Here is a 72,089-nt window from a genome sequence, read left to right as displayed (position 1 = left end):
CTGAGCTTCATTAGCTTGCTGGTAAACAAACGAGCCTTGCCTACAACCATATTATTATCTTTGCTTTACAGATTGGGACACTGGGGTACGGAGAAATGAAGGGACTTGCTCCACGGCATCCAGCTCATGGGTGGCCGAGCTGGAACCAGCTCCCAGTCGTCCTCAGTGCCATGACGCCATTGCTGTTTGCTCCTGACTCCGAGAGAGCGGCTAAATGCTGAACATCCTCGTGAGTGAGGGTTCGAGGAAACCTGGGGGGTTGCCAGGCCTCCAGGGTTTGGAGGTTTGATTGTGAGAGCCTTAACAGAGGCAGCTGACAACACTGTTCATCTATGATTGTTAAAAGAAACAACTTTTGTGGTTATGATGAAGTTGTAAACTTTAGTGTCTACAGCAGAAGTCAGGAACGTGGTCAGAACAGTGTTGTGTTGGCCAAAAAGTGCATTAGGCTTTTTTCGTACAATGGCTCTAATCATGCTTAGTTGTCTTTAACTTCATTCAAAATAATTGTGTTAGATATATTGTTACAGCTGTCATATCAGCATGCTTTTAAAAAAACTTATCAAAATTTGTGAATTTTTGTGCAGCCATTTTAACATTGAAAATGGAAGAAGATAAGCGACATTTCTGGCATATTATGCTTTCTTATTTCAAGAAAGGCAAAAACGCAACTGAAATGTGAAAAAAGATTTGTACAGTGTACGGAGAAGGTGCTGTGACTGATCAAACATGTCAAAAGTGGTTTGCGAAGTTTCTTGTACTATTGACATTTTGGCCAAATAACTCTTTGCTGAGGAAGATGCCTTGGAAGATGTTTAGCAGCTCCCCCAGCCTCTATATAGTAGAAGCCAATAGCGGGAGACAGCCAACATACTCAAAATATCCAAATCAATAAAGTTATTGGTGAAAATAAAAAAATGTCTGTTATGGAAAAAACATAATGGACATTTTGGCCAACCCAATAATCTGAGGATGTTAACGGTTTCAGGGACCCAGTCCAGCACCATCTTTCTCCAACTAAAGAAGCCCAGAGAGGGTAAATCACTTACTGAAGGTCGCACAGCTTCCACTGGCATCTTTGGAACTATATCTGCTCCTGGAGTTCCAATGCTTCATTACCTACATCATCACAAAGCATTCTTTATTTACTTCCTAAATAAGGATGGGAATGCTTTCAAAAGCTGAACACTTAACCGTGCATTTTTAAAAAAATATTTTATTTATTTATTTTTAGAGAGAGGAGAAGGGAGAGAGACAGAGAGGGAGAGAAATATTGATGGGTTGCCTCTTGCATACCCCCAGCCGGGGACCTGGCCTGCAACCCAGGCATGTGCCCTGATCAGGAATTGAACCAGTGATCTCTTGGTTCATAGGCCAGTGCTCAATCCACGGAGCCACATCAGCCAGGGCTGCATTTTGATTTTTATTGTACCTAATTCTAATGATAAACAAAACAGGCTCCATGTGGTGTTTTGTTTTGTTTTGTTTTGTTTTCCATCTGAAAGGATGCTTGGAAAATCTTCAATTGCGACCTTTGCCAAAAGGAAGAATCTTGCCTAACTTTTTCCATTTTGCTATTTATTTGTGGGTGCCTTCTGTAGTTGACCAAAGAGTTAGCCCAGATGGGAGTAGTGGTGAAAAGAAAGTTACCATGACCTTTCTCTTTGGCGTCAGTGAAGGACATATTTTTATGTCCTTTTTAATGAATTCCTTCATTAATTTTTAAAAGATCATTGCCTATGACAATCCTTAAGATGTTCCATCTCCAGTAAGCTGGCCACATCATTTCCACAATTCCACACCAATAGATAAAATTTACTGCTGATGACAGTGATTATCCTTTTCATTTCCTGCTCTCCTCCTCTGTTTTCCACCCTGGCTACCTCCCAGGCTACTGAGGAAAGGCTCAAGATGATCCTCTAAAGCTGTGCCGTCCAACAGAACATTTTGCTTTGATGGAAATGTTGTAGGCAGGCACTGTCCAATATGGTAGCCACATGCGGCCACTGCGCACTTGAAATGTGGTTATTGGGACTTGAGAACCGAAATTTAAATTTTATTTTATTTAATTAAATTGAATTTTGTTTCATAATCACCTGTGGCTAGGGGCTATCCTATTGGACAGCATAGAAGTAGAGACTGTCTATCAGGGAATATTTTATGATCCAACCTATGTCATAAAGGATTTACTCCCACACAAGAGCCTTGAGACCCTGCCCTCTGTCTGGCCCAGAGACAGGTTTCATCTTTTGGGTCAAGCTGAAAGACAGGCCTCCAGGAGGGCTTGGTGAGGGATTCCTGGGGTGTTGGATGAAAGGAGTTGGGGCAGGGTGGAATTGTCTCATTCATCCCCATACAATAAAACCCAAGAATACATAACAGAGAAGAGACATTGGAGACCCCTAGTCCCTGTCCCTCTTTACAGATGAGAAAACTGAGGAGCAGTAAATTAATGACTTGGCAGAAGTTAACACAACCAGTGAGTAACTGAATCAGTCTCCTAATTCCCAAGCCAGTCCTCTTCCCTGGAAAGGTGCAGACCGGTCATTTCACCCTTCAGCATATCCAGCCGTGTGTTTCCTCTGTGCCAGGATTCTGTGTGCAGGATGCACAGGGTGGGAGATGTGAGTTGGTGCTTCTTGGTGGTGGAGGAGGAGGGGGTATCCATCACCTCATCTCAAAGGGTTTTGCAGAGGCCTGAAGAGGGCGACCTAGCGTCCCATCTGGCCAAGGACTGACCCAGTGTTAGTACGGAACATTCCATATCCCAAGAAGCACCTCAGTCTGGGGCAAGTCAGGATAGTAGTTCACCCTAAGACCAATAACAACATCACTGATCTTTCAGAATCCAGAGGAGGTAGAGAACCAAGGCAAACACTGCACTTGTGTGAGTGGCTTAGGCCTTTGCTTTATACATTTGGAGAGTTTCCTGGGTAATATCCTGGTATTTTTCCCTTCATCTGCATTCAATTTTTCTCCACCAGCAACCCACAGGCAGCCCTGCTTTTAAATGGACCATGCCTCCTTGCGGAACAGTACATCTTAAAACATACTTTTAAAAGACCGTAACACGATTTTAAAACAGAGATATGGAGTGATTAATCCACAATGTAGAACTCTGTTCTGGAGGCTGAGACCGGCTGTTACAAGGTGAAAGCATTTATACAGTCGACAGTCATCTGCAGCAAACCCTGCTTTAGTGGAGGTCTGGGGATTTCTAATGGCCTCTTTAAGAATGTCCTGTTTCCACCTGAGTCAGGCTTCCACAGAAACATTATTCAGCTGCCTGCGGAACACCTAACTGTAGCATCAACTGTCCAAACAACTGATGAGCGAAAAACAGCAGAGCCTATCAAGAAGAGTCCAAGGTTAAGAGGCAAGAATCTAGGTTCTAGTTTTAATTTTGGTATTCACTGGGCTGTGTGACCTTAAGAAAGTCACTCAAAGTCTCTGAGCCTAGTTTTCCTCATCTGCAAAAGAGAGGTTCCAATGCCTGTGGCAACTGCTCTCCCAGGAAGGTGGCAATGAATGTGAAAGGGCTTGGAAAAGTACAAAACATCACACAACGACAGATAAATACGCGTAGCGCAGGGCCTCTGATAGGTGAAGCCAACCTTTGAAAACTGGAACTATAAGTGGAGATCAAGTGCAACTGCTGGGCTTGGAGATGAACCTTCACTTAAATCACCTGCCTCCCTGAAGGATGAGAAGGGAGAGACATGAAGGCAGGAAAGTAACAGCACCAATGAGCACTGATCCAGGGAGAGAGGACTGTATACCAAAGGTCTAGGGAAGTCAAAAAAGCCACATTGTCTCATCCTGTCATGCTCTTCTGTGACAAAGACATAACCTCACAGTGGGTCATTGAAAACAAAACACCAGAACAACGGCAAGATCCCAGGAAGACAGAAATACGCATAAGACCCATGTTCTATGAAGGCGTATTGATGTATGGAGTCTCTGGCCTTGGAAAGATACTTCTTTCCTGTTGTTTTTGCTTGCACACAGGATTTCACAGCAATTCGACTGTCTTCATCTGAAGCCCAAATCAAGTTGCTTTTTCTAGTCCCATATTATTTCTGTTACAATAATATTGCATAGCAAACCACCACCAAAGCTCGGTGCCACAGGCCAGTGAATATTTATTTTTGCTCATGGGTCTAGGGGCCGTTAATTCTGCCAATCTGGGTGAGTTACACCTGTGGTCAGCCACGGGGTGAGCAGACAGATCTGTGACCTTGGCTGGGCTCTCGTGCCTGTTTAGGGGTTGGCTGACTGATACAAATTAGAATCATCTGGGATCGCCTCCGCAGAGTTGACAGATGAAATACAGGACACCTAGTTCAATGAGAATTTCAGATAATTTAAAAAATATTTTGATGTATCGAAATATATATAATATATAAAATATTTAATTTATATATTAATGTTATGAGTAATTTTAAAAATATACATACCATATAAAATACATAATAATTTTTATCATTAATCCCAAGTGTGCTAAATCTGGCAACCCAAGCTGTGCGTGTCTCCCATCCCTCTAGCGGGTGAGGCCTGGCACGTTCCCATGGTGGCAAACCAGAGAGACAGTAACAGAAGCATGGTCAGCTCCTTGGGGTCTGGGCTCAGAACTGGCATGTCATTGCATGCTATTGGCCAAAGCAAGGCAGAGGGACTGTCAAATCACATTGAGAAAAACATGGGTACAGGGAAAGCGGGAAATTAGGGCCATTTTGACAATCTACCACAATCCCCAATAGCAAAACCACCACCAAAAGATGTCAGCATAAGGCCAGACAAGACAATGTGCTCTCACTTGCCCGTTCAACTCAAATACAGAGGAGGAGTGGCTTGCTGAGGGGTTGAGGGCGTGCAAGTACAGGGGAGAGGGCTGGGGTTCTAGTCTGGCCCTTGTTTTCGTGGGCCGACCACTTCTTCCCTGGGGCTCAGTTTCTTCATCTACAAAATGGTAGATTTGCACTCTCGGCGTCTTGCAGCTCTAAGATTTGATATTCTTGAATATTTTAACTCAGGCAACTTGCCTTTTTCCATCATTTCCCTACAGCGAACTCCTCCGGCCTAATCGACTTTATGACTGTATTAGCAATGCTCAGACTTAAAACTGCCCATTATGGCCCTCATTGACTGCTCTGGTATTCAAAGTAAATTCAATCACCAATGCATATCCGATAAGAAAAATGGAAATCTCCAGGCCAAGGGGACATCAGCTTCTGGCAAGGAACAAGCCTCTTGAATAAATAAATCTGCTTTGCTCAATATTTCCCCCTCTTGATTTGAAGAGAGACAGTAACCCTTTCTCTGTCGTTGAATTAATTTGCTAGAAGTGGCTGTAATTTCTATATAAATCCTGAGATTGTTTCTAATTTACATGTTATATATGAATGTTTATGCATGTGGTACTGGCCTAATGTTCTCCAGGGATGCTCTTGGAAACTGTATGAATCATGTAAACAAAATTAGACTGAAATAAAAAGAATGTATGATATTTTCTTCACTAGTACTAATTTTTTTCTAAGTTTGGTTTTCCCCATAATGGTCTTCCTGCTGACTTTAATTATATTTATGGCACAATTATCTTGTGCTGGGCACAGCCTCCTGTACCCACTGCTCATTTGGCGTCTGTCTGGTTGGGGGGGGGTTGCCCTGCAGACAGAGAGGTGGCATGGCTCACTTGCTGTTTGTCCTCTTTGCGGCTGGTGAGGAAGGAAGGGACGTAGAAGGTAATACAGTGGCATCTATGTGGCTTTTTCTCCCTGCACTGTCCCACCTCCCTTCTTTTTTATGAGGATGAATTCAAATCATGGATGAAACTGAAACTGGATTTGGGAACCTCCTCTTTCTGTGGCATCCCCGGAGTGCTGTTTGAAGACCATTACTGCTGTTAATTAATGATTTGCCAGCTGTCTGCACTGATTTTACAGTGTTTATGTATGCACAAGCATTGTACTTGAGTCTGTTTTCACAGACTAAACCAAACACAACAAATGGGAAATAAGCATGGAAGTCTCTGGTCTCTGCTTTGGGCAAGGGGCCTGCTTAAGTTGCGAAGATTCTAATGTGCAGAATCACAGAGGGGCTGTGCCCACCTCACTGGTTGGCCTTCTGAACCTCTGATTTCCTGGGAGGTCACCCCAGGACCAGTGTCACAAAGGCAGCAGACAGCTGCTCCTATTCCAGGTCACTATCAACTCACTAGTTTGGACGGAAATGTCACAGCTCTTTTCAGAAAATCAAACTGTTCCAGGTTTCTCCCATGTTGGTCAGAATTGAGTTTCAACATCTCCCTGGGACCCCTTTTCTGTCCTGATCTCATTTCTCTAAATAGTAAATACTGTATTTGCGATTGTTTGAGTCTAATTACTGGGGCTGATCCTCGAGACTGTAGTACTCAGGAATATGAGACATTTGCACTGGGTCCTCTGCAAAGTCCCTTGAACCCTGGGACTGAGCAACGTGGAGTGCTTTGTCATGAGTAGCTTGCTCTTCCTATCCCTTTATCTCTTTCTAGCTTAACCTACTTCACGCCATTCCCTTCCCAGAAAAGGAAAATTATAACCTGCCTGTGATAAAGTAGGACACAGTATAGTGGCTTGGTTTTTGCTTACCAGTTCAACATCAACAACACGCAAAAACCCTTTGTTTTACACGCTGCGGGGTAGAAGAGAGAGCAGAAATGTGACATGGTCCTCAGGAGGCAGAGAGGGGCTGCGGACTCAGAGCCTGGCCTCGTTTCCTCTCCCCGCTTCTGCGCATAGTATCGTTTTGCAGGTGATGACTCTAGGCTCAAAGGAATTGGCTTATCTCTAGGGGGGAAGAAACACAATTGAAGAGAACTTGTCGTTGTGAAGTGCCCCGCCAGGCTGCCCATGCCGGAATTGCAGCAGAGGCTGGGAAGAGAGACCGGGAGTAAAACCTGGCAGAGGTAGTTGGGTGGGGGCGGGGGTGGGGGGAGCATATGAGAATGGAGAGAACATGTTCTCCAGGCCAGTGAGGGCGCTGGCCTGCTGGAAGGCCCAGGTTGGGGTGAGAGTCCACACTCCAGACTGGGTTAAAACTGGAAGTTGGCCCAATCGGAGCACATGTCTGAGCTGCTCAAAGGGTCAGAGAAGGAAGCACCGTGACCCACAGGGGCCTGCACTCACACAGGTCCTGCTACCTCTTGGGCGGGGGCCCTTCGTCTAATCAGAGTCCCTTCTAGACACATTGGGGCAATTAAATTCAGCACACAAGTGTGTATATGAACATCACTACTCCCCATAACAATTAGTAAAGCGAGTGCCCACAGCATGAATGTAAAGCTGCACACCTCAGCATTCTGGATGCATGAGAGGAAGCATATTAAAGATGGTATGGAACATTATCTAACCCCACAGCATTGCTTTTGGAAGTTTTTTCCTTCTTTCTAGGTTTCTTTAGCACATTGCAATTAACTCTGAAATGTTTATGTTCTGTTCCGATACCCTGCACATACTATTCTATTTCTTCATCTATCTTTCTGACCAGGAAGATTTTGGTAAAGGTGGGAAAGGAGCAAAGTAATTTTGGGGAGATTATAAGGCAGAAATGCCTTTTTTAAAGTTTGCCTTTTCAATATTGAATCAATTCAAGAAGAATTCAATTTACAAGGTCAAAAGTAGGTCACATATCCTGACTTCCTTACACCCACGGCTTAATAATCTAAAAATAAAAATCAATTCTTGTCTGAGAGTTGTGAAGAGCTCATAATTGCTTCAGAGCGAAGCTCAGAATGACTGCGCCTTCCCCGCCTTCCATTTCTAGGAGATGAGAATATCATTTTTCAAGTCCAAGGCACTGTCAGTATTAGATTGCATGGTAACCAAGTTGAAAAACCTCTGTTTAAGATTAAATAATTCTCATCATTATACTCTTTAGGCAGAAATGAGGTCCCTTCTTTAATGTCGCTTATAAAAAAAGTCAGACAAGTAATACGAACCAATTGTGGGTTAGAAATGTTTTCCCTTAAAAACAAATTGGTTTATAGTCGTTTTTCTTTCTGCTGTCACAGTAGTATTTTGAATCAAGAACTTGCTTTGATTTTTATAGAAAGCTGGTTGCCCCCTTTCCAGCTACTGAAATTTTCTTTCTCTTTAATCTCAAGATCAGATGGGTTTGGAGCTTCATTACAGCACACACTTTAGCTGTGAGTCTGGCTGGGTTGCATTTCTGATTTGTTTGCTTTATTAGATTTTGGGCTGTTAAATAAAACCTTGGGCTTCTAGAATGTTAATGTATTTTCCTCATAGCCACACACCCATGTGCCTAGGTGGGTATTTGTAATAGGGACAGCGCTCCATTTTTATTAGCACCTTCTCATAGAAGTATTTAGCCATCCAACCAGTTTTTAAAAACCAATTCCCAGCGTTTTCATGAAATTTTAAAGTACCTATCAAGAGTCTCTTAACTGTAAAGATCAGCCTTAAGATGGAAATGGAAGAGTCCATTAAAATCTCATTATAGGAAGAGAAATTCTCTGCCACTTTTTCTTAATTCTACCCCACAGGAATGTGACTGCCCCCCCTCAATAACTACATGGCACCCTATTAACTCGCCGGGCTGGTGCGGGAGGTGTCAGCAGAGACCTGGGCACGCTGGCGCTTCCTCAGACTTGGTCACGGGTACGGACGTGCTGTGGTCTGCTGCTCCCCATCCTTGCCCCGCACCCCAATCCTGCTTCACCCATTCCCCATCCACCCCCATTCTAACAAAAAGGCTCCACAACCTTGGAGAAACAGAACATTCACCCCAAGTCTCCCAAACCCCTATTTTTAATCAAAATTTAGACATGTTCACAACCTGATTTCTTTTAGACCAAGCCAACTTTCTTTTAAGCCCCAGTCTGTTCTGTGAGGCCAGCTAATTAGCCCGCCTGTACCAGAAGTGCTCACTTTTTATTACCTATAGAAAACAAAGCCAGGTTTGAGGAAGTGTTGGATGTAAGCTGTCTCCAAAACCTCAGGAAGGGAACCCCCACCTTCCAAACGCCCTCCTCCTCCCCAGTAAGATTTGTGGTCTGGTTAGAAGGACCATTTAGATGATGAAAGGAACCAGTGGACAGCCCCTGATTTATAACCAGTGTGATTTTTTTTAATATCCACCAAATTAATATTTTTATGTCTGTTCCCCCATCAAGTTGCTTCGGTTTGAATTTCAACGAGGGGAGCCTGCCAAGATCATGTAGTAAAATACAAACTGGATCGTAAATCCCAGCAGGGGTGGGAGAACGTAAGACAGATTGCTAACACCTTAAAAAAAAAAAAAAAATTGAAACAAAAAAGGCAGGAATTTGCTTTAAAGTACAGAGGGCCCAGGAGGGACTGGGAGAGACACAAGCACTCTGCAAGTGGGAAGCTGGTTGCCTTCCCCGTATCCCTCCTCCCAGGAAAGCCTTGCTCGCAGGTACATCAGCAAATTGGGCTTTTCATCCAAAGCCAGTGATGTCCCTCTGGGACGGACGTGTGTTAGAGATAAGGCAGAGATGTTCTCCAATGAGCACCTTCCAAAAAGCTGAGCCTTTCTTCGTCCCTCCCTGTCCCTCCCTGCCCAGTGGCCACTTACACAGCTCATCAAATTCTCCTTTCATTAGGTGCCAGGCCTAGGGAAATGGAAACAGCTGGCAAGACGGAGGTTGAAGCTATAAGAAGAAAGCCATGTGTTTCCTTCCTAAGACTAAAATCATTTCCCTACGAGGAATAAAGAGCTTTTACAAACTTTCAGGATGGATATGTCTTGCAGGGAAATAAGTTGATTACTCTCCCTCCTCCCCTCCCACCATCACCCCCTCTCCCCTCAACTGGGTACCAGCGGGAGAAACAGAAGCCCTTATTCGCTTGGTTTTATAACAGGTTTACTATATGTGAGCATATATAGAAAAGTAAACACCCTTATGACCTAGCTTATTAATACACCGATTTGGATAAACCACCGGTCAAATCACGTCGCCGGAAACAGAGCCGCAGCCACAGAGGAGGCCTGATAGGATTGCCCATAAAACAGACGCTAGTCCTGTCTGTCAGCACCGGCTTTACGGGGCGTTCCGCTAACCCTCCTCGCTGGACAGCGCTAACTCCCGCAGCGACCGTTGCTTTTCCGGCTGTCCCCTGTCTGTCTCTGGGTCTTAGGACACACACCTTGATCACGCGAGCCAGGTGACCTCTCTCAGCAGCTCTAAGGAGGGGCATCTCCAGCGTCACAACTTCATCAGAAACTTCCACAGAAACCCATTTACAGACCCAGCTGCCCTTTCTCATAACACTTTCCCCCCAAAACCCTTTGGACCTTGGTTTTACCCACTCTGCGTTCATAGCCAAAGCCGTTGCTGAGACTTTCGGAAACCTCTGAGCAGGTAAAGGGCGCTCCTGAGGGAGCCAACTGGATATGGAAAGAGACTTAAAGCTGAATGTAGACGCAGGCGGAACCCAGAGTCTGGTTCTTTTATTTTTTTTTCTTTCTTCATGGATATAAAGATTTTCAATTTGTCAGCTATGGAATTTAAATACAACCATAGAAAAAGATTTTATATATATATATATCATATATTATATATATATGATATACATATATACACATATATATTATATATGATATACATATATACACATATATATTATATATGATATACATATATACACATATATATTATATATACACACATATATGTAACATATATATGGTTTTTATTTAGTTTTTGAGCTTAAGCCTAACACGTTAGCAAACTCACACAAGACCCCACAAGGGACACACACATTACACACAAACCCAAAGTAGGTAAAAGAATTTTTTTTTCTTAAAAAGTAAATTGTAAGAACAATTTCTGGCATCTCGGTAAGATTTATAAAGTTGGATAATAGTACTGCAGCAATGTTGAGTTCTGTACATTTTGTCCCCATGAGTTATTTATTTTTTAACTGGAAGTTTGTACCTTTGAGTTCTTCATCTATTTCATACACACACACACACACACACACACACACACATCCAGCCCCCAGCCAGCCCCCACTGTCTCTTATTTAAAATAAACAACCTATGCCCTGACTGGTGTGGCTCAGTGGGTTGAGCGTTGGCCTGAGAACCAAAAGGTCACAGGTTGGATTCCTGGTCAGGGCACATGCCTGGGTTGCGGGCCAGGTCCCCAGCTGGGGGTGTGTGAAAGGTGTTTCTCTCACACATCAACGTTTCTCTCCCTTTCTTTCTCCCTCCCTTCCCCTCTCTCTAAAAAAACAAATAAATAATTTTAAAATAAAATAAAAACCTAACAGAGTTTATTTAAGTTTTTTATTTGCTCCCCCACATTAACTTTAAGAAGGATTTGATGTAGGTTCTTCCTATTTTGGATATCATTTAGAACCCTTAATCTTTTTTAATTTTATTTTTCAATTACAGTTTACTTTCTGTATTATTCTGTATTAGTTTCAAATGTACAGCATAGTGGTTCGACAACCATATACTTTACAAAGTGTCCCCACTTCCACATTTCCAGTACCCACCTAGCGCCATACATAGTTATTACAATATTATTGACTATATTTCCGGTGTTGTACTTTACATCCCTGGGACTATTTTGTAACGGCTGATGTGAACTTGTTAATCCCTTCACCTTTCAGAGCCTTTAATCTTGAAGAAAAACAGAGGCTAGGGGAGCCAGAGACAAGACTAGCAAGATACATGTTGCTACCAGCTAGGCAAATGTCCAAGAGAAGTGTTCTGGAAGCAGAAGACCTGAATTCCCTCGGAGCACAGAGTTCCAAACGATGGAACAGTTACCTCTGTGGCCCTCGGTTTCCTCATCTTTCAAATGGGGATAAAGGCAGGGCGGTGGTGAGGGTCAGTGGAGGATGTTTTGTCTTGTGGTGTCTAGTCCCAGCTCTACCAACCCTCCCAACCTGGAGTCTCCTTGTCTGGAGCAATGGGATGGCATCCATGCCATGTGGTGGGGGTCGCAGTTGACCCCACGTTTTCCGAGTGTCAGTGAAAGCCCACTGGGAAAGGCAGCGATCACCGAGGCTCTCCTTAGGCGCCTGGGGAACTTTCCTCATTCCCCCCTAAAACAAGTCTTTCCCTGTATTTCTTTCTTTGGTAATGGAAACATCCCGAACACACTGCTTCCTGTTCTAATCAAATCCCATTTGGGCTGAAGGCCTGCTGACATTTATCAGCCCAAACCTGCTTTTCAGAGATTTCCACTCACTTTGAGCTGAACATGTGGGGCCCAGCCCTGGACTGAAATGAAGACTGTGCTTTCTTCTTTCTCTTTTTGACCAGAAACACCATTTTGCTGCCACTGGAAATTGATGCATCTGAGTCCAAAGTGTCTGTTCCCTACACCCTTTAACGTGGTCCAGGCTCAACACAGCACACATGCACGCACATGCACATGCACACACGTGTGTATTCTCAACCATAAAAGTCAACTACACCACTAAATGTCGAAAACCCACCGCTCAGCAAACACTGTCTCCTTTCTGGAATTTCTGGGATGTAGACAACATCCTGTCGTAGGGCATGCGCGCAGCTTGAACCGGAGATAAATTGAGGTGTTAATCCTGATGCACAACAGCATCTACAGTCACGGGGAAGAGCGTCTCGGCAGACGATGCACATATAAATCACATTTATTTTCATAGCACATTTAAATAACGTTTTGACCCTGGGGATTTTTCCCCAAGTAATGAAGCATCACCCAATGAGAGTCTGCGACATTGCTCGGATCTGTAATGCCCCTCACGGCAGAGGAATAAACCTGTGATTTATATGAATGTCATCGGGGTGGTGTAGGGGGCTTCCTTTCCTTTGCACAAGACACTGCTTTGCATTGGATTAGAGATGAGATTTATCTGCAAAATAAACAAAGAACCGGCCCCCTGTTTCCTCCCCTAATCACACCAGATGAGCTACCAAACACACATGCACTCACTCAACAGCGCACACTCGCTGCTACCCATACACGGCACGGCACAGCACAGCACAGACAGGTTTATTGTGAGAGAGGAGAGAGAACAATCTTGATAAAAGATGATAATTTGTCCGTTGGTGAATATTTGTGTTATCAACATTTCCTGGCAGGAGGCGTCTGGTGTGTGGGCTTCAGCTGTCCCTCCGCAGTGATGCCCTGCCCATGTTGGTGTGGGTGCCTGAGCCCCAACGCACACGGAGAGAAAACAAATCTCCTCCAAGCACTGCAGGGTGGGAGTCCAATTGCAATTTACCTGCCACTTTCTAGATTCTTGTTTTGAGGGAAAACATGGCCTCACTCCAACAAGATTTTCCTTGGCATGATCATCTGGGTGGTTGCCCCTGCTCCATTAGGATGAATTGCAAATTGTTCTGCTGAAACCATCATGAGTTCTTACTTTGTCTTTCCTTTCCTTCCTCCCTCCTCTTTCCCTTCCTTCCTCTTCTTTTTCTTCCATTTTCTTCCTTTCCTTCCTTTCTTCCCTTAGCGACCATTTATAAGACTCCATCTACATCTTAACTTGAAGCTGCTACCAGCCTTGCTAAGTGTAAGTTGCTTCGGGCAGTCAGAGAGATAATGTAAACTGCATTTCAGTGGAGCATAACCACGTGTAAAAACACGACTTACCATACGCAAATGTGGATACACTGCAGTTCATTCTACAACTGCCAAAATATTTCAACTCCATCCAGAAAACAACCGAATTACAAATAACTCATGTTGTTACGGTGCTTTACAGTTATCAAAACATGCCCATATATCACGTATATTATCAGCTGGTCTTCATACAAACTTGTGTGACCAGTAGGGCAGTAGGCAGGGCATGGTCTTAGCTACATTCTTGTGCTTGGAGAAATCACTGCTGCTTCAAGGCCCCAAAGGTACTTTCCTTTTTCCCTCAGGTTCATTTGTTTCAGGATCACTAGAGAAACCAAAAGCAGAAAGTCTCCTATTTTAATACAGAAAACAATTCCTTGACTAGCCAAGAGTGGATAACGGATGGCGAGCGGCATCCATGAAGGCAGGGACACTAAAAAGCCAGTTTCATTTGAATCAACCTGGAGTCAAGGTCAGGATCTCTATATGCTACCCAGATATTTCTAACTGAGGGTCATTTCCCAGAAAAACACATTCTCGTGTTTACCTTTATATAATCCATTTCCAAGCCAAAGGGTGAACTTTTCATTTGCTCGAATCTGGCTTTTGTGGAGTGGAGACAAACTATAATACTACTTCATGCAAAAGCTCCTAATGCCTAAGGGGGCCATAAATACATTTTCATATTTTAGTCAAGATCACAAGTTTGGAGTAAAGATAGGCCAACCTAAATGTCCCTTTTTCCCTTTGCAGAGTCACGTCAAAGAAGGTCCCAAGCAATCGCATGTGTCTAGATGTAAATATACACTTGACTTCTTGTCATTTTAATTTCTCAAAGTCGTTTTTAAGTCACACAGTAGCCATCCATATAGCAAAAGGAAACTTTTAACTTATAAAGATGATTGCCCCAAATTCACATTTAAAAAAAAAAAAGGCAATTAGGAAAAGCAGCATTGCCTAGCGAGACTAATTCATGACTGTTGGAGAGGTGGCTGGACCCTCAAAGTAGGGTAACCACCGTGGTAGTTTGCCTGGGGCCATTGTGGCTTATGTTATTGTTCTGGCTAAATAATTAAGAGCCTCTCTTTCACTTTCGAAATTGTCCCAGTTTGGATGCTGAATTATATAGTCACCCTTCCTAAGAGCTGTAGGAAAATCCAGTTGAAATAGGTCATATTTTTAAGGGCATTGAAAACAACCTGAAAATGAAACTGGAAGAATGGGGGGGGGGGGGGGAGAAAAGAATTTGTCCAGTCAGTTCAATGGTTCAGCCATAGAACACTTGGTGAGATTGTATCTGTTTTGCTCCTGCAATTCTGATTATAACCAATAATGTGTAATAGAACTAATTTCATTATAACCACTAGTCTGCAAAAAAGTAAATGCACGAAATAATTCGTTGAGTCATGAGGCCCGGATATAGATTAACTCAAGTGCTCATGTGGACCGCGAGAGAAAGGTCCATCACTTCACATCTCATCTCACAGGGGATTGTTGGGGGAGGCGGGGGGAGCTGTCTGCCCCGGGCTGGGTTGGTGAATGGCAAGCAGATGGGAATGGCATCCTAATCAGATTCTGGACAGTGTGGAAGTCGGGCCCACAGGACCAGCCAGCAATGGGCGCACGCACCTCCGCGCCTAGGCCGTGTGTGTCACACGCTGGGGTGCGTGACCCACAGGCCCCTGGCGATAGAGGAAGCCTGGCTTCAGCAGAAGGCACGGTGGCGGTTTTCAGGGACAGAAGCTTGGTTTCCCTTTTCCTCCTGCTGCCATCAATGCCCTGCTGAAGCACAGGTTTCTCATTTACCCCCTCGTAACCAGCTCGGTGCCAAACGTGGAAGCAGCATGCCCCCAGTGACGATGTCAGAGAAGCCACAGGCACCATCTCTGCCTGGCCAGCTCCATTTTGTCCTCCAGAGACCCCCAAACATTCCCAAGAGCCCTCTCTGACTGTCCCCTCCTTCATGTGCACCGTGACCCGGGGCCTCCCCGCAATAAGCGCTCAGAAAGTGTAAAGCTGTTCCTCTGAGTCCCCGTATCCTGCTGGTCACCTTCCTGCCACAGCACTTGAAACCCTCGGTGGCAACTGTTTGCTTCTGGCTCCCCTTCTAAAGCCTTAACTTCTTGAGGTGAGTGACAGTGTCCTTCTCTGAACTCCCTGGCTTAGCCCGGGGTCCTGCATACCGACACATTTGGTCCTTGTTCATGGAATGAATGTGTGGGCAGGCTGAGACTGTACCTGAAAATAAAAACAAATAGTATGATAATAGGTACAGTATGTTTTTTAGTTAGTCTCTCTCTCTCTCTCTCTCTCTCTCTCTCTCTCTCTCTCTCTGCCTTTCTCTGTACATATATGAGTTATGGCTTAAAAACTGTAACATTATTTACCATCTTGACCATTTTTAAGTGTAGGTGTGTATTCACATTGCTACACAACAAACCTCTAGAACTTTTCATTTTGCAAAACTGAATGGCTTGGAATATTTGAGTGCTTCATAAGGGCTATCTCATTTAAATCTCACAGAACTAGAGTTCCTAGGGATAATTATTAGTCTCATTTTGAGAAAAGGAGAGAAGCAACCAGGTCACGGTCACTCAGCTAGGGCCTGGCAGAACTAGATTTGAAACTCACACATCTTCATTAAATTCTACCTACCAGTTTTATGTTAAGTGAAAATTCCACAAAATTGTGGATTTATAGAAATTGCACGGTTTTGTTTCACCTTCTTCCAGATTATTATCTTTTTAGAGTAGTCTTGAATTTTTTACCAAGAAACAATATGAAAAAAGAAATCCATGCCTCTTTATGAAGTTCATTATCAGGATCTAAGAAAATGAGGCAGCTTTGCTGTAAGAACAGGTGCGGTAGATGATTCAGAGAGTTTTAGCAAAGAAAAGCACCTGACAGGTAACTGAACCCAGCCCATTATTTTACAGGTGTGAAAACTCAGGTGCAAAGTCATGGGAGAAGTTAAGAAAACGTCAAGTTCAGAGCACAACACTCTCACCACTCTGATGTTAGTTAGAAGATGTTGTGGCTTGATTGTTTATAATTGTTTCTTTCTGGCAGTTCTGACAGCCTTTGAAATGAAGTGCACTTTAGTCTGCTTTCATTCCGGGGCTCTGCTCCCAGTCCCAGTCAGGGGCCCTGCTCTACCCAGCATGATGCGGACCTCTTTTCCCATCTCTCTCCCCTCGCCATCAGCGGTCCTTACCCTGCGGCCCCTTTTGATAACAACTCTTCCATAATTCCTTCCTTTCCTCCCCAGAAATGAAACTCATGCCCAATCTATTTAAAAACATATGTTCAACACCACCAACAGCAAATCAATATAATGCCCTACCAGTAATTTGTGATAAAATATACATAGTCGACCAGTAAATGTTCCCGTACAAGTCTGAGGGAACATGGTGCCACCGCCAGCGCTTGCTCCTCAGCGTGGGACCCCCACGGATGCTGCAGCTAGGAGTGTGGACCCACAGACAAGCTATGTAGGTGACCGTGATGCTACAGGCAGCATTTGTCCAGTACAGCAGAAAAGCGCCTAGTAAGGTTCTGAACAGAGCCAAGTACCATCTTCTCTTCAGTTCCATGGTGATAAATTCAGAGCACCAAATATAAAAAAAAAAAAAATTTAATGTAAATCTTTCAGTTTAAATATAAAACTAGGCTCGGATGATTGTAAGCAGGTGTTTGACCTATGCGTGACTGTCTGGTGGGACATCTGACAGTTGACAGCCCTTGGCGTTGGGACCCCCAGCAGCACTGCCTCTGTCCAGTGAACGTCTTCTTGGTATAAAGCTCCTCGGCTTGGTACAGCTGCTGAGGACCGTCTCCCAGTGTATCCTTCCTTCCCACACACACCCTTGCTAGAAAGCGGCTTCCTTTGTCTGTGCTGGTGCCTGTTCCTATCATGCCCTTGACCCTCTTTCCCACCTGACCAATTTCTGTCTTCCAAGGTCATGTCCTCCAGGGAACCGTCCCCTGATTCCTCTATCTTTCCAGGCTCGTCCCGTGTGCACCCTCTCTGGTCCAGCATCCGCTCACAGACTGGGAATGGCTGGTGTTGCCAGAGTATCTCCCTCCTGGGCCTGGTGCTCCTGAAGGTCAGAGACCCCACTACCCACAGCCAAGCACAGACCCTGGCCCATGGAGCCACACAGGCAATATCTGTAAACTGAATTAAACTGACTTTCATCATCACAGAGAGGGGCAGGATAAGAAAGGACCCCCCCCCCTTTTATTTCTCATCATATTTCACAATTTGGGCTGCAGGTTTTAGAGTTAAGCTAGATTCATTAGTAAATAAATAACAACCTCAAACTCCTGACAAGAACCTTTCACCATTTTCAATTGCCAGATATGTGTAATTTAACTAGTTTCCCATTCCTAGAAATGTAAATATCTTATTGGAATAAATTGCAACAAGACTTTTTAAATGACATAATACTGCCCTTTACAGCATGTTAATTTTGTCCACGATATTCATTCTCAATTTTATAAACTAGCTCTGTGTCTTTTATGTAAATGAATAGGTCTCAAAAAAAAAAAAAAGGAAAGAATGGCTCAATTATTACATGTGATAATTAATCTCTGAAATTAAAAACTGTCCTCTGTCCAGCTGATTTACAAAGAACCTCTTAATGTGGAAAGGAAACTGCTTAATAATCTGCCTTCTGAAAGAAAAAAAAAAGCTAATAATTTTTTGGAGGTGAAAGCTTTTTTTCAAGAGAACACGTGGCTTCAGTTTTTAAATCTTACACCAGAGGTAATGTACTCATTATTCTGACATTGTGGTGGAAACCCACTTGAAAAGGGACAGAAAGAACCTTCCTCCCCGAAGTCCCAGACTCATAAATAAATCAGAACCATGCTAATAACTAGAACTGGGCACAATTTCAGGCTCTAGCAATTCCAAAGAAGAGGCACCAGGGGGCACTACAGGCCCACGTTTGTGATTTCAGGCGCCATTTTAACCTTGGATTTTAGAAAATAATTTCTCGAAAAAATTTAACCTTCTGAGCCCCGGACATGATTTTATTTATTACTTTCAATATGCTATTACCATTCATCTGAACTGGCCAGGCATGGAAGGTTATGTTAAAGGACAATGCCCTCAAAAGGGAGACATAATCGGTCTTCTCCTTTCTGTTACCTCCCAGTAACGATGTCGCTCTGGTGGGGTTGGGGAGGAGAATGTGTTTTATTGTTACCTTTACAATTAAAGAAACCATTCAGAAATCATTAATCAAAGTGCAGGGTTTCCCCCCTCAAAAAAAAATCTTTACGTCTCAAGCAAGAGTGTTTTTTCATCTTTACCTCTGTAACTATCTTCATTCAATTATTAATTCAATATCAGCAAATATTTATTGAGGCCCTTAATGTGCCAGGACGCGGGTATGCCATGAGCCTTAGACACAGAGAGAAGAAGGTTCTTTGCTCTCCTGTAAGCTATATTTAGTCTTAAAGCTCAAAATCCATATGTAAGAGGTGACACTTCGGTTTAGATTATTTCTCTTCCCACTGCTCTCCAGACATACATATTTTTCCCCCCCAGAAAACAGTAAAAATCACTGCCTTCTAGAGTTAACAGTCTCAGAGTGAGCACAGAGGCTTAAAACTCTCTTGCTAGAACCGCATGCTAAGTGGCTGAATTTTTATTAATCAAATAAAATAGATGCTTGTGGGGTTTGGAGGGTTGTTTCCCTTTAGATGTCCTATGCTGATTAGAATACACCACCACTCTTGGCATCCAATGGAGAATCTGGGTCCTGCTTGGCAGTCCTCATACCCAGGGTTGGTCCAACTGGGATTAGGAAGTCAGTGTTTCCTCCTCATCATCACCCCCCCCCCCCGTTAAGTGAGACCACGCTGTGACATAGACATTTTACATCCGTTATCTCTTTTACCACTCAGCGTGAACCCCCTCTTGAAGCTATCCCCATTTCTCAGCTGAGCAAACTGAGGCTGGAAGAGGTTAATTCTTTGCCCAAGGTCATACAACCAGTATCCAAAGTCAAGTCCCTCCACCTGCAAAAATCATGTGCCCTCTGCTACTGAATGGGCAAAAGTAGTTTAACAAAAATAATAATACAATACTTAATAAATAATAATACGGGAGTAAATTCTGTTCCATGTACTCACAACTGTAAACCTACTTTTGCCTACCCCTGTAAACCTCCCAAAGACTGAAAAAGACACTGACTGCTGTGTGCTTACCCAAATCCATCCATCTTCTTCCCAGGCACATAGTTGGACTACGTTTCCCAGCCTTCCTTGCAGCAATGTGTGGCCTTTGAGTAACTTCCTGTTAGTGGGATGTGAGTAGAAGTGAGATACCCAACTTCACAATCTTCCACTTCCCCACCCTGCCTGTCTCAGCCCAACAACTAACTTTGAGGCCTTGGGGGATAGAGGAGCTACGGAAGGAAAGATGCTGGCATCCCTGAATCACTGCATGGAAGGTGCCCGCCAAACACTGATTTCTCATGCTTCCGTGAGCAAGCTATAACTTCTATTGTGTTAAGCCACTGTGATTTGGGGTCGTTTAGTAAATAGTTAGCCTTCGATAAATAATATGCAAGGAAGGATCATGGCATCCATGAAGGCTTCTGTTCACCCCCCAGGGACCCTGGGGCCTTGCTCTCATTCTGTGATAGTGAACTTGCCACGATCTTCCTGGCTCAAAGAAGAGCATTGAAAAGTCCCCTGGGAGGTATTTCCCTGAGCTGAAAAAGTTCTGTAATTCTGTGGTTTCCCTCCTCCCACTACTCATCCTTACCAGTAGGAACAAAGTAGCCGGGATCAGGAAGGACTTGGCCTACCCAGTTTTCCTTTACACATAACACTTTTCCTCCACCCTGCTGGGCAGCTACAGCCAGATACACCCCTCTCAACTGCGGCAGCCATGTGAGATGTAAGATGCACCGTCAGGAGGACAGGTGTCTTGGAGTGGCATAACCTCCCTGGTTCGCTCTTGCCTCCTGCATGGTCTGCATGGGAATATAAGCACCTTCTGCCAAGAGGAGGTCTGACTGTAGACCAAGACCTTAAAAACTGTCAGGATAAGAATTAATATAATAGAAGGAATTCTGCCCTCTGAAAACACTGATTCTTCAAATGATGTCACTTTGACATCTATTAAACATCATACTTAAGATATTATGAATATCTTGAGTGGTTCGGGTGATATCATTTTCCGTCACTGAATAGGATGTGCTCAAAATGAAGATGATGTCACTATAGAGAAAGATGGAACAGAATTTTAATGGCACAGGCTCCTGGCCAAATCAGGAAAGAAGCAGGTTATTTGCAGCCCTGGTGAGTCCAACCAGGTCCCCTGAGCAGAAGTTGATTGCGCCCTCTTCTGGTCTACCCTGGCACTTCTGAAGAAAAGATGGAAATACTCACAAATGACCCCTGTCACTTGCCTACCTGGGGTCATAATTTCTGCACCTGAGCATCCGAGCACCTGGGGCTCCAGAAGCTTCATTGTGTCCATGGCAAGGGTTTGTTGCATGGATACTATTGGCGTTTCTAGAAAGACCAGGGAGGGTTGAGAGCTGGGTTTTTGAGAGTTGTAACAAATTGAGGGTAAAAATCGAGGGCTCAATTGTACCTGCTGGCAGTACGTGGCTGTCTGGATGTGTGTGAAAAGAAAAGGGCAGAGTAGGGGCATAATACATGCCTTTAATATTAAACATTAAAATAAATTTGATTATTTTGGTGGGTGCTGTTTAGGGGCTGGCCACTCATATTCTCCTTCCCCTCTGGTCAGTAAGAGATTACTACTCTTTGTCTGACCTCAGGAGGAGCTGTGGTGGGTGGCGTGGGTGCTTGACCCAGGCCTGGCCATGCAGAATCCTTCCTCCTCCCTCACCGTTGTTAGCCACAGAAAATCCGTCCCTGGGAATTCTCTGCTGAACTATGGCCTCTCTGTCTCTGCCCTTCAAAGTTATTTCTCTGTCCTTTGTAAACTGAAGAATCCTGACAGCTCAAGCTATTGACAGGACCTGCACTAGAGATTGTTCTAAAGCATTAGCACCTGACTCAACCCAAGGTTAATGATGAAACAAATTAATGCACACTCAAAATATATAAATGTGTTCCATAACTACTACAAGATGAAATAAGGTTAATTAAAGCAATTTTCAAAATATTAACAGAACCAGAGTTCCAAGGAGCACAGGAACATTACCAGCACATTTGAATCATTAAAGGATTTAAACAATTTATAGAGCCATGGACAGAACACTTATATTTATGAAGGTCAAAAAAAGAATAAACTAGCTTTCTTTTGTGTATATGAACATATTTTTTTATTACATACTGTGGCCTTATTATATATAAGATTTAAACTGTTCCAATATTATTTGTAGATTTCTACTTATGAAAGAGGTTATCCTGCTTAGAGAAAAATAATTAAGTTTAACTATTCCAAATGGACAGTTATTTGTAGGTACTTAAACATGAAGATGTGTTCAAGCCTGGTAATTTGTCATTTTTAGTGCTTATCTGACTGCCCAGGAGAGCACAATTGAGTATAAAATGGTGATGTCTCCGTAGTGCTCCTGCTACTTTTATTGATAATGAGAAGATCTGGCTACCATTTTTAATTTTAAAAATGCAAGATTATCCTGGAGTAAATTAACCTAATCACACAGCGCCAAGTAAATTAATGTCAGTTCATTACCTAATAGCAAAAATAATGTTAACCTAAAGAATCTAAATCCACTTCTGACACAAATTCAATTTTTATAATGTTGCATTGACAGTCTTTTCTGGATTATATGTGGTGGTTTCCAGCATTAGCTCCTCTACTAATTGGAAATGTTGATGGGAAGGACACAAATAACCCAGTGGTGCTGAGGGAGGCTGCTTCCAGAATTGATCTAGCTGTATCGCAGGTCAGACACCACCTCACCGGAACGCCGCTGAGTATTTTGCCAGGCAAGCCTGCTGTTAAAGTCCTCCAAAGAGAAAATCTCAGGGCTTTTGCTCTTGTGGCGTTAAGTGGAGCTTTGCCAAAGCCACCCAGCAGCTGGCATTTGGAGAAGCGGGGTTTTCTGGCCCTTGTCCCTGCCATCCACCATCTCTGTGCACCCTGGGACACTCCAACGATGCTGTCTTTCACAGCACCCCACAGGGTGGGGCCTCTGTGCTCCCCAAATGGGGCTTCACGTGGGTCACACAGACAACAGGAAAGACCCTGAACTCACAAAATGTCTCCTTGGCCTGAAGAGCTTTGGAAGTTGGGAAATTCATGTTGCAACCTTGAGAAAGGCAAAGTAAATAGAGAGCATGCCAGCTATTTGTTTTCCTGTTGATGAATTCTCCAAGTGTGGACTGGAAGCCCTCCAAGGACTGAAGTAGCCTCAAAAAGCGACGTGTTAACCCTGAAGGCTTCAGCTGCTATCCTCGCCAGTTCCCTACTTCTTTCTCTCCTATCTAGAAAGCTCCAGACTATCTCTGGGCTTTTCTTGGCTGTGTCTGTTCCTCTTTATAATGCAGAACAAACCTGGGCCAAAGACTGTGAAAAAAGCAGCCAAATGACTACCTGGTGTTGGAACTTTTTTTTTTTTTAATCCTCATCGGAACACACTTTCTCATCACTTTTAGAGAGAGAGAGAGAGAGAGAGAAACATCAATGCTAGAGGGAAGAACCCATTGGTTGCCACCCATATGCGCCCGGACCTGGGGACTGGGGATCGTGGATCAGGATTCGGGGATCGTACACACTGGGAACAGAGGTCGATGCTCCCACCAGCTGAGCCACACCGGCCAGCGCTGGTGGAGGAACTTTTAAGAACTTCTTGTAGCAGGTTTTCCTAGAGCCCAGCTCCTCCTGCACGGTCAGTAAAACTTGCTTAGATCATGGAAGAGAGTCACCTCTTTAGAGCCAAACTTTTCTAGCTTTAAAAATTTATTAGACATTCTTTTGCAATTGTTTTTCGTGTTATAGCATAAATTCATATTAATCTCCTTGGAAACATAACAAATTAGCATTACTGTTACTTGTTTGTTCTTTTCTGAACATGAGGCATACAGTTTATAAACAAGTCTAGGTAGAATGATGATTTGAAATCCCTTAATCACTCTTTCTTTTTAGTGTTTACTCTAATCAACTGTTCTTACCATTTTCTTAAATTTAAAATATAATCTTTTTCTAATTATAAAGTCACTACATTCTCTTTATAGGAAACATGGAAAATGAGTATAAATTTTTAAAAATATTATTTGTAATCTCATCACCCACAGTTAAGCATTGTTAACAGTTTGGTATATTTCTCTTTTTATTCTCTGCTAGCTATACTAAATGGATGCTGATATTTCTCATTTGATCTTATATCATAAATATCTTTTTAATATTTACTATTAATAATCTTCAAAAATGAGATTTCTAATGACTTCAGTAATACTCTATCATTGGAATGTACCATAATGTTCTTGACTAATCTCCTATTGTTGAACACTCTTCCAGTAAACATATTTCTGTGTAAACCGTTGGCCCCATCTCTCATTAATTTCTCAGGGCAGGTTCCTAGAAGTAGACTTGCTGGGTCAGTGTCGGAACAGTGTTAGGACACTCAACACACTTTCCCAGACTGCTTTTTCCAAAGAATGCTTACCAATTTGTGATCCCACCAGCAGCGGCTAAGATGCCTTTTACCTACATTGAGGATTGCTTTTTCATCTTGGCCAATACAATGGTTATTTCCATTATTGAAATAAGGGGTATGGCCCAGAGGTGGGGAAAGCTGAGACTGGGAGTCAGGGGACCTGGGCTTGAATTTGGACCCTGCCATTGCTCAGTTCTGTGACTTTGTGGAAAACCCTTAACAGAAAGGATGAAAATTTGGAATAGGATTGACTGCTCAAATGAGAAGATGAAAATGTGAAAATGCTTTGTAAGTGTAAAAGGTAAGGTTTTCTTATTAATGTAAGTGTTGCTCATTGCTACTAGTACCTAAGAAAAATTAGGAATTGAGTATGCAAATTATTAACAATAAATGAAATATTATGAAAATATTAAGATGTCCTTTTAAAAATAAGAGGTGATTTTCTTATTATTATATTTTCTCATATCTCTTTCTGAACTCTCTCTCTCTCCCTCTCTCACATGCACACACACACACAGCAGTGCCTGAAATCCCAAATAAGCCTAACTCTAATGTATGAAATAAAGTTGGATATTGTCCTGAGTTATGCAGACTAAACTAATAGTTAACTCTTCCATGAAAGGTGGATTCAGGTACAATTGTAATTAGAATTTAGATGGAGGTGGCATAAATTCAAGAAATCTTTCCGTTTTAACTGCTACAACCCAATACAAAGCTTTTCCTCCAATTGGGCAGCCCTGTTCCAGTCATTCCAACACATGATCCTTCATCCATATTCTTCCCCTCCTCTCCTCATTCAGCTGTAGCTGTATTTTCTTTAAGGTTTACCCAGGATTACTTTCTCCTGAAGTCTTTCCCAGCTACCCAAAATAGAAAGAGTAGATAGCTCTTTTCCCAAGATTATCACCTGTGAACCCTACGGGCCAGCTCTGCATTACCCACTGCTTTGTAAGGTCCTTTCATCCTTTCTAATACATAAATATTTCCTTCCCATCTGCACTGTAAATTTGAGCAGAAAGCGTCTTCCTTTCCCTTTGCAGCTCTGTGCACACCCTTGGCCCTAAATTCACTTGCCCCTGAGGTTGAGAAAGAAAGTTTTACCCGGGGCCAAGGAGTTACTTTCCCGGTAGCTCCCACTGGGGAGACCTCCTCCAGACCTCATCCCGCCTGGTGTGAGGGGGATGGAGGGCAGATCAGTGCCTCCAGCCACATTTCTTCTGGGAACTATTTTTCTTCATTAATTGTGCGGACAGGATAAGAATACCTCACAACCCAGCGACAAAGGCTATTATGGGCAGTTTTGTCCTTTCCCTATTTTCTTCCTCTCCCTCCACCCTCCTTGCTAAATATAATCTCCTCTCTGATTAAATGTCTTTTTTAAAAAAACAAAACCAAAGAAGAGTCTGTATTTTTGGTATAACCATTATGATTCCCAAAGAAATACTAGTGTTCTGAGGGCATCAATGCCATGTTCACATTTTGGAGAGGAGAAACTTGACTCCATTTTAGTGTCAATTCTAGATCCGTTCCAATTTCCAGAGGCTTAGGTGGGGCATATGTGAACGCAAGAAACAGAAGGCTACCCAAATTATTCATGTCAAAGGACGGAACAGAGGTCAAAGGAGCTTCACGAGCCTTTCCAGCACATCAAGCTTATAATCTGTGGTTTGTAGAAGGGAACAGTGGTTTTAAAAGCAGACCTTCCTATGAAAAAGAAGGAGTTTCTATGTAGGGGTAAGGAATTGCTACGGTAATAGGTAAATTCTTTGCTTCTCGTCAGGCAACTGGGAGGGTCCAGAGAGCCTTTCTAGTCCCTGAGAGCCCCTGCCTTCTCGTGGGAGAGGCTGCAGATGCCGGCTTCAGCTCTAGTGCAGTGTGCAGAGCGCGGCCATGTGTGTCTGTCTACAACTAGGGCATCAGGTCCTGGGCACCGACCCAAGACAGCTTTCCTCAGACTTTACAACACAATTACAGAAACACCATTTGGCAGCTACCCTGAGAAGAAGTTCTGAGAAAGAGCTCGGCAACGCAGCCAAATATAATTGCCTCCGAAAATTAGGTCAAAGTTGTCAGCATTCGTTGAGGACCTAGAGGCTTAACTCAGAGCACTGGGCAATCAATCTGTAAGCAGATTCCTTATCGGCCTTCTCCAGCCACCAGTCCTTGGGATCTATCTGCTCCACCGGCAGCGGTGTCTCAAGGCAACACAGCAGGAGAAAAAGCTGAAATCTAAGTTTGCCTCGCCACCACCAAAGCACATCATTTCATAGTCCAGAACTTCCAGCTACTCATGTCTTTCCATCCCATTTCCCATTTCATTTTTATTTTATTTTACTTTAAATTTAGGATCATCTCAACCTTTTTAATATATAATTACTGAAACAAAGATACTGCATGAGGCTGTGAACAACAGCACCCACCACCGAGCTCTGCACGGTCTGGGGAACGGTATAGCTTTGCCCTGGCTCCCAGACCAAGTCCCCACTCTCATTCCTCCCATGTCCTTCAAATCTGTCCTCCAATCTTCTCAGGTTCCGCAAACAGAGGCAAGAGGAAGCCGAGCCTATTGCGACGTCGCTGATACAGAACAAAAGACAAGGTAGCAGTCTACCAAGATTTAGTGCCAGTCGTGAAACAAATACTACTTCTGACTGTGACCCTGTGCGGTAGACCAGTCCCAGGGGCTGAGCTAAGAGGATACACCCTCCTTAAGCTGTAGACCTTGCTTCCCAGGCTCCACAGGTGTTGAACTCAAGAAAATGAAAAGGAAGGACAGCAGTCCCCTTGTCTATCAGAAATTCTCTTTCTGCCGCAATTGAACAAGATGAAATGTGCGGAAGGACTTTGAAAATAATAGTGTAAGGGGCTCATAAAAGAAGTGGCATAAGGGACATCATGCCAGCTATTCCAAGTTAAGAGGTAAATAAATGTTATCACTAACATTTTGAACTCAAGGTTTAAAAGGGACAAAATAAAGCCAAAATCAGTCTACGGAAGAGGCAATAGTACTCTGCAAGTGGCCCAGATGTCCTCTGGCATTCCCAGCCCCCACTGCAGCTAGTCTGGGGCCAAAAGATTACGATCAGAAGGGCTGATGAACTGTGTATTGCTTTGGTTCAGAGTACTTAGCAATAGAAATGCATCCCCAACACTTTCCTACCTTCTTCTTCAGTGACCCTGGAAACCACTTCCTGAGATGGAGGGGCCCTGGATCCCTGAGTCACTGGATGGAGGAGTGCCTTCCAACCTCAAGTGCAAAACTTAGTATGAGTGCTAAGTCACAGAGAGTCCAGTGTTTATTTAATACCTTAGCCAATATAATAAAGACTATCTTTGAAAATACATTGACTTTTTAAATTTTATCATGAACTTAGTGCTTTTCAGAGATACAATAAAAAGAAGTACAGTTCTTGTACTAGGTCTACACCATCAATGATCTAGGTGTTAAAGAAAAAAGATTGGTCCCAAGTTAGCTAACGCCTTATATAGTGAATAAAATTCTAACCTATGGTTCAGTGGATTAAATAAAACAGCTGACTTCAGCACTGAGAGGTCTCACTCTGATCCAGTTGTTTATTCTCTCTAAGACCCTAAGTAATTTAATCTCTTCTCTCTGCATTGGTTTTAAGATATAGGGAAGGACCTGCCTCAGAGGGTTTTGGTGAGCAATAAAAATAACTGTAAAGCACTTTTCCAGAACAAAGTGCTGCATAAATGCTTAATGATTTCTTTTAATGGCATTATAGACAGGGAGGGGCACTGGACTTTTAGGTGAAATATATTCATTTGAGTTATAGCATGTAATACTCTAGATGTCAAGGCCTGATGGATGGCTGAAATAAAGATCTTTTATTTTTCTGGAGTCTGGATAATTTAATCATTTCTCCTTTATCTCCAAAAATTACATCTAATTAAACACATGCAGGACTCAGATCACACAGAGATCCGTATAAAGAGAGGAGACTTTGTCAGATACCATGAATGATACTGTCTTAGGGCCATCCGTTTTGTCCTTGAATTCTGCTTTGGACCAAAGCACTCAGGAAAAGTTGAGGTCCCCCCCGACCTTTAAAAAGAAACAACAAACAACAATTTACTGAGATTTAGAAAGTCATAGCCTTATATTATGTGGGGCCCAGGTCAGAGTCTCAAGGGGCAGTCTTTCTGATGCAGGCGGCCATTTGTTCTCTGGGGAAGAAGAGAGAGCATCTGGTCAAATATATCCATCCACGATGCAGAGGCCATATTCTTCTCTGCAACTGTTATGGGTAAAGAGTGAAGAGTAAGAAGGTAAAGGCAGGGGCAATTCTTTTTTTTTTGCAAAAATATAGTTAGAGAATCCTTATGTTATCTTCTATATATGTCATAAAATAAATGAGTTTGAGAAAATCTGTTCTCCAGGTCCATCTGCAAATGTCTTAAGTTGTGTTTGCATAGATGCTCCCACCTCGGAATTATTCTACTTCTCAAATGCCAGGTGTGCCCCCACCTTCCCACGCATCCTCTCGCCACAGATGCCATGTACTGAAGGCTTACTTTGGGCCAGCTTTTGCCTCGCGCAGTGAGCTGGATCTCACAGAATCTGTACAGTAGTCCTGTAGGCAGGAAGCAGTCATCCCGTTTTACAGAAGAGGAAATGATGCTCAGCAAAGCTAGATAATTGACCCCAAATCATACAGCTGGTAAGGAGTGGGTAGATCCTAGATTCCAACCTGGCCTAGCTGCTCCCACAGGGGGAATTTGGACTCTAGACAGGAAGTAGGGCAGATTGCAATTCTAAATAGGACGGCCAGAGTAGGCCTCAGAATATTTGAGCTTTCTTGAAGGTGAGGCAGTTCGCCTTGTGGATGTCTGCGGAGAGAACATTCCAGCAGAGGGAAGAGTCAGCACCAGACTACGAGGTAGGAGCAGTAAGCTGGCCTGTGTTGCTGAAGCAGAGAGAGCAAAAGGGAAAGTGGAAGGAAAGGGGTTAGTGAGATGGGGGAGGGGAGGCCTGGATCACGTCGCCCATTCTAAGGACCTGGCTTCACCCTAAGTGAAAATGGGAAGTCCCCGAGGGAATTGTGGGCAGAGGAATGAGATGATGAGATTTAGGCTTTAAGAGGACCACTGGTTGCTGTGTTGAACACAGACACAGAGGCAGGAAGACCCATGAGGAGATACTGAAGTACCTAATAGTGATGCTGCGATTTATAATAAGAAATATAAATTCGGTCTCAACCTCTGCTGACACAAAGCTCCTAAAACCCCTAGAGTTTCCTAAGCGATGAGAGGGATAAAGGTATCTTTTGTTATGTTAACAAGGTGGTTTTTGGAAAGCACCTAGATCAGGGGTCCCCAACCCCCCTGAGCTGAGGACTGGTACCAGTCTGTGGTCTGTTAGGAAGCTGGCTGCACAGCAGGTGAGCAAAGAACAAGCGGGCAAAACTCCTGTCAGAATAGAATTGAATTGTGTGTACAAAAAGTGGCCACATACCAAACCTGACATGATGGGTGAAGCCTTGTGAGGCGGGCCTTACAAATCCAGAGACCAAAGTTACCACACCTGAGCAGAGGGGTGGGGCAGTACCTGAATGTAAAAATTCCTATATAGAAGTAGGTCAGGGTAGGTAGCCACTACCTAGGCCTGTAGCTTCATCGCCTGCTGTCTTCATGCGTCTAAGATAACGTGCCTTTGAAATGTCAGAGCAATCTTCTTTTCCAGACCCCTCAAAGGCACAACCTCAGGCGCCAGAGCACCAGACCCACTGTTATCTTGTTCCCACCATACCGTCACAATGTGCCCTGAATGTTTATAGTTACCTATGCTGTATTCACCAATGTACAAGAAGCATGTGTCTCTTTATTTTTCATTCAGTCTCAGAGATTTCCCTGCTATGCTTTCTCCTGCCCCCTGAATCTACCACCAGTAGACTTCACTGAACCCCTTACAGCTCTTCCTTTGATACTAATGTATAAAATAAGCTGCAAAAGTGCCATGGTCTGGAAACATTTTCTCCATCTGTTGAGATTTTACTTCCCCACCATTGTCAATTTGGCTGAAATAAACTCCTATAAGACTTTTTCTTAGGCTGGACGTTCATCAACAATCATAAAAAGCCCAGCTGATGTCAAAGAGCTGCTTGTTGGATGTTTGGGGAAACCTCCCCCACCCCCTACACACACAGACACACACACAGACACAGACACACACACACACACACACACACACACACACTGGAATGGGGCCCAGAATCTTCTTCACTAACTGAAGTGATCTGGGTGACAGATAAAGGTGACACAGAACAGAGTGGTAGCAGAGAAATGGTTAGACGTTGGATATATTTTGAAGAAAAACCACAGATTTTTCTGGCAGACTGGGTAGGGGCAGGAAGAGGGGATGAAGAAAAGAGAAAAGTCTAGAATGATGATGAAGTGTTTAGCCTGAGCAGCTAAAAGGCTAGACTTGCTGTTTCCTGAGCTGGGGGATCTGTGGGTGGTGCCGATTGGCAGTAGTGAATTCAGGAGTTGGGGGGTGGTCATGTTAGAGACATGAGCCTGTCTCAGGGGCAGGTCTGGGCTCGAGATGTGAATGTGAGAGTTAACCCTGAGACTGGACAGGACCCCTAAAGGGTGTGTGCTGCCTACCAAAGGCTGGTGAGATGGCCCACTCGCTCAAATGGGGAATTTTGTTTCTCCACACTGGTAAAAACAGGGAGGAACGGTTAAGAGCAAAGGGATTGCTTGAAAATTAGGGAAGCAAATGTAATTTTTTTTTTACATTTATTTTTCTCAATTATGGTAACAGCTTTTGGCCAGAGGCCCCAGGCCTTTGTACAGAAAACTCACAGATGTTCGGGCAAGGAGCAATCCTGGAATTTCTGTGTGCATGAAAATGTTGGCAGCAGACAAACCCAGAAAGCGCAGTGGAGTCCCAGAGGCCACACTGTAATTAGTGTCACTGGGAGGCTAAGGTTTGTGTCTGCAGAGCTGGCCTAGCCTCTGACAGCCCTGGACACAGGAGAGGGGGATGCACAGATCCTCAGTGAGGGACCACTAATTAAGTCCCATGAAACCTCTATTACACTATATTGAGATTTCTACCCTTTTGGAATCTATCATTATTACCATCATGGGTGGGAGGCTGAGGCCCTCCCCCCAACTACACTAGAATCTCCTCAAAATTGCAGGATTGTGATGCTATCACTGCTGGTCATTTTTTACGTCATTCGTTCACTAAGAAGCCATGAAAAGCCATTTCAGCTCCTTTCCCGTACAAAGGAAAAGCGAGCCTGCCCTGCGGGAGGCAGCCGCTACCTGTCCCAGGATGGCTCCTGCAGTCCTTGCTCAGACAAAGAACCACCTCCTCTCTGTAGGTTTCCCACCGACCTCATCTCTGCATCCTGCCCTCTCACGCTGCCGACACAACCCACTGAAGCTTTCGGCAAGGAACCCAGCGATGCCCTCCGCAAGTGGACATGCTCTCAGGAACTCGCTGCATGGCTGCAGTTGGTTCAGAGCCCCTGGATGGATCTGCTTTATCCCCAGTGTGGCAAGCGTGAGCTCCACAGAATTCCATACTACAGGGCCATGCAACTCAATCTCAGCATTCTTCAGCTTCACACTCTCCGATGAGCACTTGGCTGTCAGGATCGCTCTCTCCCCGTCTCCCTTTCTCTTTGGACCAATTACATAAGCCGAGGTCTACGGCTGCCCAGTCACCCAGATGTTGGGTGAGTGAACCAAACCCTTCTTGGTCTGTGAGCCTACCTTCCCCCTGTAAGCTATAGATGGACCCCTGCATGCTTGTTTCCACAAGCCAGTTCTCTCTTTGCAAGCAGTTCTCCAAGGAAATTCTCGTTCTGCTGGCATCAATACGACTGCTGTAATTGCTCCTAAAGCCATCCTTGGGACTTCGCAGCAGGCGCCTTTACTAAGCTCTGTAATTAATTCTTGGAAAGCCATAGAAGGAGCTTGTTCAGAGCATGGTTAAATCAAAAGCAGGCTTCCCGTTGGCCCGCTCAGATGGAGCCCTGATAGTTTAACACAGATAATGAACCAGGCTGAAGAAATCTCCTCGCAACCGTTCATTCCGCCAGCAGAGGAATCTATGTGCCATCCAAGACACGAATAGCGTGCCTGGGCCACATGCTGAAGCGGAGACCACTATTCTCCCTGCCCCTGGAGAGGCCTTGGAGCGTGAGTTTTAACTATTGACCAGACACTTGATTGATTCACATTCTTTTCTTTAACTCACTTGTTTGCTTGCTTGTTGGTTTGCTCATGGATGCAACTGAGGTTGTTTTGATAAAAACATTTCAGAAGGATGTGTGGCTGTGACATGTGGCATGAGCTGAAAGGGGAGACTAGTCGAGCCGGTTGATGGGCCCTTGTCGACATGCATGAGCACAGTTTGGATAATAATAATAAAAGCTACAGTTTATGGAGTGACAGCTATGTCCCAGCAGTCTTTGACTCCTGCACACTTTCTCCTAAGAGCTGTGATTGATTGCCCCCCATTGTACGGATTGAAGCCTGGTGTTGGAATGTCATTGTGTACCCCAGACTGCTTCCTGAGAATACGGCAGACTACAGCTGGCTTTCTCCATGCGTAACTGAAACCGCTCTGTAAAATCACAGTGCCCTGTGTGTGTTAAAGACTCAACGCATGCACTTAGTGACTCAATGAAACTCATACCAAGTCACTAGTTTTAAAAGGGAACTTGCCACTTCTCTATAGTACTGACATTTAACTGGGGGTGATTTTGTGCCCTAGGGGACATCTGGCAATGTCTGGAGACTTTTTTAATTACCACAGCTGAGGAGGAGGGCTTTGCTCCTGTCATCTGGTAGGTAGAAGCCAAGGATGCTGCTGCCAAACAGTCTCCAGTGCACAGGACAGCAATACCTGCATGACAGGCAAAAATTGTCCAGCTCAAAATATTAAGAGTGGTGAAGTTGAGAAATCCTGACTTATAGACCAGGTCAACCAATAGATCATCATTTGTTGACTGATATTTAAATTGCAACATGTCAAACCCAGAAACCAAATGGTTAATTCCATTGGCTCAGACATTAGATTGCATCCTAGAACTGGCTAAAAATGTGTCCTTTATGTTGCAAAATCCAGACAAGTATCTAGCACAAATATTAATACCACACACTTCGGTCTGGGACATAGCTGAGAAAGATTGGGATGTCAAGCCCAGTCATGTGCATGGGAGTTAATTTTGAGCCATCACATGAAATGGAAATCCAGCTAGTTTACCAGTATAAAAGCTGGCTACCCCCCTAAGGCTTGTATCAAATCAGAAGAAAATTTTAATAGATTCCAAAGAACCAATATCATAGAGACTGTGTGGTCTATCCATAATAATATAAAAATTACAAATCAATAATAAACATGAGAGCAAAAATTTAAAGAAAACATTATTTATGGAAAATGAAAATACACATTTAAATAATTCTTATATTAAGGAATAACTCATACTACTTTATCCTTTGCTTTCATCACTTAATAATTGATTGTGAACATTCCTCACATAACTTTAAAGTGTTCCAAAATATGATTTTTTTTTTCAGGGAAGCATGATATTCCAACATATGGATGGCATCTAATTTATTTAACCAATGCCTTATTTAAGCATATTTACAGTATTCTCAACTTTTAGCTATTATAAATAATGCTATAGTAAGCATGAAACATTAATATTTTAATTTATTGTTCACAAATATATTTTGAACCATTGAGGGTTTTTTTTTTATGTTTCTTAATTAGAATGTTTACAAATGGAAATGAGCTGTATAACAACTTCATCTGAAGGAAGAATGGCCTTTAAAAAAGCCAACAAAAATGACAACAAAAAAAACCCCTGTATTTTAGATCTTTCTAAAAATATCACATTGCTCCAGGAAAATATCAAGCCAGGTGATAGTGGATTGCATCACCATTGCAGAAAGAATAAGGAAAAGGACCGCACAGATACGCATTATTAAATGCCACCGTTATAACTTATAGGCCTCACACATCAATATGTATATAACAGATGCCAAGTTATTACCTCCACAGGCTGCCTCTAAGTTGAACTAAAAACTACACTCCTGAAGCTAGGCCAGCTAGAGCAGCAAGTACAATAAATCAAACAATAATATGAGTTTCATTTCACCCTGAGAAAACAAGCGTTTCTAGATACCTACACATTGTGTAAGGCAAACAATTCTGGAAATGAGAAATAAATGGGTAAGGCAAAACTCAGAGGAAGAAAATTGGATGACATTCATCAGGAGTGAAAATATTGGCAGTTCCAGGGCAGGGGTGTTAGCTGAATAATCAGGTGAGATGTATGTGAATATTGACACAGTCCACACTTTTAACTCTGAAGCAAGTAGCATGCAGCAAACTGCTTTGGCTCTATCTTGGCAGTAGAGTTGGGTGGCCTTGGTCAAGTTCACCATGCCTCCATTTCTGTATCTCTAAAGTGGCTGTAATAACATCTTCTACCTCGTAAGGACGCTGTGAGAGTTAAATGCAAAAACCCATATAAAGAAAGGGTTGAGTGTAGTGCCTAGCACACTTATGTGTGCTCAATAAGTATTAGCTATTATGACATGAACTTCAAAAGGTTAAGAAAAGCCAGATATGTAGCCAGCTGGGAAAGAAAACAGGAAGTAGATGTTGTTACTATGCTCCTGTGATAAACTCTGTAGTTTATTTTAACACAAGGACATAAAGTTGGTTCTACAACCACTGTTTAAATATTCTAAATTCTAAACTTAAAGTGCTATGAAATTTATGTGCAATTTTCCAGTGTAGAGTCTAGTCATTAAAGTAGATATTCAATGCATCAGGGCAAGACAAATTGTGGAACTGAGACCATAATACATGGGTGCAGGTAGACCAGTGACTTTAAGGGACATGAGATCAGGGCACCTGGGCCACCGTGAACGGGCTGTCTCTGACTGGAGGTTGGTTGATTACATTCTTTCAAATGGTGATGATACAGACCCACTCTCCATGATTTGGCAAAAAATAATAAAATTGATTTACTCGTATATTTGCCAAATGCATTCCTTTGATGATGGCTAGATATGAAATCATTGTTTTCTGAGTATTTTTGTTTTGTTTTAAGGATTTGGCTTTGAAATATGGAAATTCCCATGATGAGAAGTCACTCACTAAGAACTGATGGTCCTGAAGCATTATCAACTATTGAGTTCCTCTCCACCCAGCCCATAAAACCCTTCCAGTTGGAGCTGACTTCAATTTCCTTTCAACCAAAATTCAATCTGTCTATAATGGACCTTTTTGACTTCATCATTTCCCTAAGTATTATTTTAAAGCACTTAATTCATTTACACAATTAACCAACAGGTAATCATCTTTACTTCTCTGAAGGCAAGTCTGGTCTTTTTTTCCTCAGACTCCAACTATTATAATCCTAGAAATTATGCATGGGCAAGACTTATATTTCCAGAGATTTTTAACTTTAAAGAAAGTGCTGATTATAGAGTGACAGGCTCTCCATGAAAGAAGACTGCTTTCTTCCTGGAGAAGTGAAAGGGAAGTGAAATGGTTGGTCTGGGATTTGCTCTTTGCCCCTGACCGCCACCCCTTCCACCATGTGGTTCAGTCTGTTTTGCACCTCTGGTTAGCATCTGGATGCTTTGCCTTGGCAGAGAAATGTATTGTTTATTTTAATGCTGACCTGTGATGTTTTATTCACATTTTAAATCTTTTATCACCTGTGGCTCCTGTGAGACTTTCCCTTTCGTTAGCATTTTTTTTTTTTTTTTTTTCTGATTGGTATTGATTCTGTATTTTGCCATAGGGTTAGGACCTACTGCCTGTTTGGCATGATTGCAAAGAATCTGACTGTTGTTTTCCTCCCGCAAAAGTATCTATAGCCATTTAATTATATAGTTTATTTTTAAAGCAAGAATAAAAGATCACCCTTCTCTTAAATTCAGCTTAGCCTGTCCCCAGAACACTAAACATTCTCAGTTCCTTTGAGTATTGAAATGGATGTCCTCATCTAGAAGAAAATCAGTGCAATGGGTTTTACCCAGTGTGATATCACAAGATTGTATTACACCCTGTTTTCTTTCTTCAGATAGAAATAAAGTCCATAACCTCAAATACTGTCAGAAATAAATATACTCCATGGGAAAAATAACTCAGGCTTCTTGTTTGCAGACTAAATCCTATACCTTCCATCAGACCCAGACTGCATATCATGGTGACTCCAAACTACCTTAAATGCCCAAACTGAAGCTGTTCTTGCATTTTATATCCGGAAGATAACAACGTGTTCTCTGGCAATTGAAGTTTAATATAATAAAAAGTGTTATGCACAGGCAGGAATATATCTAACAATTTTTGTTGTCAAAGGGCAAAATAGATGTATCCAGAAACAGTTGATCATCTAGATTCAGATAAATATTTCTTCAAAGGGAAATGACCCATTCTGGGCCACCCAGAGTTCCAGACCTCATGGTACTCCCTGCTCCACAACCACCTCCATTCACATATATGCACTCTTATCAGTGGACTTCGTTTTCCAGGAGCTTCCACCTCCTAGAAGGTGGCAATTACAAAGGCTCTGCAAGTGGCGAATTACAGGGAAGAAACCTGAGGATTAGAGACTGTATCCTTCTGCTGATGTAGAGGAGACTCCTTTGCACACATGGGAAGGAAGTTGTCAGTCTGGCGCTTTCTGTGTTCCTATCCACTCCAAGGACAGACTCGGATCTTGGGAATGGTGGACGTTTCGCAATGCGGTCTACAGCTCTCAGTCCTTCTGAGTCTCTTCCAAAACTCACCCACACCCTGCACTCTCCAAAGCCACAGAAGTGGAGAGTAGATACCCTACATTGGCGCCAGGACAGGGAGCTGACTCAGATGCCTGCTGCCCACCTCCAGTGCTGTCTGGGCAGCAGAAAACACCAAGACACTCCCACTGGGGAGGGCCAGTCCAACAGCTCTGCCAGCTTTAGAGAGCTCTGGCCTTTCCTTCAAGGGCAAAGGATGAGTCCCTGAATGTCTAGTGGTGAGGGGGAAACACAGATCTGGACAGAGCTAGGAAAACAAGCAAGAATATCTCTACCCACATCTACTAGACAGATGGGGCTCCAAGTGCATAGGCTGCGAAGGCGAAAGGAGCCACTTTCTAGCCTCGGCTGCTGTGCCTCCAAGAGAGAACACTCTCTCTCCCACCCTATTGAGTATCATCACCGTTGCTCCTCAATCCACCAGACACAAGCCCTGCTTTCCTTGCAGAAATCAAGAGATGCCAATTTCCCCTCCTTAGGACTTAACCCCCTGCAATAGCAACTCACCTCCAATGATTGGTCTCAGCCACGCAGCACATGGCATTCCTGTCTAGTGGCTGTCCAAATTAGGTCCAACGTTGGCCCCATCAGACTAGAGCAGTGGTAGCCAATCGAAATATAATACAAGCCACAAATGTAATTCATAATTTTCTAGAAGTCACATTTTAAAAAGTAAAAACAAACAGGTAAAATTAATTTTTAAAAATATTATATAATCTAATATATCCCAAATATTATCATTTAAACACATAATATAAAATCATTAATGAGATATTTTACATTTCTTTATTCCATGCTATGTCTTCCTACTTAGTGTTTTTTTTTTAAATATACTTACAGTTTTTGTCAATTTGGAATAGCTGGATAATCCAAGTGCTTAATAGAAGAAAAGGGGAAAGGGGTCAACCACATGAACCTAAAGAAGACTAGATTTGGGGTGGTGAGCACACATGGAGCATACAGATGCTGTATTATAAAGTTGTATACCTGACATTTATGTAATATTATCAGCTGATATTACCCGAATAAATTTATTTTTTTAATCAGTTGTTTCTAAACACTAACAATGAGTGATCAGAGGAGAAATTAAGAAAACAATTCCATGTACAATAGTATCAAAACAAATAAAATACTTAGAAAGAAACTTAAGCATGGAGGTGAAAGACTTGTACACTGAAAAGTATAAAACATTACTGAAATAAATTAAAGAAAACATCAATAAGTGAAAAGACATACCCTATTCATGTACTAGAAGATGTAATACTGTTAAGATGTCAATGCTATCCAAAGAGATCTACAGATTCAATATAATCCCTATCAAAATCCGGATAGAAATAGAAAAATCCATCTTAAATTCATATGGAATCTCAAGGGACCCTGAAGAGTCACAATAATCTTGAAAAAGACTTCCCAACTTCAAAACTTATTACAGAACTGCAGTAATCAAAACAGTGTAGTACATAAAGACAGACATATAGATCAACAAAATAAAATAGAAAAATAAAATGAATAAAATAAAATAAAATAGAGAGCCCAGAAATAAACCCTTACATTTATGCTCAGATGATTTCCAACAAGGACACCAAGACTGTTTAGGAGGGAAAGGACAGTCTTTTCAGCAAATGGGGTTGGGAAAACTAAGTATTCACATGCAAAAGAATGAAGTTGGACCCTTACATTATACTTTATACAAAGACTAATTTAAAATCAATGAAAGGCTTTTAAAAGAAAACATAGGGGAAAAGCTTTAATGACATCGAACTTGGCAATGATTTCTGGAATATGACACCAAAAATAAAGACAAAAAATATATGTATGAACTATATAAGAACTTAAAACTTACATGCATCAAAAGCTGCAATCAATAGAGTGAAAAGACAATGCATAGAATGAGAGAAAATATTTCCAAATATTATATAACATGTGATAAGAAGTTAATATTCATGCTATATAAAGAACCCCTACAAGTCAACAACAAAAATCAAGCAACCCAATTTTAAAATAAGCAAAGGACTTGAATTGGCATTTTGCCAAAAAAGATAGACGGCGAGCCAATAAGCACATGAAAAAAAAAAAAAGCTCAATATCACTAATCATTAGGGAGATGCATATCAAAACCACAATGAGATACCACCTCACACCCATCAAGATTGTTATTATCAAAAACAAAAATACAGAAAATAACAAGTGTTGGCAATAATGTGGAGAAATTGGACCCTTGTGCACTGTTAGTGAGAATGAAAATTGATGCAGATGCTATGAAAACAGTATGGCAGTTCCTCAAAAAAAATTAAAATAGAATTACCACATGTTTCAGCAATTCCACTTCTGGGTATACTCAAAAGAGTTGAAAGCAGAGATGCAAAGACATATTTGTACACCCATGTTTACAGTAGCCAAGGAGTGGAAGCAACCCAAGTGTCCATGGACTGATGAATGGAGAATAAGATGAAGAATACACACATAATAGAACATTATTCAGCTTTAAAAGGGGAGGAAATTCTGATGCATGCTATATATATGAACCTTGAGAACATTGTTAAGTGAAGTAAGCCAATCACAAAGACTAGTACTGTATGATTCCACTTATCTGAGTTATGTAGACTAATCAAATTCATAGAGACAGAAAGTAGAATGAATGGTGGTTGCCAGAAGCTTGGATGAGGGGATGAGGAGTTAGTTTAATGGGTACAAAGTTTCAGTTTTCCAAGATGAAGAGGCTTCTGGAGAGGGACAGGGATGATGGTTATGCAACAGTGTGAATAGCTAAAATGGGGCGACTTCCAGTCAAGATGGAGGTGTAGGTAGACACACTTCACCTCCTCATACAACCACAGGGAGAATTATAACTAGACCTCAAAACAAATAACAAACCAGAGCCATCAGAAAATCAAGTTGTGTGGAAGTCCAACAGCCAAGGATTTAAAGAAGCCACATTCATCCAGATAGGAGCAGTGATGCGGTGATGGACAAAGTGGCACAGAGATTGGGTGTGGCACAGAGAATCAGTGGCAGTGGAACAGGCGGTACCATATTCACGTGTGGTGGATAAAAATCAGGAGGGATACCTTGGGAGCGAGTGATCCCAGCCCCAGACTAGCTTGCACAGCTCAGGGTTCCAGCGCCAGGAAGATAAATTCTCACAACTCTGGCAGTGGGGGTTGGGGCAGCAGAAGAAACAACCAGATTTTCAGGAGACTCCACTTAGAGGGCCCCTATGGACTTAGAATGTACTCAAACTCACCCATTCTGGAATTCAGCACCAGGGCAACAGCTGGAAGGGCTCCAGTTGCATACGAGGAAGAGGTGAAGTGACTGGAAGTGGGGCTAATGCCACACAAACCTCCAGAAACCAGGCAGCAGCAGTGTCTCCTCTTTGAGCCTTCCCCCCACACAGTCACAAAGAAGTGAAGCAGGTGGTCCCTCTTTGCTGATTACCTAAGGCTCTGCCCCACACAATTTACAGGTGTCTTTTCTACAATAGGCCATGCTACTAAGACAGGGAGTCAAAGCAGCTGTACCTAATACACAGAAATAAAACAGGGAGGCTGCCAAATTGAGGAGACAAAGAAATATGGCCCAAATGAAAGAATAGAACAAAACCTGAGAAAAATAACTAAGTGAAACACAGATAGCCAACCTATCAGATGCAGAGTTCAAAACACTGGTGATTGGGTTGCTCGAAGAACTCACTGAGTACAGCAACATTAAGGAAGAAATTAAGGTCGTACTAAGTGAAATTTTAAAAAAGTCTACAGGGAACCAACAGTAAAGGGGAGGAAGCCAGGATTCAAATCAATTTGGAATATAAGGAAGAAATAAGCATTCAACCAGAGCAGCAAGAAGAAAAAATAATTTAAAAAATGAGGATAGCATAAGGAGCCTCTGGGACATCTCCAAACGTACCAACACACGGATCACAGGGATGCCAGAAGGAGAAGAGGAAGAGCAAGAAATTGAAAACTTTTTTGAAAATATAATGAAAGAAAACTTCCCTAATTTGGTGGAAGAAATAGACATACAAGTCCCAGAAATACAGAGAGTCCCAAACAAGCTAGAACCAAAGAGGACCACATATCATAATTAAAATGCCAAAGGTGAAAGACAAAGAGGGAATCTTAAAAGCAGCAAGAGAAAGGCCATTAGTTACCTACAGGGGAATTCCCATAAGACTGTCAGCTGATTTCTCAAAAGAAACCTTGCAGGCAAGAAGGGACTGGCAAGAAGTATTCAAAGTGATGAAAAGCAATGACGTACAACCTAGATTGCTCTATCATTTAGAATGGAAGGGCAGATAAAGTGCTTCCCAGACAAGGTAAAGCTAAAGGAGTTCATCATCAAGCCATTATTACATGAAATGTTAAAGGGACTTGTTTAAGAAAAAGAAGACCAAACCTATGAACATTAAAATGGCAATAAGTTCACAACTACCAACGACTGAATCTATGTACCTGTTTAATCAACATTTATTTAGGGCTTATTATAAGGTGGGCACCAAAGATAGAAGCAAATCGGGGTGTGAATCTATCAGGCCTCTTTACAATAAGAACCTATACTTGAGCTAGCTCTTAAAGTGTTAGAGTTTGCCAAGTGACAGAGATGGGGATGGCATTTTCAAAAGTAGAAAGAACACGTGTCAAGGCATATAGATGTGAAAGAGCAGTGCCCATCCTGGCAAATGGGAGACATTTGGAGAATAGGTTTCCCTCTCTCTGCCCGTCCGTATTCTCACTTAAACAAGCTGCCTCCAATAATGAAGAGTTACCTCTGCACATCTTGCACACAGTTCAGCAGTAGTAGAACTAGGTATCTGTTTCTCTGATGTTGGGTAAAGACATGACGAAAAGCATCTTAGGCCAGCCAAGGAAAATGCCAGCACACATACCACCACATTCTGCTCCCAGCTCCACAGCAGGCATGACTAATCGATGGTTGCACACACAGTTTCAGCATCCTTGACACAGCTCTCAGATAGGCACAACCAATGGATCAGAATGGCATGTTAGATGAAACCTGTTTGACATTCCTAACTTAGGGAACAGCATTTTGCCTGGCTTAACTGAACCGTGTTGGTTACACAGCAAATAAAAGCTTTGTCACTTGTGAGCTCAGGAATTTATGGTTGAAAGCCAGAATGTATGGATAGATCAAGGATGAATCTTCTCATGTTGAGGCTTATTTTCAGCTTTTGCAAACTTACATTTTGGAGTACCTTTTATGTGCCAAGTATACATGAACAGCATAGATATTGTTCACATGAATACTCTCAACACCCTAGCAAATCAGACATCCTTATCCTTGTTTAAGATGAGGAAAATGTGAGACAAATTTCTAAGTAATCTATCAAAGATCACAAGATTTGAAAGAAGCAAAATGAGGATCTGAACACCAATGACCTTTCCGCCACATAGCACCATCACATTATGCTAATTAATTACAGAGTAGTTATTAATTTTATTGTCTCATTTTGCATTTAGAGTGCATTTGGTCAGAAATATTTACAAAGTAAGAAAAAAAACAGAGATCAAAGCATATTGGTCAAAATTCTAAGGATATTTTATGCATAAACCTCAACCAAGTACAGTCAGTGTGAAGGTCACACATGACATTTACTGTTGAGCAATTCTGATGGGGTTAGAAAGGTTATGGAATCCACCTTGTTCTGAGAATCAGGTGTTCCCCATGACATCAATATTTTTCCCTGTTCAGTCAGAGTCAAGAAGGACACGATGCTCTTTCTAATGTTGGTTATTCGACAGCAGTCCAGTTCCATCCCAGGGGACCCCTTCTTGTTTGAAAAGGGAAACCCAGAAGGCTCTTGCTACCAATGGGTAAGTGCTATTGCCTGTACTTGAGTAAAACGGATTTGAGTTCAGTACTTGTCCATTACTCCAGGGAGAAATCCCCTCTAGGTAGAGGATGTGAAGATGATTCTTCTCTGAGGTCTCACTCTAGGCAAAGTTGGCCTTCCCCAAGTGCCTCTTCTAAGTTGTGCATTTATTGAACAGTAGCTGTATCTGACTTTTTAATAGACTTTCTTTTAAAGGTACATTTTATTATGGCAGAATTATTTTATAATGCTTGCACTGAATTTTCCATTCCCAAGACAGTATTTGCCATATACTACTAAAGAGAACATTTAATATAATTTCTCTAAAATTTTGGGTTATTATTTAAGTCATTTTCAAATTCCCATTTTTATATAAATACTCATTACCACAAATAAACAAATGCGTCTCTCAACATTTCTCCTTACTGTGAAAAAGCTAATGCATATTTAGCTGAAAAGCTACACCAGTCCTATTACTTTTCTTTAGGGCTTCAGGAGTAAACATTTTCCACTATTGGTATCTATAGTCACACATGAAATCCAAGAATCACTAAATCGGCATTTCAGAGCTGACTAAGATACATCCATGAAGTGGTAAGGAAGACTGGTTTTCTAGTAGAGATGCTGAATATTATATAAAATTCAGGAAGTTAAAATGATAAATCAGGAATCACTGGCTCACTCTAACGCCAACTAATAGAATGGGAATTCTGGGGAAGAGGGAAATGCCATAGACTAGGAGAAGAACACTTGTGTTCTTGTCCCAGCTCCACCTCTTCTGATCCATGTGACTCTGGACCCTAATCAGTGAAATGAAAATATCACCTTGTCTTCTACCTCCTAGGACTACTATGGAGAGCAAATTCAATAATGCATATAATGTGCTCAGAAAGCTATAAACTGCTCTGTTCAAGGCAGTGTTTTTCACCCTTGCAAAGGTTGCTAGCATTCACATTGTGTTAAGGAATGCTAGAACTTTATATATTCAATTATTCTTTTAATAGTTTGCCATCAAGCCTCCATCTCTGTACACCACAACACATTGTAAAGAATGTCTCAACCCAGAAGTTGGCAAACATGAAGAGGTCACATAGGAACTAAAAAACTAACTGTCGCATTCCACATCTGTAAGACCCATCATTCCCGACTACCTTCATTTAAACGATAGATTGCCCCCTCAAAATTGCCTATAGAGGGGTTTTAAAAATCAAACCACATTCTAAATACATAGGGATTAGTTCATTTTAGAAGGGCATGCAGTGGTAAATCCTTTGGAAAGTGAATTATTATCCTTAATCTATCTGCTGTGTAAATACATATTTTTCTATCCCGGGTTTGCTTGAACTATATCTATATACTTTAACTGAATGGGCCTTAGGAGTAATTTATTCCTTTACCTCAGCTAACAAATTGCTTTTCTGGATGCAGGATACTTTGGCAGCAGCCGTTGGAAACAAGAATGAAGACCCTGTGTGTGACGATGACTCGTTTGGGACTCGGGAAGAGGGCCTCTCTCCGTTTAAGTGAGAGGCAATCTTAGTCACAACCACCTAGGTATGCTATCTTAATTCTAAAGAACATAGTTTTCTTATCCACAAGCTCCCAGCTACAAGAAATATTTTATTTCTTATTAAGCATATAATTTACCTGTGTAAAACTACCGCGTGCAGTTTATAAATGCCCCATAAACATGAATTAATAGAACAAATACTCAGAGAAATGAAACAGTAAGCACCTAGAGGATTATATACTTACTCTAAGGATTAAATAACATTCCTTTATTAGTAACTAATTGTGTATCAAATCTTAAACATAAATGCCCAGCAGGACTGAATCATCCCTTTGGTAAAGCAAAGGCTATGACTGTGAATGAGCGAACATCATTTTATTGGGTCCTCTCCCTCTTGTATGTTTCTATTCGTAGACCCTGATTTCCAGAACTAGATGGATCCTCTTCCTTGGTGCTACCCCCAGCCCTGGAAATATCCACATATCACAGGATGGTACAGGATTTGTTTACACATTATTATTTTTTAAGTCATATCAGGTTCTAACTTTCTGTAGGACAAGAAGTGCATCTTACTCATCTTTGTAGAACCAGATTCTCAACAAATGTTCATTAAATAACCAAATCCTTTGCTGAGGGGGAGGTGCCCTCCAAGCTTGGGGCCCCTGAAGCTCCCCTGTGTGCCTGCACTAGTGGGTCTCTTTGCTCTTCAGGGGCAGTTGGCTGGCTCTCTGACCAGAATCTCAGCCAGGAACTGTGTCATGCACCGTTTGGACAGTGGCCTGACCCCAAAGACAACTGTTTAGGGGCAAATCCACTTACTTGTGCTCTTTTGTAAAACAGACAGCCAAAAGTCACCATTTTGTACCAACTGTTTCAAGATCAAATTATAACCCTTGTAGATGAAAGAATTAACTTTAATTTTTATCATGCAGTTTCATGGTGACTGCACCCTAACATGTACCATTGGGAAAATATCTACCTACCGAGGTTTGTGATGTCAGCGATTACGATTCGGATTCTATGTGAATTCTGCACCTTGGGCACTTTCAGGCCGTTTGGCAACAGTGACACTGAAGATTTTTAGCATGAGGCAGTTCAAAGTTACTTAAATGGTGTGTTACGATGCAGTGGCAGCTTCTGATAGTGGGTGAACAACAGGTGAAACTAGCCAGGGAGGCCCTAAGGCAGGAAGCCTAAAGTGAGGCCATCAAGCATGAAGTACCCATGGGGACGGGCTGCGAAGGACCTCTACAAAATGGTCTTCCAGGACGGAACCCTGGCTCCGCGTCCTGACTTTGCCGTCTGCCAACTTTGCACAGTTGGGCAAGTGACTTAACTTCTTCATGACTTCATTTCCTTGTAAATTGGAGATAATACACCAGAGTTACTGTACTGTGAAAATTAAATTAGATAACTTGTGTAAAGGGATTAGCATGAGGCCTGACCCAGACAGAGCTCTCCATAAATGTGAACTCTTAATTCTATTACGACTAAGAGAAGAGAGTCACTACCACAGAGCCAGACTGCCTGGGATTGTATCCCGGCTCCACCCTTTCATGGCTCTGTGCCCTCGAGCAAGGTGTCTCACTTCCCCGGGCCTCAGCGGCCTCACCTGTAAAAGGGATGTAATATTAGCTTGTTGCGAGGAATAAATGCGGTAAGGCCTGTCAAGTGCTTTACAAAGTGCCTGGCACATTTAAAAAGACAGCCTCCAGGGTTCTCTGCTCCTCCAGTTCAACGGACTGCTGTGTCTTCCTGCGCAGTGCCAGCCTCAACCCTGAGACACGCTGGTGAAGGTCGGAGTGAACGGATTTGGCCGTATTGGGCGCCTGGTCACCAGGGCTGCTTTTTACTCTGGCAAAGTGGATATTGTTGCGATCAATGACCCCTTCATTGACCTCAACTACATGGTCTACATGTTCCAGTATGATTCTACTCATGACAAGTTCAAAGGCACAGTCAAGGCTGAGAACGGGAAGCTCGCTGTCAATGGAAAGTCCATCACCATCTTCCAGGAACGAGATCCCACCAACATCAAATGGGGTGATGCTGGTGCTGAATATGTTGTGGAGTCCACTGGGGTCTTCACTACCATGGAGAAGGCTGGGGCTCACTTGAAGGGTGGAGCCAAGAGGGTCATCATCTCTGCCCCTTCTGCTGATGCCCCCATGTTTGTGATGGGTGTGAACCAAGACAAGTATGACAACTCCATGAAGATTGTCAGCAATGCCTCCTGCACCACCTACTGCTTGGCCCCCATGGCCAAGGTCATCCATGACAACTTTGGTATCGTGGAGGGGCTCATGACCACAGTCCACGCCATCACTGCCACCCAGAAGACCGTGGATGGCCCCTCTGGGAAGCTGTGGCGTGATGGCCGAGGGGCTGCCCAGAACATCATCCCTGCTTCTACTGGTGCTGCCAAGGCTGTGGGCAAGGTCATCCCTGAGCTGAATGGGAAGCTCACTGGTATGGCTTTCTGTGTCCCCACCCCCAATGTGTCGGTTGTGGATCTGACCTGTTGCCTGGAGAAAGCTGCCAAATACGATGACATCAAGAAAGTAGTGAAGCAGGCATCAGAGGGCCCCCTCAAAGGTATCCTGGGCTATACTGAGGACCAGGTTGTCTCCTGCAACTTTAACAGTGACACCCACTCCTCCACCTTTGATGCTGGGGCTGGCATTGCCCTCAATGACCACTTTGTCAAGCTCATTTCCTGGTATGACAATGAATTTGGCTACAGCAACAGGGTGGTGGACCTTATGGTCCACATGGCCACCAAGGAGTAAGAGCCCCCTGGACCACCAGCCCCAGCGACAGGAAGAGAGGCCCTCAGCTACTGGGGAATCCTTGCCCCAAACTGATCCCCCAACATACTGAGAATCTCCTGACCTCTAGTTGCCATCCTAGACCCCCTAAAGAGGGGAGGGGCTTAGGGAGCCCTACCTTGTCATGCACCATCAATAAAGTTCACTGTACCCAAAAATAAATAAATAAATAAATAAGTAAGTAAGTAAGTAAGTAAGTAAAATAAAAAGACAGCCTCCAGTATGGTGCACTTTCCAATGGTGACTTTGGATGTAAAATATCTGCACCTGGATAGTAATGTTGGTGGCAGTAACCAGGGTTAGAATTAATACTCATAGGCCTAGTAAGCAGTAGTAGTAGCATTACTTTTCACTAATTAATAATGGCTTACATTTACTGCATGCTAGCACTCTGCTGACACTCATAGTTGTGTGGAAACTTCTCCTTACTTATCTTTCCCCTACAAAGCTCGCCTAATCCTCCCCAAGACATTGACAGTGAGCCCAGCCAAGAACAGGTCACATCCCTTTGCTCACCAGTATAAAACTATTCCTTAGCACAATACCTGGCACATAGTAGGTGCTTGAAAAATATTTGTGGCAGGCGTGATATTCAACAGAGCTGCCATGATGTACAAGGTAGGGGGCTTTTCATGATGGATGTGCTGTTTCCCACATAAGGTTCTGTCACATTGAACTTTGCTCATGCAAGTTCCCTGTGAAGGGGTCCTACAGCCATCAATGCTGGTGCCTGAGTCTGCATCTTTCATCAACCTAGAACAGGATCTTAATGTTGTTATCATAACTTTCTGGCCTCTAGAGTTGACAATCCAAAATTATTTTTAAAATTTATTATTTATATTTACTTGTATATATTGTTCACTTAAAACCACTGACGATTTTTAAGTCAATATTTAGTAAGCGATCTGCACACTTTTTTCCCTAGCTCTCCATATTAAGCTTTGGTATGATTGTGCCCAATGTCAGTTACAACCAGGCAATATTGTCACATATTTATTGTACCGCTCCATCTACCAGCGCCCTTTCCAAAAAACATAAACTATAGTTCGGACTTTAGAAGTTTATTTACATAGTCCCTTGGCCCCCTCTGCCTCAAGAACTTTTAAAAATTATGTGTCCCCAGCACAAATTTAAGAATATATTTGACATTTAAAAAATAAGTTTAAATAGTTGCAAAGGATGCAATTTATGGTAATTGTAAATATTGAAATTTAAAATTGTGATATTATATTTTTATAGGTATCTAGTGAAACTTAAATGTAATAGCAATTTGATACCAACGGATTATTGATTTTAAAAATATCCTAACAAACTCATTTAATAATCAGAATATATTTTTTTAATTATAATTTACTCTATTTTCCCCACAGAATATTTTATGACGTAATTTTTTTCACTTTTATTCATCATCCTATTATACTTCTTGGCAGTCAAAGTACATTTATGAATTATGATAGAAAAATTTTTTAATTTCCCAACACCATGACATACCAAGTGTTAAATAATTTTTCTAGATCAAGTCTTCATGACAATTATTACAAACACACAATTGAGCAAAATAATGTAAATATAGTATGAGTTTTTATTGATAATTATTGAACTTAAGAAAAAAGCTTTTTCTAGAAACCACTTCTCCATGAGGTTAATGAGAAAGTCACAGGGTCTTGATTAAAGGAAATAGCCCAGATCACACCACTTTGCTTCTTGGCCACGCCTTCCTGCTGGAATGGAAGCCCCGTGAGGAGAGAGTCTTCATTGTTTTGTTCACTGATGTAGCTCAGCCCCTAGAACTCTGCCTGGTACATGGTAGGTATTCAAGAAATATATGTTGGCAAAAAAAAATTTGTCCCTTTGTTCAATATCTCAAAGGTTCTCACACTTCAGGCAATGTACTTTGTTGAGATTTGGGACAGGTGAGAGCAAAGAAAGAAAGGGGAGAATGGGAGAGGGGGACTGGGTGAAGGAGAGCTAAGAGAGGATGGACAACCTCAGACCCAGCGAGTCTGAGGTCAGTCAGTGTTAGAAAACCACAACTAGGGAAGTTGAGGACGTAGAATCAATTCTCTTGAAACTTCAATGCCTGAGGCCTCTATAAAGTCTTCATATACCTCCCGGGATATGCAGGCCCCAGTCTGAAGATCTCTGGGCTCTATGACATTAATCCAAGATGCAATGCTATTGTATTAAAAGAGAGAAATGGGTGTGTCAGCATCAGAAAGAATAAGAAGAAAAGCTTCTTTTGATTGTAATCATTCCAGGCTGGAAACTTCCCAATCCAGGATCAACCTAAAAAGAAGTGTTGGAAGGGAAATGTGTGCTTTAACTAATTCCACAGAAGAAAAACTTGGAAAGCAGGTGTGTGGAAGGATGTGGTTACCTCCCCTATTATCATATCAAACATCTAAGGAACCAAGAGTGAAAATAAGTTGAAATTATGTTAATTCTCAAAGAACACACACACATAAACGTCAGGACCCACTGACTCATTCACACATTCACATGCTTCTGGCAAGGCCACATTGTGCCAGGAGCAGGGGAGGTGTTGGGACGTAGCAAAAAAATCAGGCACAATGACCCCACCCTCACGGAGCATAGAATTGAAGCCAACATGGTGACTATTGTAGGCATTGTGTTACAATTTATTTTCAATATGTCATATTCAAGAAACAAAAAGAAACCTGTGATTTGCATTGGGGAGGAATAAATGCTCTAAGAGATCAAGAGTTTCCTGTTTCTCTATTCAAGTTCTGGTTTTTAAAGTAAATTATCCAAATTTTATTACATGATGAAGTGCCTGAAATAATTTCAAATCCACTATCTGGAAGCTAGAAAGACGAACTAAAGTCAGTTTTCAGGTTTCATAGGGTAAAGATAAATCCTCATCAGCTGTGCACATCAGATGGTTTAACAGCGCGAGCTGGTCTAACTTAACCATCCTCTTCCTTTTCTCTAATCCCCAGACACAATGTCATGATATCCTGACAGACCAATGGTCAGTGGCCTTTCAAAAGCTGCGTTAGTTGGCTTCCCTCTCCCCCATGCGCACATACACACGCTCACAGCTTAGGAAGACTGAAAAAAACTGAAGGCGTATTTTCCATAGCACTTCAGCTCATGGTAATAACTTCAATATAAATGTTGACTCACAGGGAAACAGTAGCCAACTGGAGCTGGAGCTTAAGAAATGAAATACAAAGCAAGAGCTTATCTGCAGATACCAGTTCTTTCTCTGTGCTGCTACTGGGCTTATCCCCCCAGGGAGATGGAACATGTCTTTGGGGCAGTGTGCAGCACAAACAGGAAAACCACTCTAAAGGTTCTCTCATTAGCAGGGCCATTTCCACCAACGAAGATGAACCCAGGTTCAGCCCAAGAACTGGGGACAGACACAAGTCCCCTCCCGGGCACGTGAATGAGAAAGGCACCTCCAGCCCCTTCTCGTGAACCTCCATAATAAATGCCTGCCATTGTCACAGCCTTTCCCACAGACCTCCACCCCCCAAGCAGGGGGTGTGTGCAACTGAACCTTTAAGTGGAGACATGCGCCGATTTTAACGTTGATTAGGAGCTCTTGAAGATCATTGTCTCTTCCTGTTGCATTCTCTAGCAAGATTTCCCCTTCTTTAACTTGGTCACAAAGTGGTTTCCTTTTACAAGGACTATTTGACTTTTGGAAAACCCAGAACAAGAAGCGGAGAATATGCTCACACCACCGAAAATGGGTACTCGTCTGCTGATCGATTGCATCATCTCCAACCCTTCCACCATCAAACCAATCAAGTTCCTCCGAAATCTGAAGTCTTACTGTCCTTTGGAATTGGTCAGCTCTTGCTCAGAAAAGGAGGAGAGGGGCAGGAGGGGGGCAAGTATGCCAGAGAGAAAGGTAACTACTTAGTCCTCTCCAGTCTGTAAAACAAGGCCATTTACAGTTTAAACACCAAAAATCACAAGCCTGGGCATGGGACCTGGCTCAGACTCGCTGCCCTGCCTCGCTTAGTGGGACAGACGCTTCACTTCACTTGTCAGACCTGAGTTTTATCCATAACATGGTGTGAGGACAATGCCCAGAGCTTCATAAGTGCTTGGTCGATGTTGGTAGTAATGCTTTTAATAACAACTATCATAATAATAGGTAACTTTATGGATGACTTACCATGTACCAGGCACTAAGAATTTCAATCTGCTCGACAGTTCTGTGAGGTAAATACTATCATTAGCACACTTTTAATGACTAGACAGCAAAGGAACAAAGATTAAATAGTTTTGCTCAAAGTGACGTAACTATTAAGGGACTAAGCATATACTTGAACTTAACACAGCCAGGCTGAGAGTGGTCCAGTCCAAGGGACCTTCCTGCCATGATGGAAATGTTCTCTAATCTAAGGTGTCCAACACGGCCACCCTGGCCACGTGTGGCTGCCGAGCATTTGAAATGTGGCTGGTGTCTGGCCTCCCTGAGAGCAGGGGAGAACAATATTTTGGCCCACCTGAAACGCATTCACGGACCCTGGTTGTGATTACTACTCCTGAGATTCGTCATATTTCATTAGTTCTAAGCAACATATTGCTCCACAGTTAACACCTCTGAAATTAGGATGCATCTCCCAACTGATGAACACCTTATAACTGCTGTCAGCCACGCAGCAGCCACCACCTCATGGACATTTTCTGCCTTTGCACCAATTCAGTCCAAAAATCTTCTGTCAGCCCCTTCTGGTAAGGTCAAGAAGGCCCCAGTATCAGGTGGCGTTATTGTTGTATGGGTCCAGAGTTTCGTTTTGGAACAGTGAAAAAGCTCTAGAAGGTAGATGGTGGTCATGCTGTACAATGGTGAGAATGCATTTAATGCCACCGAAGTATACACTTATAAGATGTTAAAATGGTAAATGTCACGTTATATATATTTTACTACAATTTTAAAAGGAAAAATGCCCAGCATCAACCTTGCAGAGAGTGTCAGCGGCTCAGAGGCAGAGGCAACAGTGGGATACCCTCCCGAGTAACTCGGCTGCTTGACTTGCTCCCCCGCTGGCCCAGAGGGTGAGCCTCCGTGAAATGATCAGACATTTGAGGACTGTGCGTATGAAGAGGTTCTAGGGCTTCTTCAAGCAATTTATTTCTCCGATCGTTTTCCTTCTTCTGTACGCATAGGAGAAACACAAGACAAAATACTCCTTTGGCAATTTGTGACCACGTTTGCCCCTCCAGATGTAATTTCTGCCTTTTCCTACCTCCTGGAGGCTGACCTCTGTGAAATGCATTGGCCAGGCTTCTTGCTCTGGCTTCCGGTTGGGTTCAGCCAATGGGAAGCCATGGCAGGAGCCTGGAGAGCATGGGGAGAGGTCAGGGCTGTGGTTGGCGGTGGCTGTCTTCCTCCACCCAAGGCCACAGCGCCTGTTGGAGAGTTCTATTCTACAGCCTGGCCTCCCTCCAGGATCTGTTCTTCACCCCTGGTGGCCGGGGAGTGAGTGGTACCTGCTTCCCAGAGCAGCCAGCCCCAGGCACCTCACTCTTCCTGGTTGGTTTCCCTCACCCCCACCCATATCCTTTCCCTCAAACACTCTTCAGTGACCCCGCCCTTGGGAGGGTGCTCTTTCTTTCTTGCTGGGGTTCTGATTTATTTTTTTAAATCTATACCTAAATAAACTTAAAAGAGATCTTTTAAAAAATTGAAAATCTAAGTGATACATAAGCACTGTGTCATAGTTTAATTAACAGCACTGTTTCTTACTTAGTTGTACATAAATAATAGCGCATTCTCCCATCTGACGAATGAGGATAAAATCTCCAATATGCCATAAAGGGTTAAAGAAACGTTTCCAATATTACACTTCCAGAATTAACCTGGGATTATAGCCAAGCAAGTTTAATATTTCGAAATATCATACACAATGCAGTTTAGCGCCAGTTTGATTCCCCGGGTGAATACCAGCAGCAAAATGTATGTAAGGGCCTCGGGAGCGCTCTCTGGGAAGTTCTTATGTGTTACCCCAGGCCCCCCACACCCCTCCTGGGGATACCACAGGCTCTCAGTGTGCATTACTCTAATAGCTTCATAACTGGCTAGTCCACCTCCAAACAATTCCCCCTTCCCTTTGCTGCTAGAATATATTTTCTAAAAAAGCAGAGCCGATCGGGCCATTTCCCTGCTTAAGATCCTTTAGTTGCTTCCCATGGCTTTCAGGATGAAGTTCAAATTTCTTAACATACCACACAAGGCCTTGCATAGTCTATTCCTGCCAATCTCCTTGGCCTCACTTCCTGTCACTCACTTACATGTGACATTTATGCCTGCCACACAGAAAGACTTGCTGACTCCTGAACATAGCATAGCGTTGCACATTTACATGAGTCTCTACTTGCTGTTCCTCTGAACTAGGATGCCCTTCCCACCCTTCATTCACCTCCTACTTATCCTTCAATATTCAGCTTACTTACTGCTTCCTCTGGGAAGCCTTCCTGGATATTCCAGGTTGAGTTACTGGTAGTTCCCAGCACCCTGTGCATTTCACACTACCCAAAACTGCTTACATCCAGGGGCTTTCACATGGTAGAAATTCAAAGGTTGTTGAATGAATGTATGAATTTAGCAATTTGCTGCTTCTATTGCTTCTTTGTATTGTATCAACCAGGAAACTTTTTGAAGACACCATGCTTTTTCTCAGCATTCAATTCTACCCAATGGCAAAAGCGGCCAGTACACTCAAAATAACAAAATAATCCCCAAAGCCACGCTACCACAGGACCCTGGAAACCAGCCTCACAAGCTAAGGACAGACTGAAGGTATGCACTGAGCTAAGCCCAAATTATGTTCAGTGCTTTTAACTTTGAGTCTAGCCTCCCAGGCTTTGCACTATGCTGGAATCGGATAATTGAGTGATACCAATATGGCATAGCCGCTAAGATCATAAACTCTGATCCAGACTGCCTGCGTCTGCACCTCGCTCCTGTCGCTGACTAGCTGTGTGCCTTGGGCACGTTATTATGCCTCAGTTTCCTTATCTGTAAGATGGGAATGACAGGAAGAGGACTGACCTCAGAGTAAAGGATTTAACATAAGTGGATGCTTACAACAGTGCCTGGCACAAACTGAGTGCTGTTTCACTACTGGTTACTCGTTCTGTGTTTTTCCTGTTGAATGGGGGGTGGGGGGAAGAGGCATATCTGAGGCACGAAACAGAGAAATCATTTCTGGAGTGTGGAGTGGTTTTTGCTGTGGTGAAGGCACTCTTGGCTCTCCTGGTGCCCGTTTAATGGATTCACAGATCAGAATTAGGATCCCAGTGCCTAATATTGCAGGGGTCTGCCGAGGAGACATCTTCCTTCCACCTGGTTCCTCTAAGGCTACCAAAGTGACACAAATTTTTATTCCTATGTCATACAGAGCAGCGTGAATGAGTTCTGCCTTTTTCTTTCCCTGCCCACAGCTTTTGTTATTTATAAGATTTCTGTGTCTGGAGTGGTTATCCAGAAAATCTGCCTGTGCAGACAGCCCACATGATTAAGAAAAATTTAAGTCAAATAACACGAAGTTTAGCAAAAAAAGTAGTTCCTGAAATTCATGTTCACTAGATGTTGGACTGTTGTCTCCTGTGGATCCCAGGAAATGTGTCCACCCTCAACCCCACGACTCGAAGAACGTTTGAAAGCGCTTGGGAGTTCTTTGAAATAAACATTCTTGGAAATGCAAGGTTATCTACAATCCTATAATTTTGCCGCTGGAAGATGGGATTACACATGGCATCTAGGTGAGGAACCGGCATTGTTGTTCCCTACGTGGGAGATTTTCTAGTACCCCACATGTCCCAACCTTTGCACATGAAAATAAAAATGCTCTTTAAAAAAAGAGAAAGTCTACCGACGTTTTGCGATACATAGTTTCTGTCGCACCTATTGTTTTATTCATTTGAAATGTTGAAAATGAAGACGGGAGGACCTGGGTCACACAGAGTAGGCTGCTGGTGAAGGGGTCCTTCAAGCCTGGTGACCCCAGTTCTGACAGCACCCTGCCTCCCCAGTGCTCCCTGCTCTCCCTTTCCTGGCATGTCTTCCATCCTTCTATTTTATATTTCTATCGTCTGTCTCTAGTGAAATGGCCAAGAGGACTGAGATGTTGGCTCTCTTTGCTCCCTGATGCATCCTTAGCAGTTAGAGTAACACCGGATACTCAGGCGTCGACAGTACCCACAGGTTGCTGAATAACTGAGGTCTGAGACGTTATGGTTTACAGTAAGTCCTCCCCCCCACCCCCCCGCCACTACCAATTTTTCTAGTTCCTCCTCCCTCATCCTTGCTCCAGAGTAAACCATAGCCCTCCTGTCTGGTTAGTCCTTTCATTCACCAGTAGTCACAGGCAAGAGACAAAGCAAAGGACTTCCAAGCAAATCATTTAAGTATAAAGTCAAACCAGACATAATTATGGCAGGAATTCCAAGCCTTACCCTCCTTTGGAGACTCTGAGCTCATCTCTGCTTGGATGACCGCTCTCCCAGTCAACCGCTCCACCCCACATCCTCAAAAAAGCCACATGCACTCTCTCACAACGTTGTTTAAGTTTTTGCTGGAGGTCGGTATTTTCAGAATATCTCGTGGACACAGGGGGGGACACAAAAATCAAAGGAAAGAATCCTCTTTACAAGAAAGCACATCTTACATCTCAAATGGATACAAGGGCATGGGTTTGAGTCACTTTATTGTACTGCACAAATTACAATTTAGCCATCTTTTGGGTAAAGGACTGAGAAACTTACTGAGGGAAAGGTGGGAGAATGGGTAATAGCTATGTGAGAGAATACCAGCTGACTGAGGATCTGGACTCATCATTCCTGTGGAGAGCAATGACTAGCCTCTAATAGCCAGCAACGCACTATTCCCCTTCCCTTCCCTGGCCCAGTTGATCCTTTCCCCGTTATCTCAATAAGTCAACTGGAATATAACCAAGTAAAAAGGTGGTGACTTTTTAAAAAATCAAGAGCCTCTCAAGAGACACAGACAGACAACCCCAAAGCTTCCAAGCATCCCACAAATTAGGTCAAAAGTGAGTCCCTCCCTCACTTGACTGCCAGCAACATGGCACCGGGATCATTTTCTTCTTGCTCACCACCCTGTGCCCAGTGCCTGGCACCCAGCAGGATCTCCATAAATATTTGTTGGATAAATGCAGTTGTTAATAAGGAGTTTTTGTAATTCCTTAGATCAATCAGCTCTCCAGCCAAAAGCTCATAAAATCAAAATAGGCCAATGTGGACGGCCCAGGGCTAGAATTTGGTGTCAGTCACAGGCCCATTGCACAGAGCAGACTATTGATAGAAACTTCCCACCAAAACCCACATTCCAGTAGGGATGAGAAGAGCAGTGTCTCCATGTCAAGTATTGCTACCACCCCAACACGTAGAAATACCCGCCCCTCATCCCCGTCATCTAATCAAACCTATTTTAACAAATAAAACTGAGCCCTGGCTATTCTGGCTCAGTGGGTTGAGCACCAGCCTTCAAACCAAAGGGTTGCCGGTTTGATTCCCAGTCAGGGCACATGCCTGGGTTGTAGGCCAGGTCCCCAGTTGGGGGCCTGCAAGAGGTAACTGGTCAATGTATCTCTCACATCGATGTTTCTCTCCCTCTCTTCCTCCCTTCCCATCTCTCTAAAAATAAATAAATAAAATCTATTTTAAAAAATAGTGAATTGGACCTAACTCAGAAACAGAAATGAGAACAGCTTGTCAAACTCAGTCGTTGAAGGATCTCATTTACCTTTTACTTGAGCAAAAGAACCATTATCCACGGCTTTGCACATACATTGACCTCTGGGGCGGACTTTAAATTCCTGTGAGGCACTACACACCACACACCCGTTACTAAACCTGTGGCTCTCTTCACTCAATAAGTGGGGCCCGTCTTCTGAGTGCCTATTAAATAACCTTGTAAAGCCCAAAGCTTTAAAAAAACAAAACAAAACTCTACAGTCAGGAGTCCACCAAGGTAAGATGAAGTATGGGATATCTGGAATGATTCTGTTCCTATTTGCATGGTTTAACCCAAGGGCTTCCGAGGAGTTGGCCAAGTTCCTGGAGCAGTACTTGGACCACCGCCCCCCCCCACGCCCCGCCCCTCCCCCAAGGGAAAGGCGCAGCAACGTGGCCACCAGGGTTATCCTATCTCTGGAGTCTGAAGGCATCCGAAGCCCTTGAGGCGATGGGGGCGGTGGTGGTGGTGGCGACGAGCACAGTCTCTAGAGACAAAGTTCTGTAGTGCACTGACTTCTATCATATTCAGAGTCGGAGTGTCTCAGAACTTTGCCTCAAAAGACCAAACAGACCGTCTTCCTCCAGAAGCTTCTTCCTGCAGGTGTGCTCCCCACACCCCCAGCTAAGACAAAGAAGAATAACTCTTTAAAAGCAATTTAGCTCAGGATGCGACCGATAATGGAACGGGTCATTAATTATGGAAAGTTACTGCAGCAGTCAGCAGGAGCAAATGCCCAACAGAAATAGTGTTTTAACAGCCCGGTTGGACAAATTCTGGTCGCAATGTCACCGTAAACGCGCTGCAGGAATCACACCCTCCCTCTCCTCCCCACCCATCCCCGATCAGAACCGACTTTGTCGAACCCCACCCCCTCCACGGTCCTGCTATTTAAACTTTGGCAAGCTGCAAACTCGCTCTAACTTGTGGCAACTTTTTACCTTCCTGTCTGGAAAGTTGGTGGGGGGAGGGGGCCCCACGAGGACGACTTCTCGGAGCTAGAAGAGTTTAAAAGGGGTGGTGGTGCGAAAACAGGCCCCTGGAAATGTCCCGCAGATGGGACGGCCCAGGGAAGCCAGGCTTTGCCGGGCCTCCAAGCATCTCCCCTTCCCCCCAGCCCTTCCCACCACTTTATTCCCGGTCTTTCCGCAGTCCGCGCCCGGCCCCAGAACGCGGGTCTATGCAGTCCTCTCCCCTCCGCTCCACCCACCCACTACGTGGTATTTCCCCTGCCCCATTAGGCAGAAAGCTTCCCGGGGACCCCCATCTGCACACAACCTCGCCCCTTGCACAGTGCCCCCAACACTGCCCCTCTGCTCCTAGTCCCCGTGCTGCACCCCCGGCCCCCGCAGTATGAGCGACCACCCTCCCTCCCACCCCCTGCAGCCCCCTCCCCCTACACACCGCACCGGACAGCTGTTGCGCCCGCGCAACAGGTCTGGGAAGTGTCTTCCCCATCTCCCACCCTTCGCCGCAACCTCCCGCCACCGCACCCTCCCCTGCGACTCCCCAAAGCCAGGGCCGGAGATGCAGTGGGCAGCGTCCCCCGTCCCCCGGGCCGGGGTGCACACGCGGCTGGTGAAGTGCGGGGTCGAAGTGCGGGGCTCAGAGGCGCCCGGGGCTGGGGGCGGGTGGTCGCACTCCCTCGGCCGGGGCGCCCTCCCGCGTGGCCCCTTCTGCGCCCGCTGCAGGCTCTCCTGCCTGTCCCTCCAGCGCTGGCCGCCAGGCATTCCCCAGCGGGCTCCCCCCCTCGCGCTCCGCTCTGCTCCCTTCCATCTTGACTTTTGCCGACGTGGAAATTTTGGGTTTGGAGACGACCTGCGTTCTTATTGGCTGCCGGCGGGCGGGGTCGGAGGTCACGGCTGCTCTCTCTATTCCGCGCCAAGGGGAGCTGCACAGACGCTCGTGTCAAGTCAGCAGGTTCCCCCCGCCTCCCTTGGGGTCACGTGCGCCCCAGGCCGTCCGTGGAGCCGCCTCCTTATGCAAAGAAACCGCTGCGAGCGCGGATGGGGGCGAGGAAGGGGGCGGGGAGTGGGCGAGAGTGGGCGGGGACGCGAGGGGCGCGGCTGGCCGGCTGGGCAGGGGGAGGGGCGGAGAGGGGCGGGGCACCCCAGGTGGCCACCTGGCCTGGAGTCCTGCTCCGCCCTCCTGCCCACTCCCTCTGCCACTCTGCTCCTTCTGTCTCTGGCGACAGTCTGCTGGACCTTGTCCCCGGGCAGCCCCGCCGGGCCTAAGAAACCGCTTTCTACAAGGTGCCTCTCGATACCCACTTCCTTCGCAGCTCCCCTTCCACCAGACCCCACCGGAGCCCGGGTTGGGCCCGGGTCTCTCCTGGGCTGGGGAAGAGGAAGCAGCGACGCTGCCAGCAGGGCAGAGAACGAAATGCAAGCCTTGGGGAGGGCCGTTTCCTCCTGTGGCAGGGACTTGTCAGAACTAATAGCGAGATTCCCGGTGAGAGAATTCTAGGACAGAGCAAAAATCAAGAATTCATCGGGGTTACAAAGTATTCCCTTTTAATTAAGTGCCTACCCACTGCCCCCCACCCGAAATAAAAAGAGGCCAGAATGCTAACTAAGAGTGCCAGTTCTGATTTTTTTTTTTTTAATACGTCTAAGAGGACTGACCAAAAGGCCGGTCCCTTTCCATCCGACCTCTGCTGAGTTGCTGAGTTCTGGGCACCGGAAAGTGGGGCCCGGGACGCCTTCTCCTGCCCACGTCTGGATGGAGGTGTGACTCAGGGGAGCTCAGAATTCCCTGAGAACTCACGGGGCTTGTGAAAGGAATCAATTCTTAACGTGGTTGCTTCCCAAGCACGTCAAAGAAAGTGCTTGTCTAGAATGACAGGGAATGGACAAACGGCCACATGACCAGGATGTCTTTTTCCCTCCCCCTTCCCCAAGGAAAAGAAAGTAACAGCATGGCAAAGGTAGAGCCCAAATGACAGATGCTGACTCTTTGACGGTCACTGTAAGATCTGCCAGCTTCTACTCACCAAGAAAAAGGAAAGGGGCTGTATGTTTTTTTAATATAAATATTTCCCAGAATTGGCCTAGTTATTTTTTTCTGTGTAATAAAATATCTGTATCATCTTTATAATATTCCCATCTAAGTCTGTCCGAATGATACAGAAAAGCAAAAGGAATTTTCATGGGAAGAGGCTTACCTGTCAAATTCTTCCCATCCTCTCTTCTTAATTTACTCTCTCCTTCTCCCCATTTCCCCCTACGGAAAGATAAATCTTTGCTCCTTCCAACTGTTTTATCCTCAAGGATCTTTCTCTCCACTCTCCTTTCTCTTCCCTCTCCACATCGGTTGTTTATCTGACCCTTCCCGGGTTTGCAGGGGCCTCTCCCAGGGCATTGTCTCCTCCAGCCCCCACCCCCTTCTGGCCAAGGCTTTCCAGCAGTGCTTGCTGGGCCTCAGAGTGGGTCCTGGCTCTGCCGCCTGCTCCGTTGTATGCACTGGAGTATTGATTTTTCAGTGTGTGCACCGGCTCTGTAAAAATCAATATTTCAGTAGCTCGAGCACAGTAATGGAGCCGGCCTGCTGATGTAACGTGCGGGGCCCGCCCTCAGCGATTGAGGTCAGTCAGAAAATGGCACTGTGTTTTCCTATTCATTGTTTGCTTCAGAGAGAGGGATGGGGTCTGCATCTGTAGCTTTAGTGCTCTTGGGTAACACGCGAGCCAAGTCAGAAAATGATATGGGCAAAAAAGGTGATGATGGAAAACCTCTGGTTACCCATTCTAAGGAATCCTACATAAAACATCTGGGGGAAAGGCGTTATTGTCTTCCATCAAGCCTACCAAATCTCACAATGAAAAAAATTAAAATAGTCTCTCTCTAGGAAAGGGCTAGAGCTTATCTATTAATACTAAACATATGGATTAATTTACAGCCCCTAAAATATACCTCTAATTAATGAAGTTTCTGGCTTGATTTGAAGAAAAAACAATCAGTAATGGTACCACCATGACATTTACAGCGGATGTGGAAGGACGCTGGACTAGGAGTCAGGCCAGTGGGTTCTGACCAGCCATGCCCAACTAGAGGGGCCTTTCCTTTAGTCTGTTGACCTCTCTGGGCCACAGGGTCTTTCCCTATAAACTAAGGGTTTAGACTAAATGACCTTAAATACTCTCTAACCCCTATGACTCTATAGAAGGTCTAATGTCATAGTTGAAACCTTCAAAAACAAAAATACAATAAGTCAAGTACATACATAGATTAAAAAAATAGATTAATGTCAGAAAGATTGCAGAAACAGAAGGTAGAGATATTCCTGCCATAGTTGTGTGTTTTAATTATATTCCAGTTCAATCTTGTGGAGGATAATTTGGTAATTTTTTTTTTAATGCACTTCTTTTGACCTAGCATTTCTAAGAGTTTTTACTAAGAAAATTATTAATATCACTAGAGAGGTGTTTATCATTGCAAATTTTAGAGTATCAAAACATTAAAAACAACCTAACTATCCAATAACAGGGAATTTATTACATAAAATATGGTAATGGTATATTTAGTCAGTGGGACACAACTATTTAATACGTTGGTGCTGAATGGATGTTAAAATAATGTGGAAGATTTGCATTTATTGAAATATATGTACTACTTAAGTCTCCATCTGTTCAGAGTGGTGAAATAGATAGATTCTGGAGCCAGGTGTCTTGAGTTCACATCACTCTCTACCACTGGCTGTGTGGCTTTGGTCAGCTTTAAATGAGGTGTATTAGTTTCCCATTTCTGCTGTAACAAATTACCACAAACGATGGCTTAAAAGAACACAAATTTATTATCTTACAGTTCTGGAGGTCAGAAGTCCAAAATGGGTTTCATTGGTGCCAAAATAAAGGTGTGGACAGGATCATGCTCCCTACAGAGGCTTAAGGAGAGAATTTGTTGACTTACCTTGTATTCCTTCACTTGTGGTCCCTTCCTGCATCTTCAAAGCACAGCACTCCAACCTCTGCTTTTGCAGTCACATCACTCTGATGCTTATCCTCCTGCCTCCTTTTTAAAAGGATCCATGTGATTACATCAGGCGCACCTAGAGAATCCAGGATAATCTCAGCATCTCAAGAGTCTTAATGACATTTGCAAAGTTCAGAGTGTGGACATCTTTTTGGCCGTTATTCTATCTACCACGTTGGCCTAAATCAAGGTGTCAGCAGAGTTGTGGTCTTTACTGGAGACTCCAGGGGAGAATTCGTCTTCTTGCCTTTGCCGGCCACTGGAGGCTGCCTGCATTCCTTGGCTCACAGACCCTTCCTTTAACTTCAAAGCCAGCGATGGTTGATGAAATCTTTCTCCTATTCTGTCACTTCCACACATCTCTTCTGACTCCTTCCACATTTAAGAACATTTGTGATTACAGTGGGCTCACCTAGACAGTCTTCCAATTTTAAGGTGAGCTCATTAGCAGCCTTAATTCCATCTGCTACTTTAATCCTCCTTTGCTATGTAATGTGACATCATCACAGGTTCCTGGGATTAGGAAGGAGACATCTTTGGGAAGCTATTATTCTGCCTGTCATACTGGAGATAATGGTGATGACCTGCATCATAAGGCTGTGGAGAAGATCAAACAGATCAATACATATAAAATGTTTAAAACTGTGTCTGGCACATAGTATGCACTCCATACTAATTAGCCGACAGTAAGCATTCCATAATAATTATCTATTATAGTTTCTATCTGGAAAGAAAATGCAGACTATAAAGAATCATTGCATTGGAAGGTGGGGTTAAAGCTGATTTTGACTTTCTTCATTTTGTTCATGCTGGTTTGTTCTTTTCTACCGTGAACATGTACTGCTTGGGCACTTAAATTTTTTTTTTTAAATAAAAATGAGATAAACCAATAAAGGAGGTTATCATAGTATAATGAGAACATAATTTAATTTGGGGGTTAAAAAGTTCATGTGCTTATCTCAGCACTGCTGCTAACACAAATTGAGATGTTGGGCAGGTTGCTTTACCTCTCTGTGTTTCCGTTTTTCTCATCTGTAAAATGAGAGGGATAAACTATACATTTTTTAAGGTCCTTCCAGTTCTAAATGGCATATACCTAGTTTTAAAGATCAACAAACTGGTGAATGGTAAAAAACAAACAAACAAACAAAAAAACACTGCTTAGTATATAAAGAACAACTACAGAATCAATTAGAAAAAAAACAACAACAGCCCAATAAGGAGGGAAATGGGTAAAAGGCACAAACAGGCATTTCACAGAAGAAGGAAAGTCAATGGCAGATAAACACAGGTAAAGAGGTTAAGCCTCATTAGTAACCAGGAAATGCAATGCAAGACTTCAGTGAGATAGCATTTTTTACCCACTAGGTTGGCAAAAATTCAGAAGTCTGACAACATAAACAATTGGCGATGATGTAAATGAACAGAAATGCTTACCCAGTGCTGCTCGAGTATAAACTGGAACAACTACTTCAGGAAACAATTTGACTTTACCTTGGATTGTTTATCGTGTAAAGCTGAACATCCACATACATGGTGTCCAGTGTTTCTCACCCAGAGAAACTCCTGCACATGTGTGTAGGAGTGGTCATGGCATTGGAACACTGAAGATGCCCACCGCAGAATAGATAGATTGTGGTCTATCCAAACATGAACTCCAGCTCCTCACATGGCTATGAATGGAGCTTAAAAACATAATGTTAAGTGAAAAAAAAAAAAAAAACGAGTTCCCATAGAATAGAGATATCATGATGACATTTTTATGAAGTCCAAACACTAGCGTAGGGATGCATAATAAGTGATAAAAAGCAAGGGAACAGTAAACAATATTCGGGATAGTAATCACTGATACGAGTGGAAGGAAAGGCACGTGGGAGGATGGAACTGGTAACATTCTCATTCTTAAATTGGACAGGAAGCTCAAACGTGTTCATTTGATTATGCTTCATAACTTGCATGCACATGAGACATATATTTTTGTATGTACAAACATTAGATTAAAATGATTTTTTTTTTTAAGAGTGCTGTTTAGGGGCTTCTGTATTCTGATCCAGGATGCTTTACTTCCTGTGGTCGATGTTAATCACTTAGATTCCTGTCAAACTCATAACAGTGAAGTCTTTATGGCCAATTTGCAATCCTGCTAGTTAGACTTTATAACAACTACCTCCATCTGGGCTTGTGCAACAGTTGTTTTCAGTTTATGCTCTGAATGAACCTCATATTCCCTGAGAGCCACACCTCCCAGGGCAGAAGCAGTACCCCTGAAAGTCTCTTGCAGCTTGTCCTCCGTGTGCCCTGCAGCCAGCCATTTTGGGGGGCACCTTCTGCAGTAGGAGCTGAGTTACATGGTTCATAACTATCCAGTCCAGCCCAGGTGAATTATTAACTCATGAACAGTCTTATTTCATATGTACCCCCCATCATTTTCTCCATAATTATTTTGAAGCAAATCCCCAGTATCATGGGGTGCAGACATTGTGAATAGATCATCGTAATAAGCAATCTCAAAGATCCTGAGAGTATATATTAATGGCAATATTAAGTAAAATCCATCTATGAGATATTATTACAAGTTACTTATTTCAATCAGTTAAATAAATGAGAAGCCAAACTTCTTCACACTTAAGACTACTTTTAATTTCCCAGTGAAGGGCTTTCTTGGATAAATTCAACATACGGAAAATTACTGCAGGATTTCCTAGTTGAGGGGTAGCAACAGAAGGATTTAACTTTTTTAAGGTTTATATTTCTTCAGTCTTGCCAGCAAGGGAACATTGAGTAATGAAATAATGTCGGGTCGATTACAATCATCTTACCTGGTCTCTGCTCAATCCTACACAAAGTTAGTTTCCTAAAGCCCACATTTTCCCATCCCTTTAATACATGTGAGTGCCTACTTTGTGCAAGGCATAATTCTAGACACCGGAGAGGATTCAAAGATGAATCAGACAGGGCTGCTATTCTGTAACAAAAAATCTGTCTGGTCTTGTCCTGAATTCCTGGAAGGGGCTATCTAAATACTTGGAATTTTGCAAGTGAGAGGAATGCCTTTGCTATTCATGATGGGCCTCTGGACCACATCTGAGTTTATGATAACAAGATGCCTGAGTCTGTGATAATGGGGTGACTCATGACCGAAAGACCAACCAAGTGATTAGAGGGTTGGGGCCTTGATCCAGGTGATAGTAACCTGATCTCCAGGGAGGGATAGCAGATTGAGCTCAGTCACATGACTAATCATACAATCAATTATACCTGCATAATGAAACACCAATAAAAACTCTGGACTGGGCACCCAAGGCTAGGGTAAGCTTTCTGGTTGGTGAACACACACCCATGCGCCTGGAATATAATGCGTTTTGAGTCCATACTGAGAGGACACAGAAACTCTGCATTGGAGACCCTTGCCCAAGGTGTCTCTTCACTTAGCTGGTTCTGATGTGTATTTTTTTATAATAATACTGTAATCATAACCTTAGTACTCCCCTGAATTCTGTGAGTCCTTCTAGCAAACCTGAGGAGGTGGTGGGAACTCCTGAATTTGTAGCTAGTGGGTCAGAAGTGCAGGTGCCCAGGGGACCTCCCGCAGCACAGCTGGTGTTTGAACCTGAAGTGAGGGCTGTGTCCTGCAGAACCGTGTCCTTTACCTGTGGCGTCTGCACTGGCTCTGCATTGCACTTTTGGCTGGGGGCGGGGGGACAGGATGCTATGGACAGTAACCTCACAGGCTGACCTGATCATAAATTCCTCAGTGGGCAGGTCATGGTGGGTCGTCATGCCCCAGGCATACAACTTCTTTACTAAAAGTATGCAAGAGGTCATCCGATCTTTGTCCTGCTTCCTCTCACCTTGATGTGACTAACCTCCATCTCACATACATAGAAGCAACTGCAGCCTGTTGTGCTCAGAAGGATTTCTCTCAGTCTTTTGAGTTCTTGCTTCCAGCTGTGTCTTCTGTTTGGCTCAAATAAATTTCTATAAAAATTTTCTACAGGTCTGGATGTTTTTATGTTGATGCAGTATCAGACATAGCTGCTAACAAAAATTTAAAGGTCATGTGACAGTCACAGAGGTACTGTGGGGGGGCGGCGGCGAGAGACAGGAAAGAGAACTGCAACTGGGACACTGGAGTGGGCATTGGTGTTGGGAGGAAGGTGGCTTTTGCCTGGAGCCTTGAAAGATGAGCGACATTTGGTGATGCAAGTAATGTCACCAAAAACAACATTTATTGTGTTCCTACTCTGCTGTGCACCAGGATCTGTTCTAGGGCTTCTCATATAATTTATTTAACATACACTGTCCCATGAGGTCGCACTAATACTACCCCTCTTTTACAGGAGAGCATGCGGAGATCAAACAACTTGCCGGTAATTGTACACCTAGTAAGTGGGGAAGTGGGATTCTAATCTAGACAATAGAGTCTAGTGCCCACGCCTTTAACCATTGCACTCCACTGCCTTTCAGGTGAGCAGGGAGTACGTTCAGGAGGAGGGAAAGCAGAGGTGTAAACATAAGGGAAAAGGAATAATGTCAGATAAGTACCTTGAACGCCAGACTGAGCGCTCTAAACCTGGCTCAGGAGGCACTGGGAAACTAAAGACCCTCGGGGGTTGAGGTTTTATGGGACTCTGTGGACTTTGAGGCACTGCAACAGTGTACGGAAATACCAAGAGCATGGTTCCCTCCTCCAAATCAGGGTGCTGCCTTTCCACTCCTAAACGGCAGACTGCTTTCCACCTGGTACTCGGGTTGTGATGCATAAATTAGAGGCTCCAAAGAGGAAATATATTGTTCCCATTTTTTAATCTTCCACAGTAATTGGCCTACTGCACACTGTAGGCACTTAGGTATTGACTGGATATTGTACCATATCAATTGTCAATATTTGACCCTCTTGACCTACAAAAATAGCAATTTGTAATGGTTTCAACCTATTAATGATACAGAGAGATCTGATCAGATCTCTGGGGAGGAGAAGGGGCGCTGTAGGAGGAGATTGCCTAAGCCTGTGGTAAACAGTCTAGGATGGGATTGGCTGAGAAGCTAAATGCCTCCGGAGTGCGTGGAATTATGGGCCAGGAAAAGAAGGGTTCTCGGGCTCTCGAGCTGGCTGGCTGGCTGGCTGGCCGCTGGCTCTCAGGCTCTCTTCCTTGAGGACGCCTGGATGACCATACTGCAGCTGCCTGCATTTCCCAATGGTATTTTGGATGGGAAGGAACTCTGGGCGCAGCCTAGGATCAGGCTGGCCTGGCAGAGGGTGGCAGGGTTATTCTTCTTTGGGTGTTCTAGAGGGGATAAGCTCTGAGGCAGAAGCTTGCCATTCTTCCAAAGTTGTGTGGCTTTTGTATCTTAAGTTGTTTTAGTTTGCAAACTAACCCTATAGAAATAAGGTAATTAAAACTAACAAGGGGAATGATAGAACTCAGGTATTAAAGAGTTTAGCTTTCAATGATAGGCCGAAGTAATTAAAGCTATAACTAAAGAGTTAAAAAGTTTAGCCTTAATTGATAGGCTTAAGTGACTGATGCATGTGGAAAGCTGTTATTCCAAAATTGTGAAGCATTTGAATAAAGACTTCTTTCCTTTATCAGCAAACTTTTGCCTCTGTAATTTTGCCTAGAGGGTGACACTGGGCAGCAGGGCCCTACTTGCTGTTCAGTAACATTAAAACACTGTATTACATTATGCTCAGAGAGAGACTAATGTTGAAATTCAAGTACATTACTATTAAAGGCATTAAAGTAGGTATTTGAAACTTTATAAGAAGCTATTGTTTTGTTAGAAACTTAACATACAGAATTTAAACAAGTGTACATATATATTAGAACATGTAGTATATTGTACACAATTTACAGGGAAACGATGGTAGAGTGGATGAAGCTAAGAATCAAATCAATGATTTGGGACATAAGGAAGCAAAAAACAATCCATCAGAACAACAAGAAGAAAAAAGAATCCAAGAAAATGAGGATAGTGTAAGCAGCCTCTGGAGCAACTTCAAGAGGTCCAACATTTGCATCATAGGGGTGCCAGAAGGAGAAGAGGAAGGACAAGAAATTGGAAATCTATTTGAAAAAATAATAAAAGAAAGCTTCCTTAATTTGGTGAAGGAAACAGACGTGCAAGTGCAGGAAGCACAGAATCCCAAACAAGATGGATGCAAAGAGGCCCACTCCAAGACACGTCATAATTAAAATGCTAAAGGTTAAAAATAAAGAGAGAATCTTAAAAGCAGCAAGAGAAAGGCAGTTAGTTGCCTTCAGGGGAATTCCCATGAGACTGTCAGCTGATTTCTCAAAAGAAACTTTGCAGTTGAAAAGGGATTGGCAAGAAATATTCAAAGTCATGAAAATCAGGAACAACATCAAGACTACTCTACCCAGCAAAGCTATCATTTAGAATGGAAGGGCAGATAAAAAGCTTCCAAGACAAGAAAAAAATAATGGAATTTATCAGCACCAAACCATTATTATATGAAAATTACAAAGGAACTTAGTTAAGAAAAAGTATGAACAATGAAATGGAAATAAACACATATCTATCAACAACTGAATCTAAATAACAAACTAAGCAAACAAGAAAAAGAGAAACAGAATAATGGATACAGAGAGTGTTTTGATGGTTGCCAGATTGGGGGTGAGTGGGAGAATGGGTGAAGAGGTGAGGGGATTAAGAAGTACAAATAGGCAGTTACAGAACAGCCATGGGGGTGTAAACTACAGTACAGGAAATGGAGTTGCTAAAGAACCTGCCTATGACCCGTAGACATGAACAATAGTGTGACGATTGCCTGGGGCAGGGGAGGCGCTGGGTAGAGAGGGGCAAAGGGGAAAATATCAGGACAACTGTAATAGCATAATCAATAAAATATAATTAACAAAACAAGCCATAGACCAAAGCAGAGCAAAAAAAAAGGGGGGGGGATGGGTTCTTGCCTGAATATTTGAATATTAATGAAAAGGTGTCTCCTTGTCACCCTTTACTGTCATTGTAGAAATCAGCTTTACCCCACTGCCTCAGGTGAGCTCGGAATGTATTTATTCCAGGTGGATATCTCGACCTATATATGTTGGACTACAAGCAGAGATGCAGATAGCTCAGAAGACAGAATACAACCATGGTAAATACAAGCAGAAGTCATCTAAATCTTATGAGCCACACAGAATTTTTTCAGGCTAATAACTTTTAAGAGCGGTCTTCAGAGCTTGTCTGTTATTTTAATTATACTAAAAATAATTATCTAATAGGCAGAGAGTAGATGATTTTTAGGCAGTGAAACTACTCCGTATGATACTATTATAGCAGATACATTTCATCATACATTTGTGCAAACCCATAGAATGTATAATACCAAGAGCGAACCCTAACATAGACCATGAACTTCAGGTGGTGATAATGTGTCAATGTAGGTTCATCAATTGTTACAAATGTACCACTCTGGTGGGGGATGTTGATAATGGGGGAGGCTATGCATGTGTATGGGCAAAGGGTCTATGGGAAATCTCTGCACCTTCCTCCCAGTTTTGCTATGAAACTAAAACTACCCTAAAGTCTATTTTTGTTTTTAAGAAAAGGTCATTTTTAGCTGCCTTCCACCAAGCAGTTAGGAAATTTTAAAAGTTGGGTATGTGTCACATTAGAGATGATGCCATGTATCAAAGGAAGAAGAGCAGGTCATGTGCGTGTCTCATAAGGCAAAAGAGACCTGTCCACCTGTGAACCTCTTGCTGAACCAATGGCTGGTTTCACAGAAGGTGAAGCATCAAAGCTAAACCCCCAGGCTGACCATCATCCATGCGGCTTACCCAACAGAAGTCCTCTGGTGACCCACACAGTGCAAGTAAACCATGTAGCATGCAGCCCAGACTTTGTAGCCACCCCCAAATTTCTAGCAAGGACTTTATACATATACAAAACTCACAACCCAGGAAGAGGGATTTAGAGTAGACAGAAACCCCACTCAAAATCCTGCCCAGCAAGTCTGTCTATATTGAGTGTGTTTGTTTAGTTTAATTGAACAGGAGACTATAAAAAAATATTTATTCCTAAAAGCAGCTCAGATCTGCTTGCTGCTTGCTGACTCTCCTGAAGCAGGCCTACTAACAGGAAAGATTTTTTTTTCCTCAAGATTATTTTCAAAATGAAGTGCTCTAAACTAAGTATTCAGTGGAACTCATTGCTTCTCAGCTGGAGGAAGTACAGAAGCTGGACTAACTATGTACATCATGTGACTTTCTATTTGCTCACCAAGCGTGCTCCCTCACAGGGTCTGAACAAGGTTAGGCCAAAATTGAAGTGCAAAATGATCCTCTCAATTAAAAAAAATATATATAGATAGATAGATAGATAGATAGATAGATAGATAGATAGATATAGATATAGATATAGATATATAGATATATAGATATATAGACATAGATATACACATATACATATATATATATACACCAAAGGGTATCAGGTGTATCCTACACTTATAACCCTTTGGGAAATTCTGTCACTCTCTTTAAATCTCTCAGTTTTGTGTTCCATGGAAATAAGAGGACATTCCTAAAAGAATTGCTCTTCTTTTACACCAGGTTCTCAGGAGCCATCTTTAAGAGGGAAGAGAGATTTCGGGGTCAGTTCTGCAAGCTGGATGTCTTGGGGATTTCTTTCTAGTTGCCCGCAGTGCTACCAAGCATGGTGGCCTCACCCAGATCTCTGGTTGCTTACTTTTGTTTTCCCCCTCCCCTCCCACTTCTCCTCCTGCTCTAACAGGAAGAAGAGCCTGCTTTACCAGAATCCTGTCTTGCCTGAGGACATCAGAAGCCCCAAGGAGTCAGAAAGGTCATATACACAGACCTCTAAAAGGAGAGGCCAGTACTAAGCTCTTAGAACCCTTGTCCTGCTTTTCGTTCTACCTGGTGCCTCCCTTTCTGTTAGGATTTCCACTGGGGCTAAGAGGTCTGGACAAGTGTCTATTTCTTGGCCTTTTTAAGGCCCCCCCTTTTTATTCTCTCTGTTTCAAAGAGCTTTCTCTTCTTCTTTAGCAATAAAATAATGATATGACCACCCCCCAGAATGATCTGAAATAACACACCAAACCTCACACTCAGAGATCCCCAAACTCACACCCTCCTTCTGACCATCTAACGTGGTGTATGTTTACTCCGTTTTTCTCCACGCTCCCCCCAAAACTGTCAGCTCCCTGGGGTCGGGACCTTGTCTCTCACTGTGGTGTCCCCAGAGGCCAGCACACACATATTATAGGACTTCTACAAATATCGGGTGAATGAGTGGGTAAATGTGCCTGTGTTTGGATGATATAAATAAAAAGAGTGAAGCACAAACCTACATGAAACAACTTTTCTAATACCTGTAAAAATTGGATCAAGGCTTATACAGTACCCAATGGGCATTAAAACTGTCGAGGACTTTCTGAGCCCACTCCTCAATGTAGTAGGAAAAAAAGAACTTTTTTTTTTTCAGATATACTGTAGCTTGACAGTCTTTGTGGAAAATTTTTTTTTAAAGAAACAATACGTTAAGACCAGCGGTTTTCAATTGGTGCGCCACAGAACTTTTAAAACATGCCACACCTGACTATTGGGTCTGGGGCACTGACCTCTTTTCCCTTAGGTTGTCAAATTAAAAAATGACAACAGCCAACACAACAATAACAATCCACTGTGAATGATTCAAAATTATACCTTATTTTTCCTTTTTGGTCAGATTGGCAAAAAATATACTTTGGGGTGTGCTGCAGAATTTTAGTAATTAGTCTATGTGTGCCATGAGGTGGAAAAAGTTGAAAATTGCTGTGTTAGACAAATCTGTAAAAGCTTTTTATTAAAGAGTATAAAATAGAGTCATAACATCAAACTCAATGAATTTTTCTTCCTTTATATGCCTCAACCACCACCAACCTCATATACCACTTAAAGTAATTTGATTCTCTTTTTGGAGAAAGTCACCTCCGCCCAATATCTTATGACTAGCACACACATTTTTTAAAATAATATGTTTTAAAATATTGACTACCGACAGGATCACATGGGACTTTTTAAAAGGTTTTGAACGAGTCAGAAAGTTTGTTTCTTCTAAAAAATGAAAGAAGAGGGAAAGAGAAGAGAATGTATTATAACCTCGCTTAATCTTCCAGAATGATTCACTTTTTATTATTTTATTTCTCCGTGTGTTGTCAATGTCA

At 43.1% G+C, this 72,089-nt stretch overlaps 1 long non-coding RNA gene and 1 pseudogene across 2 annotated transcripts; both read left to right on the top strand.

Annotated features, from left to right (window-relative positions):
• Positions 1 to 24,157: 24,157 nt before the first annotated feature.
• On the top strand, positions 24,158 to 27,549 carry LOC150001315 (uncharacterized). 2 transcript variants are annotated; one of them, XR_016513180.1, is made up of 3 exons: positions 24,158 to 24,508; positions 26,739 to 26,806; positions 27,380 to 27,549. It is a non-coding gene; the product is annotated as an uncharacterized LOC150001315 (long non-coding RNA). The 2 variants fall into 2 exon arrangements; XR_016513179.1 differs by lacking the exon at positions 24,158 to 24,508 and having other exon boundaries at positions 26,560 to 26,806.
• An 18,697-nt stretch (positions 27,550 to 46,246) lies between these two features.
• Positions 46,247 to 47,342, top strand: LOC150001314 (glyceraldehyde-3-phosphate dehydrogenase pseudogene; annotated as a pseudogene).
• The last annotated feature ends 24,747 nt before the right edge of the window (positions 47,343 to 72,089 follow it).

This window comes from Furipterus horrens, unplaced genomic scaffold (assembly GCF_987537825.1).
Source record: "Furipterus horrens unplaced genomic scaffold, mFurHor1.1.pri manual_scaffold_9, whole genome shotgun sequence".
In the NCBI taxonomy this organism is placed as follows: Eukaryota; Metazoa; Chordata; class Mammalia; order Chiroptera; family Furipteridae; genus Furipterus; species Furipterus horrens.
Note: the sequence above shows the minus strand (reverse complement) of the source record. Positions and strands in the feature narration are given on the sequence as shown.